Here is a 56,749-nt window from a genome sequence, read left to right on the forward strand (position 1 = left end):
TACACTCATAAATATTTCCTTCTTAGATGATGAGAATAATTCCATGTAACCTTCCTCTCCTACATAAATTCTCACTGTTGCTCCCGAGACACACACACACACACACCGCTAAGAAACACTGTCTTATTCTTGGCCCCGGGTTATGTTGTTAAGGAAGTCGGGGAACGGGCTTAAGATGAGACATGAAATTGTGTTTTAGTAGAAATATTCATCTTATTCCCACCCGAAGACTGTGTAAGGTTTAGTGTGTATATACCAATGTGTGTATGTATGTGTGTGTGTATGTGTTTTAGATATTGTACCCTGTAGTTGGTTGATATTGAGAATGGTATAGAGGAAGAATGGGTTAGGTTAGGTTTGGTTTGGTTTGGTTAGATTTGGTTAGATTATCCTAGGTTAAATAGAGGTAGGTTAGGTTAAGCTGGGTTAAGTTAGGCAGGGTTAGGTCAAGCAGGATTAGGTTAAACAGAGTTAGGTTGGGTTAGGTTAGGTTAATTAAGGTTAGGTTAGATTAAGTAGGGCTATGTTAAGTAGGATTAATTTAGGTTACTTAGCTAATAGCACAGGTTAGGTTTGGTTTGGTCAGGTCAGGTCAATCCGGGCGGCAGTTACTCGGGTCACCTCCCTCCTCCCCCCTCACCTAACCTAACCTTGCTTCACCGACCTATTTTTTCCCCAGGGCGCCACAGTTGTTGACTTAGCGCCTTATTACCAATCACGGGGGCCATATGGACCGCCTTACACCGTCCTGGGATAAAAGTAGATGTAATTTTTTATTTACCTCGGTTCTAAAACTTTAATGACGACTGCGTGATACTGAAATATGAACTTAAGTTTGATTACCACGTATTAGCGAGTCGCACATCCCAAGATTCATATAATCGGGGTTGTGTTGTATTTCAGGATCATATTATCGAGGTTGTGGTGTATTTTATAATAGAAAACTCGATTAAATGAAACAAAACTACACATGATAATATTTATACAATGAATAATACTGTTGAATAATGTCAACAAAATCTCCCTAAAGGTGTTTATATCCACCTGTGTGATTTACCTGTGTCACCTGTCAATTATCAGACCATCTAACTTAACCATCAACACGGACAGACAAACACAACTTATAATGTATAGTGCAGTCGTATCGTCTCGGTACATAATATACTGTGAATAAACCAGTTATCAAGAGTTTAAATTATTATTATTATTTATTTCAAGTCTAATTAGAGTTTCCCATTAGGTAAACTAGTTAATAATATAATTATATGTTTAATGGATCTTTTAGCTAGAGTTAAACTCATGTGTTATGACTACTGCAGTGCCTCTTTACTTTTGAGGTTAGTATACACTCGCTAGGTGGTGCTGGTGGTGGTCACACGTCGCGGGGTAAAGGGAGGAAGTGTCCTGTCTGGCTAAATATTTTCTGCTGCGTCATTGTTTATAAATAAGGAGGTTATTATCAAGGTAGGATAAAAGTTCCTTCCCTCAGCCAGCCACAGTGTGACTGAATCACCTGAGGTTCGAATAACGAAGCAACTGAGGTAAGTGCTGTAATCGGGATTTTTGTCCACCGTAGTACTGTGGGAAGGAGATTGTTTGGTTCACACTCAGGATGGGATGGAGAAAGGAAACTCACAATGTGCTCTCTATATGCATGTTGTATTGGATGTACAATGCAGCTTGGTGCTGGGAAGGCAGCATGGTTACAAGCGTGATGTAGAGAGAGCTGGTTGGTGAGGACGCTCAGAGGACAGCTTGTGGGTCGCCATGCTCGCCAGCGGGAGAGAGGACCGCCAGGCAGGCGGAGGAGCGTGGACCGCCAGGCAGGCGGAGGTGTTGCTGGCTGGTTGGTGTAGGTAGAAAGAGAGACAGATCACCACGAGGTCAGGTCTTAAATAGCGGGGGTAGGCGTGGCTTAGCAGTTGACCCCCGCTCCGTGGTGTATGGCGGCGCTGGTTGACCCAGACCACGAGGCATACACTGGGGAATTGGTGGGGTCGCTGGGACAAACCGTTGTGGGAGAATTACAGTACCACATGGCTGTTAAGCACTTTTTAGTCAGTCTTTGTCGTGTTGTACTGACGAAGGTCGTGGATTGATGTACAGTACTTTCTATGTCTCGGATTGCTATGTTCGGTTATATTGTCCTGCAACTGGAGGAGGAGGTCTTATTACCATTGGTCTGCGGGATACTTTCCTCCTCCCTCCTCCTTTTTCCTCTCTCCTATCACCCTTCCTTCCTTCCTTCCCTTCCTTCATCCTCCCTGCCAACCTTCCCTCTCTGCCTTCCTCCTTTGCTCTCTCCTTGCCTTCTTCCCTTCCTCTATAGGTCACGTCTCACGCCACCAAATTTCCTTAACTTTTCCCTCATATCAGAAACTCGTCACGAAAATATCTCTTGACCCCCCTGCTAGGTGCTCGGGACCTGCTAGGTGCTGGGGCTCTCAGGGGGACTCTGCTGTGCTGGAGGCTCTGTGGTGCTGGAGGCTCTGCTAGGTGCTGGAGGCTCTGCTAGGTGCTGGAGGCCTGCTAGGTGCTCGACCTGCTGGTGCTGGAGGCTCCTGGTGCCGGACTCTGCTAGGGTGCTGGGGCCCTCTGGGTGCTGGAGGCTCTGCGGGTGCTCGGGACCTGCTAGTGCTGGAGGCTCTGCTAGGTGCTGGGGGCTCTGCTAGGTGCTGGGGCTCTGCTAGGTGCTCGACCTGCTAGTGCTGGAGGCTTTGCTAGGTGCTGGGGCTCCGCGGGTGCTCGCCTGCTAGGTGCTGGGGCTCAGGCTGGAGGCTGCTAGGTGCTCGGGACTCTGCTGGGTGCTGGGGGCCTGCTAGGTGCTGGAGGCCTGCCAGGTGCTCGGGACTCTGCTGGTGCTGGAGGCTTTGCAGGTGCTGGAGGCTCCACAGGGTGCTGGAGGCCTGCTGTGCTGGAGGCCCTGCTAGGTGCTGGGGCTCTGCAGGTGCTGGAGGCTCTGCTAGGTGCTGGAGGCTCTGCTAGGTGCTCGACTCTGCTAGGTGCTGAGGCTTTGCTAGGTGCTGGGGGCTCTGCTAGGTGCTGGAGGCTCTGCTGGTGCTCGGGACCTGCTAGGTGCTGGAGGCTTGCTAGGTGCTGGAGGCTCTGCTAGGTGCCGGACTCTGCTAGGTGCTGGAGGCTTGCTAGGTGCTGGAGGCTCTGCTAGGTGCTGGAGGCTCTGCTAGGTGCTCGGGACTCTGCTAGGTGCTGGAGGCTTTGCTAGGGTGCTGGAGGCTCTGCTAGGTGCTCGGGGCTCTGCTAGGTGCTGGGGGCCTGGGTGCTGGAGGCTCTGCTAGGTGCTCGGACCTGCTAGGTGCTGGAGGCTTTGCTAGGTGCTGGAGGCCTTGCTAGGTGCTGGGGCTCTGCTAGGTGCTGGAGGCTCTGCTAGGTGCTGGAGGCTCGGGTGCTGGGGGCTCTGCTAGGTGCCTGGACCTGCTAGGTGCTGAGGCTCTGCTAGGTGCTGGAGGCTCTGCTAGGTGCTGGGGACTCTGCTAGGTGCTGGGGGCTCTGCTAGGTGCTGCTTCTATTAGATGCTTGGTTAACCTGGTTTTAAGTGTTTATATAATGTGCGTGAAAATTTTTATATAGATATAAATTTATATAGAAAAGTAATTAAAGGAACATGAGTGATTTAAGTGGTCCATAAGTTGTTCAAGTGGTCCATGAGTTTTTTAAGTGGTCTATAAGTGGTCCATGAGTGGTTCAAGTAGTCCATGGGTGGTTCAAATGGTCCACAAGTGGTTTAAGTGGTCCATAAGTGTTATGGTCCATAAGTGGTTTAAGTGGTTCATAAGTGGTTTAAGTGGTCCACAAGTGATTTAAGTGATCCATAAGTGGTTTAAGTGGTCCATAAGTGGTTTAAGTGGTTCACAAGTGGTTTAAGTGGTCCATAAGTGGTTTAAGTGATCCATAAGTGGTTTAAGTGGTCCATAAGTGGCTTAGCACAGGATGAGTTGATTCACATATCCATCTTTTTCTCCACCACCTGCCGGAGTCTCCACCTCCACCACCACCACGTCCACCACCTGCCTGAGTCTCCACCTTCACCACCACCACCTGCCGGAGTTCTCACCTTCACCACCACCACCTCCACCACCTGCCGGAGTTCCACCTTCACCACCACCACCTCCACCACCTGCCGGAGTCTTCACCTCACCACCACCTCCCACAACCCTGGTCTCCACCTCACCACCTCCACCACCTGCCGGAGTCTTCACCCTCACCACCACCTGCCTGAGTCTCCACCTACCACCACTACCTCCACCATCTGCCTGAGTCTCCACCTTCACCACCACCACCTGCCGGAGTCTCCACCTTCACCACTACCACCTCCACCACCTGTCTGAGTCTTCACCCTCACCATCTCCCTCATCGACAGCTGGTCTCATACACAACCATCTGTTACCTCCCTTTACCTAGTTCCTTGTCATAAAAAGTAAACATCAAAGCCGGAACATAAGCCGGGTTTTAAAGACTAGTGAAGCTGGAGTCGGAGTATAAGCCGGATTTAAAGCCGGAGGGGATGTCAGACCTGGTGTATGAGCCGGATTTCATTCCAGAGCTGTCAGCGAGCTGAAAGGCTGACTCTTGTCCCTGCAACAGAACCTGAGATTCACTAGAATTTACTTGTGATGTTTTAGTGTTAACTGTTGAGGCCAAGTGAGTGTTGAGGCCAGGTGAGTGTTGAGGCCTGGGATGTTGAGGCCAGGTGAGTGTTGAGGCCAGGTGGTGAGACCAGGTGAATGTTGAGGCCAGGTGAGTGTTGAGGCCAGGTGAGTGTTGGAGACCAGGTGAGTGTTGAGGCCAGGTGAGTGTTGAGGCCAGGTGAGTTTTGAGGCCAGATGAGTGCTGAGGCCAGGTGAGTGTTGAGACCAGGTGAGTGTTGAGGCCAGGTGAGTGTTGAGGCCAGGTGAGTGTTGAGGCCAGGTGAATGTTGGAGGCCAGGTGAGTGTTGAGGCCAGGTGAGTGTTGAGGCCCACGTAACAGATTCTACAATATCAACAATACAGTACAATACAATGCGACGAATATCCTTTAAAGAATTTGAAGACTAAAGCGATTTCATTATATAATTATGTTTTGTTATATACTGTCAGGGGGTCATGGCAGGAGACTACACACACACACACACACACACACACACACACACAACACACACACACACACACACACACAACCTGAAAAACCTAATAACTCCATATTAGACAATTTTCCACCGTATCTTTTACTAGTTATTAAAGAAAAGATTCATGTATTTATAGTTAAGTCTAATTAGGTTGTTGATCTCTCTCTCTCCTGACTCTCCTTCTCTCTCACTGTTACACTCCAACCTCCTCCCGCATTCTCCCTCTCCTCACCTCACCCCTTCCTCACTCTCCTTCCCTTACTCTGACACTACTTCTCTGTCACTTCTCACTCCTATCCTTCACCTCTTTTTCTTCTCACTTCCTTCCCCTTCCCTCACATCTTCACATAAATCCTGGAGAATACTTGATAAAAACACATAGGAGAGAGAGAGAGAGAGAGAGAGAGAGAGAGAGAGAGAGAGAGAGAGAGAGAGAGAGAGTTAGGGAAGGAATGTAGGTGGAAAGATGAGAGGCATGAAGGGAGGGGTTGGAGGAGAGAATGAGGAGGAGGAGGTAAGAGGAAGGAAAGGAATGTAAGGGGAAGGAAGGAAGGAAGGGAGGAAGGACGCGAGGGAAGGAAGGTAGGATGAAAGGAAGGAAGGAAGGAAGTCATCCATACCAGCATTAGTAAGGTCTCCACATTAACGAGCTCAAAAATGATGTGTTTACCTCCACTAGCAACCTGGAACTTGCCGATATTATTTCCGGGTTATGTTATGTTAGGTTAGTTTAGGATGAATTACGTTAGGTTAGATTAGGTTAGGTTCAATTAGAGTAGGTATGATTAGATAAAGTTATATTACCGCTAAGGTGTTTAATTATCAGGTGAAATAAATTGGGACGTCGAATCTTCAGGTGATCTTAGCAGAGCTCTCCCACCATCTTACAAGTAACTGTCCCAATTACCTGCCCCAATTACCTGAGTTTAAGTTCCGTCCAGCAGCTGTGACTGTCACCTGGCTCCATGACACCAGGTGAGAAGTCTTGAGATATCTAGGTGAGGTTAATTGTGAGGTGAGGAAGTTGTGAGGTGAGGGAGTTTTGAGGTGAGGGTGTTGTGGGGGGAGGGTGTTGTGAGGTGAGGGTGTTGTGAGGTGAGGGTGCTGTGAGGGGAGGGTGTTGTGAGGGGAGGGTGTTGGGAGGTGAGGGGAATGGGGAGGTGAGGGTGTGGAGGTGAGGGTGCTGGGGAGGGAGGGTGGTGGGAGGTGAGGGTGCTGTGAGGTGAGGGATGCTGTGAGGTGGAGGGTGTTAGTGGGGAGGGTGGGGAGAGGTGAGGGTGTTGTGAGGGAGAGGGTGTTGGGGAGGGGTGGAGGGTGGGGAGGTGAGGGTGTTGTGGAGGTGAGGGGTTAGGGGAGGGTGAGGGGGTGCTGTGAGGTGGAGGGTGTTGGGAGGTGAGGGGGTGCTGTGAGGGGTGAGGTGTTGTGAGGGGAGGGTGGGGTAGGGGAGGGGTGAGGGTGTTGTGGAGGTGAGGGTGTTGTGAGGGAGGGTGTTGTGGAGGTGTGAGGGTGTGGGGAGGTGAGGGGTGTTGGGGAGGTGGAGAGGGTGTTGTGAGGTGAGGGTGTTGGAGGGGGAGGGTGTTGGTGGGGAGGGGGAGGGTGTTGTGAGGGGAGGGTGTTGGGGAGGTGGAGGGTGTGTGGGGAGGTGAGGGTGTTGTGAGGTGAGGGTGTTGTGGAGGGGTGAGGGTGTTGTGAGGTGAGGGTGTTGTGAGGTGGAGGGTGTTGTGAGGTGAGGGTGTTATGATGGGACGGTGTTGTGAGAGGAAGGAGTCGCTTATATCCCGTGACTTCTGTTAATGTACCTAACACGTCGCTTGTAACCCGTGACATTTGTGTACATTCAGACGGGATAAATAATTCAGTAATGTGTTAGAGTGAACCTCGCCCCGCCTCGTAGACTGACTGCTGTGGAGAGAGAGAGACTGACTGCTGCAAGGTGAAGGAGGTGGTTGGTGATGGGAGGGATGTTGGTGTTGGAGGGGAGGTTGGTGATGGGAGGATGTGTGAGATGGGAGAGGATGTGTTGGTGATGGGAGAGGAGGTGGGTGATGGAGGGATGTGGTGATGGGAGGGATGTGTGGGTGATAGGAGGAGGGATGTGTTGGTGATGGAGGGATGTGTTGGATGGAGGGATGTGTTGGTGATGGGAGGGATGTGTTGGTGATGGGGGATGTGTTGGTGATGGAGGATGTGGGTGATGGAGGATGGGTAGGAGTGGAGGATGTGTTGGTGATGGGAGGGATGTGTTGGTGATGGGAGGGATGTGTTGGTGATGGAGGGATGGGTGATGGGAGGGATGTGTTGGTGATGGAGGGATAAGGTGATGGGAGGATGTGTGGGTGATGGAGGATGTTGGTGATGGAGGAATGTGTGGATGGAGGATGTGTGGGTGATGGGAGGGATGTGGGTGATGGAGGATGTGTAGGTGAGGATGGATGGGAGGGATGTGTGTGGGTGATGGGAGAGGGAGGTGGGCGATGGGAGAGGAGTGGGGTGATGGAGGGATGTGTTGGTGATGGGAAGGATGTGTGGGTGATGGGAGGGATGTTGGGTGATGGGGGGATGTTGGTGATGGGAGGGATGTGGGGTGATGGGAGGAGTGGGGTGATGGGAGAGGAGGTGGGTGATGGGAGAGGAGTGGGTGATGGAGAGGAGGTGTGGGTGATGGGAGGGATGTGGGGAGACTGAAGGGCTGTGAGGATGCAGGAAAGATGTGTGATGGAGGGATGTGTGGGGTGTTGGGAGAGATGTGCTGGACTGTTCTGGAGAGTGAGGAGGAGTGAGTGAGGGCGAGGAATATTATTATACACATGAGGATGAACAACTAGAGCAGGGAGAGGGTTGATGAGTGATGAGGGTGATGAGGGAGGAGGGGTGATGAGTGGTGAGGGTGGTGAGGGGTGAGGGTGATGAGTGGTGAGGGTGATGAGTGGTGAGGGTGATGAGTGGTGAGGGTGATGAGTGGTGAGAGGGGTGATGAGTGGTGAAGGTGATGAGTGGTGAGGTGATGAGTGGTGAGGGTGATGAGTGGTGAGGGTGATGAGTGGTGAGGGTGATGAGTGGTGAAGGTGATGAGTGGTGAGGGTGAGGAGGGTGAGGGTGATGAGTGGAGGTGAAGAGTGGTGTGGGTGATGAGTGGTGAGGGATATGAGGGTGAGGGTAATGAGGGTCAGAGGTGAGGGTAATGACTGGTAAGGGTGATGAGTGGTGAGGGTGATGAGTGGTGAGGATGATGAGTGTGTAGTGGTGAGTAATTAACCTGGATGACCTTTACCTGTACAGGGGACCAACACAGGAAAAATTATCAGGTGGATGTGAGATGATTTGATAATACGAGGAAATATAATTAATCTCTCTCTCTCCCTTGCTTTCTTTGTCTCTTTATCTTTTCTCTCACTTTCTCTCTCTTTCGCTCTCTTTCTCTATCTCTCGCTTTCTGCCTCTCTTTGCTCTCTTTATCTCTTTTCATCTCTTTCTCTGCTCCTTCAGCTTCCTCTCTTTCTCTCTCTCCTATCACTGTCCCACCCTCACTCCTAACCTCTCTTCCTCCCTCTTTCCCTCTCCTTCCCACTCCTCCCTGTTCCTCTCCTTCCCACCCCTCCCTGTTCCCTCTCCTTCCCACTCCCTCCTGTTTCCCTCTCCTTCCCACTCGCTCCCCGTTCCCTCTCCTCCCTCTTCCCGGTGCTTCAGATCAACACATTAACTCATACAAATGTTTCCTTCATAATCCCAAACGACACACACTCTCTCTCTCTCTCGCTTCCTTCCTTCCTTTATTAATTTATTCTTTCTTATCTAAGTCTTTCCTTCCTCCAAAATGATTAAAATCCCTAGTTATTCTTTCATTAATAAATTGTCAGTAAATAGTTCGTATCTAATCGTAAGAATTTTCCCTATCTCTCTATCTATAACAACTATGTCAGGATGTCTATGTTTTATCTCTATATACAGTCTTTTCTATATTTAACTCTATATTTAACTTTAAGTAGTATCTAAGTAAATATTGTCGTCAGATTTTGCAATTTGTATTTTGTAAGTTCCTCTGATACAATTGGTGACATCCTGCTGACTTCTGACATACTGGTGACATTCTGCTGACTTCTGACATACTTGGTGACATTCTGCTGACTTCTGACATACCTGGTGACATCCTGGTGACTTCTGATACACCTGGTGACATCCTGGTGACTTCTGACATACCTGGTGACATCCTGCTGACTTCTGACACACGTGATGTTTCTTTTCTAAGTTCCAGGTCAGGTCATTGTGCCTGGGAGATACAATATACCCGCGTTGGCTGCCTTGTTCATCACCAACACCACAAATAGCGCTATAGAGTAGACGGTGGGGTAATAAAGGCTTTTTTTTCGGGAGGGGAGGGCGACCCTAGGGTTGGTTTAAAGTAATTTGTGAGAGGTAGGGGACGTGAGGGAGAGCTGCCTGTGACACCGAGGGAAGGATGGTGCTAATGATCCCTCTTGTTAGTGACGAGAGAGAGAGAGAGAGAGAGAGAGAGAGAGAGAGACGTATATTTCGCTATCTTTCATATCTAGTCGAGGTATTTCCACAGATAACATTCTTCATAATATACAAATTTAACTTAATTTATTGCCAGAAAAAATAATTAAAATGTCCTTCTCACAATTATCCTTCAATAATGTATTTCTTTTTTCGTGTTATAACTTTAATAGGAGGTTCATATGTCTGTGTTTATCTCTCACTGGTGAAAGACTCATGGCGTGAATGTAAACGTGGAAAAAAAAAAACTTTAATGATCCTTATTATATACCTTTATGAGATCAACTTTCTCCATTTTGTTCAGATAATTATAAAAACAACACAATTCAGTAGCTCTTTTAACTGAGTCGAATTCTTATTGGTATAATTAAACACAGAACTGCACCAACGCTCGCTCCAGGGCCTGTGTTGGTTTGAAAGAGATTATACTCACTACAGGGCCACCGAGCATTTTCAGAAATTATACCTACTTCAGGGCCCCTGTTTAGCGCACTTTGCTAACTTACGATTCATAAAAGTGGTCGTTTCTTGTGATGGCTCTCAGGCGTCGTCTCCGTTCTCTAAAGTTTTGTTTTTTTATGGTTTCAGAGATCGTTGGTTTTCTCCACTACGGATCTGAGTTTAAAATCTGACAGACCAGGTGATGTTGTAGTCTCTCTCTCTCTCTCTCTCTCTCTCTCTCACACACACACACACACACACACACACACGTTATCAGTGTCTTGTCCAGCTGGCGGAAGAATTTATTTCAGGGGAAATGTGGAGCTTTGAGTGACCCAAATTAACACAGGTATCTGATAAACACCTTTACCTGGAGGCAGCGTGACGTGGGTGTGTTTAGGTCCTAGAATGATATTTTTGAGTATTTTAGGTGAATGTTTAGTTCCTAGAATGATAATATTTTTTGAGTATTTTAGGTGAATGTTTACTTCTAATGATAATATTTTTTGAGTATTTTAGGTGAATGTTTAGTTCCTAGAATGATAATATTTTTTGAGTATTTAAGGTGAATGTTTAGTTCCTAGAATGATAATATTTTTGAGTATTTTAGGTGAATGTTTAGTCTTCTGAATGATAATATTTTTTGAGTATTTTAGGTGAATGTTATTTCTAGAATGATAATATTTTTGAGTATTTTAGGTGGATGTTTAGGTCCTAGAATGATAATATTTTTTGAGTATTTAAGGTGAATGTTTAGTTCCTAGAATGATAATATTTTTTGAGTATTTTAGGTGAATGTTTAGTTCCTAGAATGATATTATTTTTTTAGTATTTTAGGTGAATGTTTAGTTCTTAGAATGATAATATTTTCTGAATATTTTTAGTTGTCGTTCCTCCTGTGTGCAGCATCGAGAGCTAGGTTGCGGTGACATTCGGCCATAGGGTCAAGAAATCCTTATGTCAAAAAAGGCTCGATGTCCCCGCTTCCAGAATCCTCGAGCACTGACGTCAACAAGGGCTTCGTTGGATGTGTTTGAAGTCCTATGTTGGAAAATCTCACCGTCCAATGGAAGGAGGGTTCCACCATGACGTCGTGGCAGATTTCCCTCAGTAGATTTGCTGTTAGATCCCTTACTTCGTCATGCCTCATGCATACGCAGCTCCCTTCCTTGCACACCATGACGTGGTCAATGTCATAAGATGAGCCACACACGCATTGGGAGGGCAAACCTTCTACTGGCCTACCCTACCTTAGAGCAATGGCATCAGTAAATTCTTGTTTATTAAGGATGAAGCCTTTTGCTCTTATCGGTAACGTTGTTAACCAGGTTGAGGCGCCCACCTCCTGCGCTATAACTACTTTTATTTTCACGTTCTCTGGCACTTGTTGCAACAGTTGTTACAATTTATCACCTTGGGTGTGCTGCCGCTCTGTCGTAATGGACCGCTATTACTACTACGTCCACCACCATACCACAACCATACCACTACCACCACCACACCTAGCCACTTACCGCCGTCAACCAAACTGCTTCTTTTTCCTCACATAATTTTACCAACATCATATAACTTGTCATAATCATTCTCAAACTTTCATCCAAACTTTCCAAATCATCAATTTTTTACTTGTTACTCTTTAATCTTTAGTTTAATTCCTTTATAGTGTTCCTTCTTCTTTCTTTCTTTCTTCTATCCATCCTTTATCGGTAATTCTTCTCTATTCCTCTTTCCATAATCTGCACACGTTGAACCAATCTTCATTATCACCTTTCTCTTCCTCCTCTCATCATCCATTGTCTATATTCTGCTCTCCATTACGATTATTCTCTTCTCCCTCCTACTTCTCCACCTCTCTCTCTCTCTCTCCTGAACTTTAGTGTTATTGTTGTTATTATTATTTTTGTTTATTGTTGTCATTTTTATTATTATTGCTGTTGTTATTGTTGATGTTTTTATGGTATTGTTGTTATTGTTGTTTTCTTTAAAATAAACAATAGATCAAATTCACCACCATTATTGTTACTGCTACCACTATTACCACTATAACCAGCACTACCACCACCACCACTATAACCACTATAACCAGCACTACCACCACCACCACTATAACCACCACCACCACTATCACTGCACTCAGTCTAAAATAACCCTTCTCTGTTCTCGGGGGGGAATGTTCCAATAATATATATATACTACACCTCTTCGTCCCTAATGAGTACAACATATTTAACCCGAATTTAAATATCAAATGTTTCATGTTTTACTGAGCAATGTTTTTATTATGTAAATTTTATGTTTTTTTTTTTTGATGAGAAGTTTGTTTTTGTTTTTGTGTGTGTGTTATACAGGTTTTGGTAGTTGATGTACTTGTTTATATCACAACAAATAAACGAGTATTGAGAGTTTGTTTGTTGTAGATGTGATAAACAGAGTAAACAAACATATAAATTAGCAAACCAAAAGATAAATTGTTTGTAGTAAAAAAAAAAAAGCTTATCATAGGTGGATCATCTTAAACAAAAGTAAACAAAAAAAAGGCATATTGTTTGACGTAGGTTTGTCTCATGTGTAAACAACTCGATTAACAGACACACAAGGGGCGTAACACACACACACTCTACACCTTCTCTTGTTATCGTCACTACTCTCCTAATGCTGGAAACAGTTTAATTATATGCAGTGAGGAGGGGGAAGGGGGAAGGGGGAGGGGGGACAATGACTCTCTGTTTACAATTTACCACATTAAGTGTTTGCAGGTAGCCGGGAAGGGGTTGCGGTCTTACCTGTGTTAATTACCTGTGTCCTAAGGTGCCATATTACCTGAAGAAGAACGTAAGACTTGTAAGACTTTTACTACACATCAGCTGACCACTGTTTACTATGCGCCAGGTGATCAAGGCCGTGACTTCAGCACCTGGTAGTTACCCGGCCAACGAGTGGCAGTTAGTGGTGGAGCGATAGTTAGCAGAGTAAATGAGGCGATGAGGGGAACCAGCGGAGAGAGAGAGAGAGAGAGAGAGAGAGAGAGAGAGAGAGAGCAAAACGAAGGAGGGAGAAGGAAGGAAGAAAGATGGCAGAAGTGAAGAGACAGTTATAGAAAGAGGGAATTAGCAATAAGAACAAAGGAGGTATGGGAAGGAAGGGTGCAGGAAACATGGGAGGAGGAGGAGGAGGAGGAGGAGGAGGGGAGGCGATAAATGAGAGAGGAAAGAGAATGTAATGAGGGAGAATGAAAGAATGAAGAAACATGATGAACCATAACAACAATAAAGGAGAGGAATAAGTAATAAATGGAAGAGAAAGGAAGGAAGAGTCAGTGCAGATGAAAGTGGAATGGATGACATGAGGAGAGATGGGATGGGGAAGATGAGAGAGATTGAATGAAGGTCAAGGGAGAGTAAAATGGACTTGGTGTGACGTGAGGGAGAGAGAGATGAGGTCGTAGGTGAGAGAGTGGGAGAGGTGTGAGAGTGAGAGGAACATGGTAAGAGGCAGCTGCAGTACGAGAGAGAGAGTGGGAGGGAGTGAGAGTGAGAGGAACATGGTAAGAGGCAGCTGCAGTACGAGAGAGAGTGAGAGGTGTGAGAGGCAGCTGAAGGAAGAGAGAGTGAAAGGCAGGCAGGGAGGGAGAGAAGGAAGGAAAAGGATTAAGTGAGAGAGAAAGAGGGAGAGAGAAACTGTTGTCTCACCTCTCCACCACCACCAACAACATCGTCTGTATAAGAAAAAAAGAAGAATAATTTCGGCTTTTTCTTCAACAACTTTGCTTCTTGGCTGCCGGACCGTGTAATGCTTCACTTCCCTGGCACGACTCACCTCTACCACACAAGTTCTTACCAACACAGGGAAGTAACCACTGTGTTATGGACGTCGATGATTGGCGGAGCGAGTAAACACACCCAAAACTTTCCCCACACTTCTACCACACAAGTTCTTACCAACACGGGGAAATAGCCACTAATGTTATGGACGTCGATGATTGGCGGAGCGAGAAAACACAGACCAATCATGGAGTTCTCACCAGAGGGAAATTTAAGCGAGTGGTGTTTACAAGGGACCAGAGGAACCTAACTCATGTGAATCGCCCTGTGGAGTCTCTTAGCGTAAACACAGGGATTTGATCTCATCTCTTAGAAGAAAGACAAGAACATATTTACGACCCATCATAAAATTCAGTAGTGGATGAGAACGACACACACACACACACACACACACACACACACACACACACACACACACACAAAGGAATGTATTACAGTCATGTGTTGTTAAATTAATGGTGGTTTTATTGTTATTATGAATACATTAACAGAATAATTACTACCAACCAACATTACAGCTCTGGAGGAGGAGGAGGAGGTGAGGTGTGAAGGTTGATAGAGGGGAAGACGGAGAAGAAGTAAAGAAGAGGGAGAGAAGAAGGTGATGAAGAAGAAGTAGTTAGAGAAGAAGGAGGAGGTAAGATATTGAGAATGGTAGCACACCTTGATGAACCCTGTACAGTAGGCGCGGCCTCTGACCTACACTTACTTCCATCACCCAGAAACTAAGTGTCTTTGTGGTGCTTAGAAGAATACAAGGGGCCCTTCCTCACCCCCCCCCCCCCTTGCTGCCTGTAGGTGGAGGTGAGGTAGGTTGGTTGGTAGGTGGAGGTGGAGGTGGTTATGTTTGTGTGGCTATGTGTGTGTGTGTGTGTGTGTGTGTGTGTATGTGTGTGTGTGTGTGAAGGACATTTAAAACGTTAAGTCGCTTGGTATTGTTATTAGAGTCATTATTATCGTCTCTGTTATCACGTCACCTTCATTTCTTATAATAATTCTCATCTGTTGTCATTTGTTTTTCCTACGTTATTCTCATCTGTTGTCAATTGTTTTTCCTACGTTATTCTCATCTGTTGTCATTTGTTTTTCCTACGTTATTCTCATCTGTTGTCAATTGTTTTCCTACGTTATTCTCATCTGTTGTCAATTGTTTTTCTTACGTTATTCTCATCTGTTGTCATTTGTTTTTCCTACGTTATTCTCATCTATTGTCATCTGTTTTTCCTACGTTATTCTCATCTGTTGTCAATTGTTTTTCCTACGTTATTCTCATCTGTTGTCATTTTTTTTCCTATGTTATTCTTATCTGTTGTCATTTGTTTTTCCTACGTTATTCTCATCTGTTGTCAATTGTTTTTCCTACGTTATTCTCATCTGTTGTCATTTGTTTTTCCTACGTTATTCTCATCTGTTGTCAATTGTTTTTCCTACGTTATTCTCATCTGTTGTCATTTGTTTTTCCTACGTTATTCTCATCTGTTGTCAATTGTTTTCCTACGTTATTCTCATCTGTTGTCAATTGTTTTTCTTACGTTATTCTCATCTGTTGTCATTTGTTTTTCCTACGTTATTCTCATCTATTGTCATCTGTTTTTCCTACGTTATTCTCATCTGTTGTCAATTGTTTTTCCTACGTTATTCTCATCTGTTGTCATTTTTTTTCCTATGTTATTCTTATCTGTTGTCATTTGTTTTTCCTACGTTATTCTCATCTGTTGTCAATTGTTTTTCCTACGTTATTCTCATCTGTTGTCATTTGTTTTTCCTACGTTATTCTCATCTGTTGTCAATTGTTTTTCCTACGTTATTCTCATCTGTTGTCATTTTTTTCCTATGTTATTCTCATCTGTTGTCATTTGTTTTTCCTACGTTATTCTCATCTGTTCTCATTTGTTTTTCCTACGTTATTCTCATCTGTTGTCATTTCTTTTTCCTACGTTATTCTCATCTGTTGTCATTTGTTTTTCCTACGTTATTCTCATCTGTTGTCATCTGTTTTTCCTACGTTATTCTCATCTGTTGTCATCTGTTTTTCCTCTTTATTCTCATCTGTTGTCAATTGTTTTCCTACGTTATTCTCATCTGTTGTCAATTGTTTTTCTTACGTTATTCTCATCTGTTGTCATTTGTTTTTCCTACGTTATTCTCATCTATTGTCATCTGTTTTTCCTACGTTATTCTCATCTGTTGTCAATTGTTTTTCCTACGTTATTCTCATCTGTTGTCATTTTTTTTCCTATGTTATTCTTATCTGTTGTCATTTGTTTTTCCTACGTTATTCTCATCTGTTGTCAATTGTTTTTCCTACGTTATTCTCATCTGTTGTCATTTGTTTTTCCTACGTTATTCTCATCTGTTGTCAATTGTTTTTCCTACGTTATTCTCATCTGTTGTCATTTTTTTCCTATGTTATTCTCATCTGTTGTCATTTGTTTTTCCTACGTTATTCTCATCTGTTCTCATTTGTTTTTCCTACGTTATTCTCATCTGTTGTCATTTCTTTTTCCTACGTTATTCTCATCTGTTGTCATTTGTTTTTCCTACGTTATTCTCATCTGTTGTCATCTGTTTTTCCTACGTTATTCTCATCTGTTGTCATCTGTTTTTCCTCTTTATTATTCTTACCCGTTTGTTCAGTTTTCCTTCAGTCACTCCCTCAACCTCTCACCTGTTGTCGTTACTCCAGATTAATGCTTTATTTTTGTATCTATGTCTCCTCTTTATACCTGTAATCAAGCCCTCAGGTAAACTCTAACTCAATAAAAGAAACAACATCATGAAATAATCTTTATATTTAATGCAAATAAACAATATACAAACAATACAATGTTTATAATGTAATATAATCAACACAAAATACAAATCGAACTATAGCCATGGATATAAGAGTTGAGAGTTCTGTTATCTTTTCCACCTTCAGGACACCATGAGGTAAGGCACTGTTTGTTTACATGTATCAGTGACGTCAGGGGCGGAGGGAGGAGCTACATTTGAAAACCTGGAGGAGGGAGGAGCTACATTTGAAAACCTGGAGGGGGGAGGAGCTACATTTGAAAACCTGGAGGAGGGAGGAGCTACATTTGAAAACCTGGAGGAGGGAGGAGCCAGGGTTGAAAACCTGGAGGAGGAGGAGAAGGACTGTTTATTATCCCTCCTCACCACCTACAGTAACCAGGCATTAACCTCTTGATATATACATCGTGTTTATATGATTTTAAATTATTCGTGGTTTATATATACATATAAATTTTTTGGTGGGGGTTAAACAGTGGATGAATGTTATTTTTTTTTCGAAGTGTTTTAAGGTCAATAGTTACTTAGTAATGTTTCTCACAAGATCTTCACTTCCTTACTAATGTTTCTCAGAAGATCTTCACTTCCTTACTAATGTTTCTCATAAGATCTTCACTTCCTTACTAATGTTTCTCACAAGATCTTCACTTCCTTACTAATGTTTCTCAGAAGATCTTCACTTCCTTAGTAATGTTTCTCACAAGATCTTCACTTCCTTACTAATGTTTCTCACAAGATCTTCACTTCCTTACTAATGTTTCTCACAAGATCTTCACTTCCTTACTAATGTTTCTCACATGATCTTCACTTCCTTACTAATGTTTCTCACAAGATCTTCACTTCCTTACTAATGTTTCTCACAAGATCTTCACTTCCTTACTAATGTTTCTCACAAGATCTTCACTTCCTTACTAATGTTTCTAACAAGATCTTCACTTCCTTACTAATGTTTCTCACAAGATCTTCACTTCCTTACTAATGTTTCTCACAAGATCTTCACTTCCTTACTAATGTTTCTCACAAGATCTTCACTTCCTTACTAATGTTTCTCACAAGATCTTCACTTCCTTAGTAATGTTTCTCACAAGATCTTCACTTCCTTTCTAATGTTTCTCACAAGATCTTCACTTCCTTAGTAATGTTTCTCACAAGATCTTCACTTCCTTACTAATGTTTCTCACAAGATCTTCACTTCCTTATTGTTTCTCACAAGATCTTCACTTCCTTAGTAATGTTTCTCACAAGATCTTCACTTACTAATGTTTCTCACAAGATCTTCACCTGTAGTAATGTTTCTCACAAAGATCTCTGACTTCCCAGCAAATGCTTCTCAAGATCTCCCACTCCTCACTAATGCTCTACTAAGCCTTCTTACTCCATTCTAATGTTTCACAAGATCTTCACTCTCTTTAGTATCGTTTCTCACAAGATTCACCCCTTAGTAATGTTTCTCACAAGATCTTCACTTCCTTACCAATGCTTTCACAAGATCTTCACTTCTTATTAATGTTTCTCACATATCTTCACTCTTACCACGTTTCTCACAAGATCTTCACTTCCTTACTAATGTTTCTCACAAGATCTTCACTTCCTTACTAATGTTTCTCACAAGATCTTCACTTCCTTACTAATGTTTCTCACAAGATCTTCACTTCCTTAGTAATGTTTCTCACAAGATCTTCACTTCCTTAGTAATGTTTCTCACAAGATCTTCACTTCCTTAGTAATGTTTCTCACAAGATCTTTTTTCTGGGTGACATTTCCGACTCCAGAATACCATCCAACATCTTCAACAATAATCAGCACCAAATAACACACACACACAATATCTGCAGTTCTAGAATGCTTTCACAGGATTCCGCCTTGAAGAAAAACACCAGACAGAATCTCCCGGTCCAGAAAACAATCACACACAAACACGTCATTTCCAGCGTGACATCACCAACACTATTATTTCCAGACACGTGAATCTCAGTTCCAGAGAGACCTGACTTTCCTCAGTGCTGGAATGACGTCAAAAGTGTCAATATCAGTTCGAGAATAACTCCAAACAGCCTGGCGACGACTGCCTCATAACCTTGTGTCACTCTCTCCAGCTTGGCTCGTCTGTGTGTAAGTCTCCTGCAACACTTCCACAGCTGCTGGAATGTTTCTTTACTTTCTTCATTTTCTCTTGATTCTTCACTTCTATTGTTTCTCATCTTTTCTTCCTTTATTGTTCTTTCCAGTTATTAATATTACTGCTAATAGTAGAAGTAGTATTTCTGTTATTACCTCTACATAATATACTGCTGCGCTTATTACTAAAATTATACAAAAACTACTACTAAAATACTACTGCTAATACTAATACTACCAATACTGTCTACTACTACTACTACTACTACTACTACTACTACTACTACTACACTTACATTACAACTACCACTACTACGCTTCTACTAGTAAATCACCTACAACACCATCATCATCATCTACCTGGATTTCTCTCTTCTGCCTCCAAGAGAAGTGTAGTAGGTGAGGGAGGAGGAGGAGGAAGGAGAGGAGGAGGAGAGCGGAGGGGTACCTAAAGGGGAGGCTACGTCACGTATACCAGCAGGAGCGACGCCCAGCCAGATGGTCGGGGTGTATGTGGTCCTCGTAGGGCGGCGTAGACCTCAGCTCCTCTCTCACCTGTGGGCGAGATGGTGGGCGTGGTCAGTGGTGGTGGGTGTGGTTTGCGGTGATGGGTGTAGTTAGTGGGGATGGGCGTTGTTAGTGACTCAGGGTGGCTTATGGGTGACTCACAATAACTCAGGATGACTCACAGTGACTCAGGGTGACTCACCTCCTCGGCTCGCTGCAGCACCCTCAGGAAGTTGCCGCCGGCGAGCTTGGCGACGTCGTCCTCAGACCAGCGGGGGTCCTTTAGCACCTCAGCCAGGAGTAAAGGATACTTACTGACGTCCTCCAGACCCTGTGGCGTCCTGCGGGGGAGAGGCAGAGTAGTGAGGGCCTGGGAGAGTGGTGAGGGCCTGGGCGAGTGGTGAGGGCCTGGACGAGTGGTGAAGGAGAGTGGTGAGGTGCTGAGAGAGAGAGAGAGAGAGAGAGAGAGGGTAGTGAAGGCAGGAAGGGAAGAAGAGACAAGAGGAAATGCTGGAGGGAAGAGTAGTGAGTGAGGGAGGAGGAAGAGGAAGGGAGGATGAGATACTGTCATAATGAAGTGTTTGCTGTGTGAGGGAGGAAAAGACAGGTAAGATACTGTTAATGAGATGTGAGGAGACTACATACAGGTGAGGGAAAAATAATTCACACTGCCAAAAAAAAAATATACATGAATAAAATATTAATATATATATATTTTTTTTTACAAATACATTTTATTTTTGCTGAACTCTTGTGTAACTTTTTTTTTCAAGATGAAGTGGCATATGAAAGTCTCTCTCTGTCTCTCTCTCTGATCCTTGTGATAATTTCAAACCATTAACTTACAAGCTTCAATTTCTCTATTCTGCATCACCCACAACTCTCCCTCACTCTTTCTCATTCTGTGTCACTGAAGCATATGTCTCTCTCTCTCTCTCACCCATACACTACTTTATCTCTTCTCTCTCACGCACCACTAACTCTCACCTTCCTCCATTCTGAGTTACAAACCATTTCTTGTGACATTTCGCCTCGTCTCAACTCCCACTATTTCTCGTAAACCCGTATTGTCTTGAAAAGCGAATCGTGTAGAGTATATTTTTGCCCCAAGTGTCATGACTGTTTTGTTTTCTTCTCTTCTCTTTCTTCTTCTTTCTTTTACTTTCTCTTCTATCATTATGTATTCTTGTTCTTATTCTTGTACGTTTTCCTATTTATCATTATCTCCTTTCATTCTATTTCTTCGTTTTCCTTCTTATAATTTGTCCCTATTCTCTTATTTTCTTCTCTTCCTCTACTTCTTCTTTCTCATTCTCTTCCTTCTCATTTTCTTCTGCCTCCTTATCTTTCTCTCTCCTGTTCTTCTCCTCCTCTTCCATCCCCTGACCTCCCCCTCATCTTCTTTCTCCTTCTTTTCCTCCTCTTGCCTCCCCTACCCACCCCTCCTCTTCCTCTCCCCCTTCCCTCTATTTCATGTTGTTGTTGTTTTGTGTGTTGTTTGTTTATTGTTGATGTTTTTGTTTGTTGTTATTGATGATGTTCGTTTGTGTTTGTTATGGATGTAGTGTTTGTTTTATTTGTTTGTTATTGTTCATTATTTCTTTGTTTTCTGTCATCTCTCTTTGTTCCCTCCTCCAGGGTGTCGGAGGTAAAGGAGTTTTCTACCTACGAACTTTTTCTTATCATCGTTATCAAAGGTTTAAAAAAGGACGTGTCTCTACCCTCGAGGTCGTCCTTGAAGGTGTGACTCACTTGTTGATGCCGTCAAAGTCGCCTCCAACACCGACGTGGTCCAACCCCGCCACCTCCCTGATGTGGTTAATGTGACCTGCAGGAGGAACCACAAGAGTTAGGTTAAGGTTAGGTGTTAATGTTAGGGGTTAATGCTTGACCTAAAGGAGGAACCACAAGAGTTGTGTTAATGTCAGGGGTTAATGTTAGGGGTTAATGTTAGGGGTTAATACTTGACCTAAAGGAGTAACCACAAGAGTTAGGTTAAGGTTAGGTGTTAATGTTAGGGGTTAATGTTAGGGGTTAATACTTGACCTGCAGGAGGAACCACAAGAGTTATGTTAAGGTTAGGTGTTAATGTTAGGGGTTAATGTTAGGGGTTAATGTTAGGGGTTAATGCTTGACCTAAAGGAGGAACCACAAGAGTTATGTTAAGGTTAGGTGTTAATGTTAGAGGTTAATGTTAGGGGTTAATGTTAGGGGTTAATGCTTGACCTAAAGGAGGAACCACAAGAGTTATGTTAAGGTTAGGTGTTAATGTTAGAGGTTAATGTTAGGGGTTAATGCTTGACCTAAAGGAGGAACCACAAGAGTTAGGTTAAGGTTAGGGGTTAATGTTAGAGGTTAATGTTAGAGGTTAATACTTGACCTAAAGGAGGAACCACAAGAGTTAGGTTAAGGTTAGGGGTTAATGTTAGAGGTTAATGTTAGAGGTTAATACTTGACCTAAAGGAGGAACCACAAGAGTTAGGTTAAGGTTAAGGGTTAAAACATGACCTGGGTATGATAGACTAGTGTAAGGTTAATGTTAGATGCCCATAAGTGACTTAAAAACATGGAAGTACTTACAGACGGCCTCTAGTACTTACAGTGACACTTACCAACAAGGAAGTACTTACAGACGGCCTCTAGTACTTACAGTGACACTTACCAACACAGAAGTACTTACAGACGACCTCTAGTACTTACAGTGACACTTACCAACACAGAAGTACTTACAGACGGCCTCTAGTACTTACAGTGACACTAACCAACATGGGAGTACTTACGGACGACGTCGTGGACACTGGCGGAGTCGTTGCAGGTGAGGAAGTAGTTGTAGAAGCTGACCATCACGATCCCACCATTTAAGTGCTGCAACACAAGACGGCCTCAGTGTTAAGTAACTTACAAGGCTCATGTGGTGTGTCTAGCTGTTAAGTGGCTGTTAAGTGGTTGTTAAGTGGCTGTTAAGTGGCTGTTAAGTGACTGTAAAGTGACTTAAGTACTGAAAAATACCTATATCGTTGTTGAGAAAGTATTAATGACAAGTTTTAATGATTCTGAATTGTTTAACAAATGGTTGTTTACAATTATTTTAAGTATGTTCTAACGCCATTTACCACTTATTAAAGATACTCTAGCGCTACTTACCACTTGTTTAAGGATGTCGTCGGGCACCACTTACCACTTGTTTAAGGATATCGTCGGGCACCACTTACCACTTGTTTAAGGATATCATCGGGCACCACTTACCACTTGTTTAAGGATATCGTCGGGCACCACTTACTACCAGCTAAGGATATCGTCGGGCACCACTTACCACTTGTTTAAGGATATCGTCGGGCACCACTTACCACTTGTTTAAGGATATCGTCGGGCACCACTTACCACTTGTTTAAGGATATCGTCAGGCACGTTGCGGGAGTGGTGACAGAGAGCTTGAGCTGAGGAGTGAGAGAAGATGACAGGGGCGCGACTCACAGCCAGGGCGTCCCTCATGGTCTGCTGTGAGACGTGGGACAGATCTACCAGCATCCCCAGTCGGTTCATCTCCAACACCACTTTCTGTCCCCCACACCAAACACTGTTGTTACTTGTGGTGGAGAGGTGAGGGAGAGTTGTGGGAGGGAGGGAGGGAGGGAAGGGAGAGAGAGTGAGGGAGAATTGGAAAAAAGAGGGAGGCAAGGAAGAATTGAAGAGAACAGGGAGTATAGGGGTGGTCAGGGAATGTGAAAGAGAATAGCAAGGGATGTAAGGGAGGATTAGGGAGAGGGAGAAACGCCAGGGAGAGTATGGAAGACCAGGGAGAATGAGATACGACAGTAAGGTGGTGGGAAAAGATGGTAGCAATTCCCTAAATGTATTGAAAATAAATAAAACAAACTTAATATGACTTCATAAAATTGAAAATGAATCTACAATAATTTTAATAATAACTACAACGGTGATGGCAGACTCTATAATATTTTATTTAATACTAAGGTTTGGTTTTCTCTATCAGATGCCCATCAACCCATCAGGAGACTTCAACTGTCATCAGAAGGCCCCATCTCCAACCAGAAAGCACCATTAAAGAGCCCCATCAGAAGGTCCCATCATCTCCCCATCAGAAGGCCCCATCATCTCCCCATCAGAAGGCCCCATCATCTCCCCATCAGAAGGCCCATCAGAAGAAGCTACTTTACTTACGGAGCCGAAGTCGTTGAGGCCGAAGTTCTCGTCGTCGTTGTTGGGGGAGTCAGCGAGTGAGGAGTCTGCCCTGCCAGCAAGTATGTTGTGTTACTGACCCATGCTGCTAACCCATGTTACTGACCTATGTTACTGATCCATGTTACTGACCCATGTTACCGACCCATGTTACTGACCGATGCTGCTGACCCAAGTCACTGACCCATGCTACTGACCCATGTTACTGACCCATGTTACTGACCCATGCTACTGACCCACGTTACTGACCCATTGTGTGTGCTAACTAGTCTTAACAGGGTGTCAGTAATAATAACAACAGTAGATTAATTCAGATAATTATTACATTTTTAACAATATTTCACAACAACTGGTAAGAGTGGAAGTGTAAAGTGTGAGAGAGTAGGTGTGTGTAGGTGTGGGTGTTGCAGGTGTGGGTGTTGCAGGTGTGGGTGAGAAGAGTGTTTCAGGTGTTGGTAGGGTGAACGTGTGTGTGTGTGTGTGTGTGTAGGTGTGGGGTGTTGCAGGTGTGGGTGAGAAGAGTGTTTCAGGTGTTGGTGGGGTGAACGTGTGTGTGTGTGTGTGTGTGTGTGTAGGTGTGGGTGTTGCAGGTGTGGGTGTTGCAGGTGTGGGTGAGAAGAGTGTTTCAGGTGTTGGTAGGGTGAACGTGTGTGTGTGTGTGTGTGTACGTAAAGGTCAACAAGTGACTAAACGAATGAGAGAACGAGTGTATGAACGTGTGAGTGAACGTGTGAGAAAATTGGATGAGATACATAGTGACAGGTCACGACATGGTTCACAGGGGAAGAATGAACGTCCTCTGCCACACGAAGAAGGATCTTAAACAGGGGTCGAGTATCCTGTAGGAGTCGTGGCAGGTGTGTGTGTGTATGTGTGTGGTTGAATTAGTCGTGGCGGAGATGATGTCGTTCACTCAGGCAGACGACCTGTGGTTCATGGTTCATTAAAGAGGAGCACTCCACACCGCGGTTCGTAATGGACTCTTGAACGACGTGGAATTAAAACACTCACTGCCTCCTTCCCTTAACTATACCTGCGTCCAAACTTATCCTAGCTGAGGCCCTGTAGTGAGCATAGTTATGTGAGGCCCTGTAGTGAGCTTAGTTAAGTGAGGCCCTGTAGTGAGCTTAGTTATGTGAGACCCTGTAGCGAGTTTAGGTATGTGAGGCCCTGCAGTGAGCGTGGTTATGTGAGGCTCTGTAGTGAGCATAGTTATGTGAGGCCCTGTAGTAAGCATAGTTTTGTCAGGCCATATGGTGAGCATAGTTACGTGAGGTCCTGCACTGAGCATAGTTATGTGAGACCCCTGCAATAATTCCATCCCTGGAGCGAGCATAAATTCTCTCCCATCTCATCCCGGGAACAATAATAATGCGAAACACAATCCACGAGAGAAACATAATCCTCTCTACAAAGAAACAGAAACAGGAGTAAGCGTAGTCCGGGAATGCCAACCAAGAATACACATTGTTTTAGACCATCAAGCTTTTAGTGCAGCACATTCTCGTGTAACACAAGTAATATAATGGAGTAAATTAATTATATTTCACGTCACAGTTTTGGAGTAAGAGTTTGAGGGAATAATGGTCGTGTAACAGGGGCTCTCAAATAGACATAATATCTCAGTAGGCGAAGCTTCTCGTAAACAAAAGACTGTACTAAATCAGGCCCTATATCGAGAATAATGTATGTACACAAGGGCCCTATATCGAGAATAATGTATGTACACAAGGGCCCTATATCGAGAATAATGTATGTATACAAGGGCCCTATATCGAGAATAATGTATTTACACAAGGGCCCTGTAGCGAGAATAATCTACTTACACAAAGGCCCTGTACCGAGCATAGTCTCTTATAAACACAGGGAGTGGGTGAGCATCAACAGTGGGAGGAAATTTCTTTGTGTGTTTTATTCTATCCATATGAACTCAACCTACTTGAGGGAAACAGTGAGTTCTTTGTTGCTGTGACGATAATCATAATAAAAAAAGACACAAACGCTGCTCTTGCTACTTTTGTTCCTTACCTCAACTTCACATTAAAACCTGAGTACCTTTATGTTACTTAGACCCAGAATCAAAGGACAATAGAAAATATTTAAAGTACTCTGACACACGAGGAACTTAAGTATGGCTCCCTGTACTTACCCTTAATGGGGAAACAATGATATAGGTTTTTTTATATACAAAGAAAGTTGCACCAGTCGACAAATCTACTACAGCCAGGAACAACTATGAATAAATAAATGATGAACAATATTATTTTAGATGAATAACACCGATATCAATAACATAGCAAGATAAACTAGTCGTGTAAAGTTCATGAAATAAGTTGAGCAAAAATCGTCACTAGGAAATGAACTAAAAATCCTTTTCTAAGTTTCTCATTCACTTTACCGCCAATTGTTGGAATGTGATGATGATGATGATGTGAGTCTTGCTGTAGAGTTTAATGATGGCTTAGTGTAGGTAATGAGGAGAGAGAGAGAGAGCAGTATATTGATGTTATGAGAAATTACGTGAAAAAATATGATAATCTGTTTTGTTCTGTTTATCTATCTGGTTCAGGGTAGAGTGTTACAGGTGTGGGTTATCAAGGGGTGTTGCAGGTGTGGGGTGGAGAGTGTTACAGGTGTGGGTTATCAAGGGGTGTTGCAAGTGTGGGGTGGAGAGTGTTACAGGTGTGGGTTATCAAAGGGTGTTGCAGGTGTGGGGTGGAGAGTGTTACAGGTGTGGGTTATCAAAGGGTGTTGCAGGTGTGGGGTGGAGAGTGTTACAGGTGTGGGTTACCATGGAGTGTTGCAGGTGTTGGTGGAGAGTGTTACAGGTGTGGGTTACCATGGGGTGTTACAGGTGTGGGTTACCATGGTGTGTTACATGTGTGTGGGTGGAGTGTTACAGGTGTGGGTTACCATGGAGTGTTGCAGGTGTTGGTGGAGAGTGTTACAGGTGTGGGTTACCATGGGGTATTGCAGGTGTGGGTGGAGAGTGTTACAGGTGTGGGTTACCATGGGGTATTGCAGGTGTGGGTGGAGAGTGTTACAGGTGTGGGTTACCATGGGGTGTTGCAGGTGTGGGTGAGGGTGAGGTAACGGATGCCCAGGTCGTAGTACATCCTGAGGACAGACAGACTGGCGCCCATCAGGTGGCCACCCTCAACCCCCAGCAGACTGGCGATGCGTCCTGAGTTGTACACCTCCATCAAACCTGCCACACACACACACACATGGCTCACCTACACATATGTACACACATGGTTGACCTACACATATATGTACACACATGGTTGACCTACACATATATATATACACATGGTTGAGGTCCATTTGTGTGAACATATCAATACACATAATATAAAAGTATATATGAGTGTATTCATCAAGGTATATACAGTATATTGACACCTGTTAACTAATACTAATGTCTAAGGTAATTATCGTCACTGTAACACGTCATTGATTACATATTGATGTCTTTATGATGGGGGAACACAGACGTATACCAGACATCAATTGACTACGTTTAATGGACGTATCATAACACAGCCTCAAGGGACATTTATTGAAGGGGGTAAGGTAGAGCCTCACATGACGCCAGCTGAGGCTATTTTAATAATATATCAACACCAGTAGCCTCAGTGACTATATTCAAGGAATAGTCTGATGCAAGTTACTATCATCAGAGGGTTGGGAGGCAATAACTAAGGTGCACCCTGACCACACCACAACACTATACTTACTGGCGTAGGACTGAGCGTATCCCAGGTGTTGTGGGTAACGAGCTATCATGCGCTTGATGACGTCGATCTGTTCTAACGTCACCTGCGCCGCGTTGAGATACTGCGCCTTACACGGGACATACGCCGCCCAGAACTGCGCCAGAGGGAGAGATAAAGAGAATTGTAAATAATGAAACGAAAATGTCACGTTAATTCAGTGTTGTGTTTGAGCATGAAGATATAAGGAGTTAGATGGTGCAGGATGAAACACTGGTATAGAGACATGGTCAGGTGTCGAATCTAATTAACCTGAAAAGCTGTGTAATATGACACAGGTGTGAGAGAGAGCAGGTAAAATGTTACCTACAAGATCAACAACATTTGTGTACATCAAACAACGTCCCTTTAACTCTTAACATACCTGGTAAAGTTCTCTTGACACCTGACACACCTAGCAACGCCTGACACAGCTAGGGAGGCCACCTGACACAGCTGGGGAGGCCACCTGACACAGCTAGGGAGGCCACCTGACACAGCTAGGGAGGCCACCTGACACAACTCACCTGCGCCCCGACTCTGCCTTGCCTCAGTCTGGCCAGGTCGGTGTGGGACCAGGGGGAGCTGCCCCAAGGCTCCACCCTACTCAGGTTCTGGGACATGTCCACCTTCTCCAACTTGTTGTGCACGAAGTTACGGATGTTCCAGGCCAGGTCGTTGTGTCTGAGGGAGACAACACCAGAAATAACCTCCATTTAACGGACACCAATATAACGGCAATAGTCCGTTATAGGGAGGTTTCAATGTATACCTTGATATAACGGACGGTACTCTCCCATACAGTGTGTTAAAAGAGGTCTCTCATCTAATGGACCCCGATATAACAAACTACTCTCTCATATAGTCCGTTAAATAAAGGTCTCACTGTATAACATTTCCCTAAAGATTATAAAATGTTTTTTGTTTGTTGTTGTTTAGAGGGAGGAGGGAAGGGGACCCTAGGGCGGGCTTAAAGTAATTTGTGAGAGGTAGGGGACGTGAGGGAGAGCTGCCTGTGACACGAGGGAAGGATGGTGCTGATGATCCCTCTTGTTAGTGACGAGAGAGAGAGCTGAGCGTCGTGGGGTGTGTAAAAATACTATACCTGTGTTTACTTGAAGTGAAAGTACAGTTATATTTTTGTATTATTTTTGTTTTCATTTTTTGGTTATTTAAAAGTTTGTTTAGTTGTTCCTTTTTTTATAAGTTTAAAATCAAGTTACTTTTTTTTTTTAGATACGAGTTAAAGTTGATGTTATCTTGAACTGTTCGTGAGGTAGAAGTAACGTTAGATATTAGTTTGGTGTTACTTATACAAATTTAGCTTGTTTATTTTGTTTACTTGATGTAGAGGAAAGAGGTTAAGTTAGGTTAGGTTAAGTTAGGTTAGGTTAGGTTAGGTTAGGTTAGGTTAGGTTAGGTTATGTTATGTTATGTTAGGTGACGTAGACAAAAAATAACAATATAATTATCCATTAAAAGGACACAAGAATATGTATATTATTATGTATCCTAAAACACCTGGATATTTTAAGTATGTATGTATCATCCAACACATTAATTTTATAGGTATGTATCCCACGAGGCCACTCAGTAGTACGTTTTGTATTAACATGAAACACAACTGACCTGACCTTTCACCTGACCTTATTTGACCTCCGTGGGACAGAAATAAATGTAATTAATACCCCCTTGACACCTGACCTTTCACCTGATCTTATTTGACATCCGTGGGACAGAAATAAATGTTACTAATACCCCCTTGACCCCTGACCTTTCCTCTGACCTTCATTGACCTCCGTGGTACAGAAATATATAGATAAAACCCCTCGTGACCCGTGACCTTATTTGTTCCCTTTAGTAGAGTAAGAGTGACCCCGTGACCTTCTCTGCTGACCCTCATGGTACAGGAATAGACGAAATTAACCTTCTCATACCACTCTGACGTAACCCCCCCCCCTCCCTTCCCACTCGCTGCCTCGCTCTGATACATAGAGAGAGAGAGAGAGAGAGAGAGAGAGAGAGAGAGAGAGAGAGATTTTTACTGTTTATTCGGAGTCGATAAATCACAGTCACGCCAAATTCTCGAACCCCCGAACTCCTGAAAAAGACAGAGCCAGTCAGCCAGTGAGCAAAAACACACCCAGGATGTAAACAAGAGAATGAGTGTGTAATTATCTCGTATTGGCACAACTACTTCCCTCGTTTTGCTGACCAGAGGGAGGGGGGGGGGGCAGGAAGGGATGTGGAGGAGTGTGGAGGTGTGGAGGAGGCTGAGGGGGATTGTCGGATAGGAGTTTTTGGGTGGAGGAGGAAAAGATAGAGAAAGAAAGGAAGATATCTCTCTCTCTCTCTCTCTCTCTCTCTCTCTCTCTCTCTCTCTCTCCCAAACCACACCACCACACCACACCACGAGGCAGCATCTACACCACCAGCTCCTCGCCACACCATGAGTTACAGTAGTTTAAGTGAATCTTGTCAGCCACCATCAGCCCAGGTCAGGTGTGAACCCCACGAGTCTTCCTCATGTCTCTAGTAACTCTGATTATTTCTATAGTTCTTGATGACTAGTATTGTGTACTAAGCTAAAATCGCATCTACTTACTGTTATATATGTTGTAATCCTCTAGGCTGTAAGCTGTGGTCTGATAAACAATCATTACATAGGGATAGGTGGTTCACTTTGAGAAACAGGTAGGAGAGGTCGTGCACTTGGAGAAACAGGTAGGAGAGGTCGCCCACTTAGAGAAACAGGTAGGAGAGGTCGTCCACTTAGAGAAACAGGTAGGTGAGTCGTCCACTTAGGAGAAACAGGTAGGAGGTCGTCCACTTAGGAGAAACAGGGAGAGGTCGTCCACTTAGAGAAACAGGTAGGAGAGGTCGTCCACTTAGAGAAACAGAGGTAGGTGGAGGTCGTCCACTTCAGGCAGAAACAGGAGAGAGGCCCCTACTTAGAGAAACAGGTAGGTGAGGTCGCACTTCTAGAGAAACAGGAGTCGTCCACTTAGAGAAACAGGTAGGAGAGGTCGTCCACATAGAGAAACAGGTAGGAGAGTACGCACTTAGAGAAACAGGTAGGTGGAGGTCGTCCACTTAGAGGAAACAGGTAGGTGAGGTCGTGCACTTAGGAGAAAACAGGCAGGAGAGGCCGTCCACATAGAGAAACAGGTAGGGAGGTCGCTCACTACAGAGAAACAGGTGAGGCCTGTCCCACCTTGAGAGAAACAGGTAGGTGTGGCTGTCCACTTAGAGAAACAGGTGAGGCCGTGCACTTAGAGAAGCAGGTAGAGAGGTCGTCCACTTAGAGAAACAGGTAGGGAGAGGTCGTCCACGAGAAACAGGAGGGAGAGGCCTGTCCCACACAGAGAAACAGGTAGGAGAGGTCGCACTTAGGAGAAACAGGTAGAGAGGTCGTCCACAGAGAAACAGGTAGGAGAGGTGGTCGTCCACTTAGAGAAAACAGGTAGGAGAGGTTGTCCCACATAGAGAAACAGGTAGGAGGCTGTCCACTTAGGAGAAACAGGTAGGTGTGGGAATGTCCACTTTGAGAACAGGAGAGGTCGCCCACTTAGAGAAACAGGTAGGAGAGGTCGTCCACTTAGAGAAGGAAGGAGGCAGGTAGAGGTGGTCCACTTACCCATCAATGAGAGGGACGGTACTGAGGATGCGGTGGACACGGGCGAGGGCGTTGTGAGGGTGAGGGAGAGAGTCACTCCTGGCAGCGAGGGGGAGAGCCACGGCCAGCACCACCCCCCCACTGAGCAGCAGCAGTGCCGCCAACACACACCAGTGGCGCCACGTGTACCTCTCCCAGCCTGTAAACATAAAGGTAAACTATCTCTCCCAGCCTGTAAACACAAAGGTAAACTATCTCTCCCAGCCTGTAAACACAAAGGTAAACTATCTCTCCCAGCCTGTAAACATAAAGGTAAACTATCTCTCCCAGCCTGTAAACACAAGCAAGAATACTTAAATTATCCGGCCATCAGTCAAATGGAAGCTTAAATTACCCGTCTATCAATAAAGTTATTCGTCTATCAGTCAACTCGAAGCTTAAATTATCTGTCCATCAGTCAGCTTGAAGCTTAAGCTATCCATCTACGAGCCAATTTGAAGCTTAAACTATGCCCAGTCAACCCGAAGCTTAAGATGCCAAGTAATTTACCCAGGAAAGGAATTCTTGAACTTACATTATATTTGTTTATAAACTCTCTAACAGCTGGTAGCCTCGTACTGTCACCTTCAACTCTATCGATTCCATTTCTGAGAATTATTCCTGGCAATGCTTTGATTTATGATCAAAGGTTAACGTTGCAAGGGTCAATAATCAATTTAAGTGTTTAGAGGAGCTGCCTTCAACCCTCCGAACGTTATACATCAAGCCTCGTGGAGTCTGCTGGAGGATTTCGCCAAGTGCCATTCAATAGACGGCTTATGGGTCTTTTTTGTTTATCTCAGTTATGCCCCATCATGGTTTAGCCAGCAAGAAAAAGATAATTTACTAAACTTTATTTGTGCTCCTATTAAGTCATTTACTTCAAAACAAACAATATTATAAAATGAAATAAGTTTCCCTTGACAGATTTAAGCGATTATAATATATAAACAAAGACGGGTTGTTCCCTTACCTCCCTGACCACACACAACACAACACAAGAGGCACAGTATTATAACATCAACACTCACCTTTCTTCTTGTCTTCGTTGTCCTCCTCCCTGACCACAACACAACACAAGAGGCACAGTATTATAACATCAACACTCACCTTTCTTCTTGTCTTCGTTGTCCTCCTCCCTGACCACAACACAACACAACACAACACAAGAGGCACAGTATTATAACATCAACACACACCTTTCTTCTTGTCTTCGTTGTCCTCCTCCCTGACCACAACACAACACAACACAAGAGGCACAGTATTATAACATCAACACACACCTTTCTTCTTGTCTTCGTTGTCCTCCTCCCTGACCACAACACAACACAACACAAGAGGCACAGTATTATAACATCAACACACCTTTCTTCTTGTCTTCGTTGTCCTTCTCGTCAGAAAAGGGTGAGTCAGGTTGTTCTCTCTCGAAGGTGTACTCTGAGATCTGGTAGCGAGGTGGAGGCCCCGTCGTGGTCACTACCGCCGCCGCCCCTCCTCGCCGGTAGCTGGTGGACGTTGTCGTGTCTCTGAAGCTTCCTCGACCTTCTCTACCTCTCCCACTACCTCCTCCTGTTGCGTCCCCTGCGGTACTTTCTTCTTCGCCTCCTTCTTCTACTCCTCCTGCTCTTGACTTTCCCCTAAGGCTACACACTCGCTTGAGACTCCCACCAAGGCTCTTGGCGATGTTGCCTCCGTCAGTAGACACCCGGGAAGCCGTGCCGAATATTCCGCTGTCAGGAGTTCTTTTGTTGACTGGCCCGTTGGGGAGAGGCAGCGTCTGTAACAACAAGAACATACATTGATGAAATGAATTTGATACTTAGAAACCCACCACCCTAACCCACCACCCTAACCAACCACCCTAACCCACCACCCTAACCAACCACCCTAACCAACCACCCTAACCCACCACCCTAACCCACCACCCTAACCCACCACTCTAAAACCCACCACCCCTAACACCACTCTAAGCCCTACCCCTAAAACCCACCACCCTAAACCCACCACCTAACCCTTCACCCTAACCCACCACCTAACCCACCCTAATCCACCTAACCCACCACTCTAACCAGCCACCTAACCCCTACCTAACCCCACCCCTAACCCACCACTAACCCCCTAACCCACCCTCCCTAACCAGCCACCTAACCCACTACCTAACCCCACCGCCCTAACCCCACCACTCCTAACCAGCCACCCCTGCCCCACCACCCCTTACCACCCCCTTCCCACCACCTAACCCCACCCTCTAACCAACCACCCTAACCCTTCACCTAACCCATCCCCAAAACCCACCCTCTAACCCCACCACTCTAACCAACCACTAACCCTTCACCTAACCCCACCCCTTCCCACCCCTAACCCCCTAACCCCACCCTCTAACCAGCCACCTAACCCCACACCTAACCCCTGCCCTAACCCCACCCTCCTAACCCATACCCTAACCAACCACCCTAACCCTTCACCCTAACCCACCACCTTAACCCACCACCCTAACTCACCACCAAGACCCACCATTCAGCCAGTAGGTCGTGCATTCAATACCTGTGTAAAGGTTCTCTATCAGGTCACATCGCCACGGGGAACCTGAAACACTGGCCAGCCAGACCTGTCCCCATCACAGGTCACTATACCATACATCACTATACCTTAAGTCATCACAGGTCACTATACCATACGTCACTATACCTTAAGTCATCACAGGTCACTATACCATACATCACTATACCTTAAGTCATTACAGGTCACTATACCATACCTCACTATACCTTAAGTCATCACAGGTCACTATACCATACATCACTATACCTTAAGTCATCACAGGTCACTAAACTATGCGTCACTTTACCTTAAGTCATCACAGGTCACTATACCATACCTCACTATACCTTAAGTCATCACAGGTCACTAAACTATACGTCACTTTACCTTAAGTCATCACAGGTCACTATACCATACCTCACTATACCTTAAGTCATCACAGGTCACTAAACCATACGTCACTACACCATAAGTCATCACAAGTCATCACAGATCACATTAAAACCCTACATCACTACACCATAAGTCATCACAAGTCATCACAGATGACACTAAAACCCTACGTCACTACACCATAAGTCATCACAAGTCATCACAGATCACACTACACATATACTGTAAATCTTTATCTGAACAAAACTCTACTTAAGCTCAGACATAAGAAAAATTATAATAAAAAAATAAATTAAACAAATCAATTATATATTTATTTAATTTTTTTTTTGTGTAGAAGGAAACGTTTCAGATCTTGTCAAACGTTCTTCACGCGGCGTAATGGGAGGCGGTAACTCACAGTAACTCATCGAGGCTTCCCAACCGTCTACTTAGTATAATGACCGGACAAGATTCAAGCCCATCAAGTTGGTTGGGTGTCGCTTGAGAACTGATCCTCCGCGAACAGTGCCTCGTGTAGGGTTTAGTATAGGTTAAGGGAGAGTGTTTTCGTGTAGCTATTTCTAAAGCCTGACTAATGGAGAGAGAGAGAGAGGGAGGGGGGGAGATACAGTAAGAGAGATAGTGAGAGAGAGGGAGGGAGAGAGACAGTAAGAGAGACACTGAAGCTGGACAGGGATTAAATGGTACTGGTACTTAGGAAAGAGAGAGAGAGAGAGAGAGAAAGAGAGAGAGAGAGAGAGAGAGAGAGAGAGAGAGATTTATCTTCTATTAATGAAAATATTATATTTCATACTTCTATTTTATGAAAGTTTAACTCTAAATTTCTTGTACAGAGAGAAAGTGTTTATTATTATTATTATTCTTGATGTAAGTACTGTACTGATTATGGGAAAAAGGTGTTATATAAAACTGATGAATGAAAATAAAAATAAAAATAAGAAAAATACACAAACAGTTGAAGATAGACACAAAAATGTTGATTGATATAATTAACACAAATACGAATTTTATAACATTCACTTGATCATTATGGCAACAGAAATTTCAAAATATTTTACATGCATATCAATAACATGTTTATGCGTGAATCTGTATTACAAAAAAGTACTGTAATATGATGTAGCAAATATAAAGGCGATTATTTTTCAATTGGAAGGTGCAATAAAATTCCCTTATACATGAGACACAACAAACAAATATTGTAATATATTGTCAAAAGGAGATGCGACCCAAGTGGCATGTTATCGTACACCACCAACCAAATCTCTCCCAGCGGCGGGGAATGTATGGAACTGTTTTACGCCCTGTGTTTACTAAAAGATTGTGTCACTTGTATTAATATGAATTTAAACATTTTAGTGTGCTGGTCTGGCTCCCTACATATGAGTCGTAGGCGGGGTTGGGGGGGTGGGTGGTTCGAGGAAGTACACACAGCTAGTCCGAAATGAGCGATTTAGCGTTTACCCAAATTAGCTATCAACCTCGGTGTAGTGAGAGGTGCACCTGACGGCCAAAACTGAGGACTGGGTGATGGCGCGATAATAAATGCGCCCGGTGGAGTTATGGTCTTCCGTTTGTGTAGTGTGCAATAAATAACACCTACCAAGAAACCCACCAAAAGGCACATTATACAGAAGAAGGTGCTTAAAAGATAGGCACAAAAAGTGGAATAATTGTTCCCATATGGAGTGTCTGTCCAGGGGGTTAGGAGGTTAGGTCAGGTCCTTCTGGTTTCTCTGGTTAGAAGGAATCGTGTGGTCAGTTTTTTGCATTTTTTTTGCCCCCCACAATTTCCCTCTACTTCAAAGCCTTGCCCACTTTGTGCAACTAATATTGTTGGTAATGGGGGGGGGGGTCATATCTCCATAACTCCCTCATTTACGACGGAAATGAAGGTCAGGCTCACTTGAAACACAACAAAATACACTAGAAAAACCTATTTTTGCTAGAAGTTTCCGCGGTCGACCTTTTCGGAATCTTTATAATTTCTTGTAAATGTGAAATTGAAGCGTTTATGTGAATTTTCTTTACCCTTTCATACAAATTGCCCAGTTCGTAGACAAGGTAATATTTCACAAATTTGTAGGTAATTATTGACGACTGACCCGCCGGCGATTTAGCATAGTAAACGATTTTGAAATGTTGCAATTTCACTGTGTACTATAGGGGACACTGTTGTAGTTTGTGCAAATGTTTTCTTTAACCCAACCCAACCTAACCCAACCTGTCGTAGTTTGTGCAATTTGTTTTTAATAACCCAACCCAACCATAAAACCGCCGCATTACCACCGAGAAGACGAAGTAGTGAGCACATATTTGCACATATTTCCACAAACTACAGCATTGTCTACTATAATATAAGAGTGAAAATCCGGCGTTTTTATAATTGTTTTTAATCAATTTCGCTCACGGGTTAGTCCTGTATAATTACCGAAAAGCATCTTAAAAGTGTCTAAACTATCGGAAAAACACATTGCTCAACTCAAGTGCCGTGGTTGGTCAAAACTACAAATTTACCGTGACCTGTTTCAAACGGCAATAGATGATGGTGTCCTATAACGGCATTAGTATAGATGATGTGCCCTATTATTTTATAAGGTAATAAGTATCCTTGAGTGTGACCTATTATATATGGTAATAGTATAGATGAGGGGGACCTATTATATATGGTAATAGTATAGATGAGGGTGGCCTGCGTGGCTATTAGGATCCTCAACTCGGCGGACGTCCTACAAGTGAGACCTCCCACCAACTTTAGTAGACTGTAAGTTATCCTGTAAACTCTTGGGTGTTAAGTTGGGGGTTTCCTCAGAGAAGCTGTGTTGTCCTTGTGATGTTATAAGGAATTACTAAGCTTCAAGTCAAGGCTATTATATATGTACACTAAATTTCTGACTTTATTAGATGTCAATCCTTAAGTAATTATAAATAACACTGAATTTATTACAGATCTGCGTAGAAAGGAAAGGTTTTGGGGAAAAACTTCAACTCAGCTAAAGCAAGAGCCTGGCTCCTTTAAGTACTCCCTAGTTGACCGTGCAATCCGCCTGAGTGAGGGACCTGACTGCCTCTTGCGGTCTGTAGAGTAAACCAGAACTACCCTGAAGAGCCCTAACACACCCTCAGTACAGGAGACTATATTTTGCTAAGGTCAGTGGATATATTATATTGATTTTATATTAGATTAAATTTGGTCTAGTGTAGAGAGAGAGAGAAGGGGAGGTGGCCGATGTGTTTTTCGACCCACGGTATGTGAGGGTGACGTGAGGGGGTGACGTGGGTAGGGATACTGAGGTAGGAGAGAGACGAAGAACAATAGAGAGAAAATTATAGGGAGAATGGAGGGAGAATTTAACAGTAGGAGAATAGATAAAGGCGATGGAAAGGAAATGAGACGAGAGGAGAAGGCGTCGTTGGAGGAAACTAGAGTAAGGGAGAGATAACAAGAGAGAGAGAACGGAGAGAATAAACACGGGGTAGGAATCACGAAACGTTGAATAAAGTGAGAGACTAAAATGATGAAAGAGGAAGTACTGTAAAGTGAAGAAGGAAAGAGATAAGGAGAATGAAAAGGAAGGAGAACGAAGACTGACAATGAATGAGGGACATGGGAGATAGTCAAGACGCGGGGCAGAGGCTGATGGACCACTTTATTATGTAGATTACCACAAACAGTAAAGCAGCTGAGATGAAAACTCCTAAACTCATCAGACAATACAATAGGACTCGTCAAGTGAAGAGATGTGAGGTGATTAGGATCCTTAAAGTAGGTGGTGTACCATTTCAGTATCATGGGTAAGTGAATTTACTATCCTAGGCATCATAGGGAGGTGTACGGACTTTCCTAGGCACCACGGACAGGGAATGTTATTATCCCATGCAGTGAACTTGCCAGCCCAGATACCAGTGTTCCCACATCTGGGGAATTTGTCCCCAGATTGGGAAATCTGGACACATCTGGGGACAAATCTAGGGAAATGGGCTTTTTGGGGAATTTCCGGGGAATTTTGAATATTTTGGGGAAAAATTAGGGAATTTGAGTGTGGTTTATATAATACCAATACCAGGTCTCTGAGTCAACATTTTCCTGAAAACTTGAAGAGCGAAAGTATTGTGGGGCTACTACATGGAAAGGAAGGATTGGCATCACTTGGGATACCTGCTGATCAACTGAATTTGTACAATCATCCAAAACTGCTGAAGTTTGTGCGAAATGTCAAGAGCAATGCTTCCGATTCAGAAGCTCATCAAATCATTGTTGATATACTCCAGTCATATCTCATAAAATATCATAAACTCTAAACAAAGTGTTGGAATCAAAATCACTTTTTTTTAATTAAGTAATTAATTTGGTAAACATTTATGTCTTGATGGATTCTATACCTTAGATTAAGTACCGGTAAATACTCGAAATGTTAGTGGAGTGTTTACTCTTGTCAGAAAAACCAAAACAATAATTTTATTTTGTTTCTGCCACAAATATATTAACCAAATATTAAATAATAATGATAAAACAATAAAACCACAAAAATATTAAAAACCACAATAAAACTTAAATTTTAAGTATATGTATATATATATTTGTGTGTGTGTGTGGAAAATGTATTTTGGGAATTTTGATCCAATCTAGGGAATTTTCAGCCTTAATCTAGGGAATTCTTCATCTGAACTTGTGGGAACAGCATGTTTATTGTTCCTCGTCTCAGCAAGAGGAAGGCAACACAACATCAGTCCTCCATTACTACCTCTTGTCTTGTTACTGACTCTAACAACACAACAACCAGGCCTGTGACTTAAACATTTTGTGTAAGGTAAGCGTCAAACTTCCCCACAACCTCGTCCACACAACAAAATGTCCAGAGAAATATTATATAACTCATAATTATTATACAAAACCTTACCATAACAAGTTTTAGTATTTGTATAGGAGAAATGTTGAAGAAGATTCAATGTTATGTAATTGACTCAGGAAGCTACAAGAATTTCACATAACACTACAAGATGATTGTTGGTTCACAGACACCAACACCATCACAATCACAAATAACCGCAACCACACGTAACCACAACCACACATAACCACAATCACGGACAACCACAACCACACATAACCACAATCACGGACAACCACAACCACACATAACCACAATCACGGACAACCACAACCACACATAACCACAATCACGGACAACCACAACCACACATAACCACAATCACGGACAACCACAACCACACAGTTACCAATAAACCAAGAGCCAACATCAACACATAATATCCACTCTACCAGACAAACAAACTCCCGTAAAATAAATGACATTCGCTGGTATTGTCAACACGACTCGGCGATAATGTTATGTTGTTCAGTCCAGCTCATGGACCTGTGGAACCATCTATTGTGTTTATTATCAAGAGGAAAAAGTCACCTAGAATACATTATATACTGTAGTGGTAATTACTCGTACTGTGATTAAGTCAATAGGATCTTTTTTTTTTATTGGTGTGTTTCAGCTGTTCACCACCACCGTCTGACTACATTGGTTATCTGATATTTTGTATGATATTGTTTGTTTATCTATATTATTTATTATCATTTAAATATTCAGTGCTTTATAAATCTCATAAGACAATACAACAATCATCTGAGAGACAAAGATAATTAATATTTATATAAAGAAGAGAAAGAAAAAGGAAGATTTTTTTTTATCACGAGTCTTCAGACAGAGCGCCAGTTGGGTCCTTTATTTCCACATTATGTAAAATCTTCGTCAAATGAACCATTAATGTTACTGAAGTTTTTAAAATTGGTAATTCAGCTTTTTTAACTTAAGTATTAGTTGAGTGAAGACAGAATAATGAACAGAGCATTAGAGTGACGCTGGGTTTTTTTATTGGTATACATTGTCAGTCATAATGGTAATTTTCACTTAATTTCATCAGAGTTTGTGAAATGCAAATGAAAAGAGATAGAATTTTTGCTCTATATGCACTTAAAATATATTCCTGCCACAAAGGAAGAGAATTAGCGAACGTTCGTCTGGCGTACTGTCCAAAATCATATTACTGAGGGTTGAGAAAAACGCCAGGCTCTGTTCGTAGAGGCTTCACTGATTGCCATTACCCCCAGTGAATGACGCATATCTTGACACTCACTCATATTACTCACGGCTGCGGTTTACTATTCTGCTCGAGGTATTAACCATTTATACCTGGGTCATGTTACTATATATACCACTCTGCCGAGAACCCAATTGGAGACCTTGAACTTTATACGTCGACTACAATAACAGCTCAGCCAATAGGTAGTGTAAAATTGAAAGATTCGGAGTGAATACAAAGGTACTGGGTTACTGAACGTATAATGACACAGTAAAAAATTAAGGTAGCTTCGTACACAAAACATAGAAACTAAACAATCTAAAAAAATACAAAGATACGATGATCACACACACACACACACACACACACACACACATACACACACATAATTTGTATAGCACAGGACAGGTCGGAATATAGCAGTGGTATAGCAAGGCCCTGACCGCCACACTAACCGAACACTCGTACACATAACCCAGTAGTTATTGTGTTAGTAGGAAGGTACAGTTGCCTGGCTGGGATAATGTACGGTGCTGGCTGGCATTTTCCTCGATATCAATAATTCCCATTGGACTCTGTAAACCTCCTCTTCAGCGTCCCTACCCACCACCATAACTAACCATTACATCCGGTGTGTGTGTGTGTGTGTGTGTGTGTGTGTGTGTGTGTGTGTGTGTGTGTGTGTGTGTGTGTACGCGTCTCTTCCCGCTCTTCTCCCCGCTCTCCTTCCTCCTGCTTCATTCATTTCAATTTTCTCCTTCTCGTGTTCTTTATCCAGTGATTTCTCTCCCAGTCTTTCCTCTCCACTTCCTTTCCGTGATTTTTCGAAGGTAATTTGACTTCTACTTTGGTTGAGTAGTTCCAGTGTTCGACTTTATTTTCTCAGGGTCTTGGGTTCGAATCTCATGAGAACGGTGCCAGTGAGAGTTAGGGGAATATAATACATATAACTTAAGTATGTGTGTGTTTATGTATGTCTGTGTACTGTATGTGTATGTATGATAGCCATGCGTTTGTGTGAGTATATGTGTGTATATGTGTGATTGTATGTGTGTACGTGTACTTGTATATGTTTATGTGGATACGTACTCAAGGTAAGACTTAGAACCTCGAGTCATATTATCTGTGAATTACTTGGCCATGGACTGATACACCCGGCACATACAGAGGTGAATCATAATGCAGTGTTCTCCTGATCTTCTCCCGTTCTAAAAGCAATTCTTGATATCTGCAAATTCGTGTCTCAGCTACCGGTATTGGGGGATGCTGCTGCCGACTTTGTGGTTACTAAGATTCTCCTTTATGCTAATTTATTTGGTAAGTCTTAGTGCATTCCCAGATAACCTGATAGAGAGCGTGAGTGATTTTGTGAATTAGTTTTAGGACTGTAGTGCTTGGCTTAGTAACGTGTAGAAACAATGTTGGTATACGGCAGTTATTTTTTGAGGGGGATATTTAAATTATATTCATAATCAAAATCAACTATAAGGTTTTAAATGATGATATCCTAAATTACATGATGATGATAATAATAAATAGGCCTTTAGTGTTTTATATCCCATGTGTTGTAGATCACAGCTTCTATGTCTCGCTTTGTTTACTAACTGGCAACTCAATAGCTGCCTCTCTCTGATCAATGACGTCACTCACTAGACCAGGGTTATATATTCACTTTTTTTTTATGACTGATTCCCCACATAAATATTCTGTTTTAATTATTGTTTGATAGTTGATGCTAGAATTCTGTCCTGAACTGAATATTGTTACAAAATAATATTTAGGAATAATTATTCTAGTACAATTTCTTTATGGATGAACTCTGTAACCCGAGTTGGATTTAAGTTAAGTCTCTCTCTCTCTCTCTCTCTCTCTCTTCTCTCTCTCTCTCTCTCTCTCTCTCTCTCTTTGGGCAACTTTCCCTTACTCATTTTCGGCCACACTCTCTCGCTCACTCTCAGCCGCACAATCCCACAGTCCAACACTAAATGGAGTTTCTCATGCCATTCCTTACCCCCCCTCCTCTCCTCCCCTCCTTATTCCATGCTCCCATATCTCTTCCTTCTCTTCTTCTTCCTTCCTCCCTCCCCTCCTCTTCTCCCCTTCTTCCTCCTCTCCCCCCTCTTCCACCCTCTTCCCCCCTTCCATCCTCCTCTTCATCCTTTCCATCTCCCTCTTCCTTCTCTTCTACCCTCCCCCTCTTCCATAAACCCTTCCTCTTCTTCCATCCTCCCCTTCTTTTTCTCCCCCTCCTTCCTTTTCCCCCCCTCCTTCCTTCTTCCCCCTCTCCTTCCTTCTTCCCCATCCTTCCTTCTCCCCTCCTTCCTTCCTTCTCCCCCCTTCCTTCCTTCTCCCCCTCCTTCCTTCCTCCCCTCCCTCATTCTCCCCTCCTTCCTTCTCCCCCCTCCTTCCTTCTCCCCTCCTTCTTCCCCTCCTCCTTCCCTTCTCTATCTGTCTATTCTGGTCATTGTCTTGTAGTATTGTTCAGTGGTTTATGTTGTATGACAGCCGGCAGTATAATGTCATCGTGTTGTGTGTGTGTGTGTGTGTGTGTGTGTGTGTGTGTTGTGTGTGTGTGTGTGTGTGTGTGTGTGTGTGTGTGTGTGTGTGTGTGTGTGTGTGTGTGTTGTGTGTGTGTGTGTGTGTGTGTGTGTGTGTGTGTGTGTGTGGTTGTGTGTGTTGTGTGTGTGTGTGTGTGTGTGTGTGCGTGTGTGTGTGTGTGTGTGTGTGTGTGTGTGTGTGTGTGTGTGTGTGTGCGTGTGTGTGTGTGTGCGTGTGTGCGTGCGTGCGTGCGTGCGTGTGCGTGCGTGCGTGCGTGCGTGCGTGCGTGCGTGCGTGTTCATTAACATATATATATATATATATATATATATATATATATATATATATATATATATATATATATATATATATATATATATATATATATATATATATATATACATGACTATAAGCTTCCAGGTGACATTCTCTTTGCACCTGTCTTTCACCTTCACCTACTCTCTCTCTCTCTCTCTCTCTCTCTCTCTCTCTCTCTCTCTCTCTCTCTCTTTTTTTTATCCTTTATTTCTCTCTCCTCTTTCTCTCTTCCCTCTCTCTTCCTCTTTCTCTCTTTCTCTAACCTCTATCTCTCACCTTCCCCTTCCCCCTCTCTGTTTCCCTCCCTTCTCCTTCGTTGTTCCTCACACACACACACACACACACACACACACACACACACACACACACACACACACACACACACACACACACACAGAAACAATTTCCAAGAGTAAGAAAAAATAAACAAAAATAAACAAAACAAAGGACGAATAACAAAAACCCAGGCATAAACAAAAGAAATAAAAACAGTCCATTGAGCCCAACTAAAAGTCTCGGTGGTGTCAGTGGTGTCAGTGGTGTCAGGGTGTTAGTGGTGTCAGGGTGTTAGTGGTGTCAGGGTGTTAGTGGTGTCAGTGGTGTTAGTGGTGTCAGGGTGTTAGTGGTGTCAGTGAGGTGTAGTGGTGTCAGGGTGTCAGTGGTGTCAGGGTGTTAGTGGTGTGTCAGGAGTGTTAGTGGTGTCAGGGTGTCAGTGGTGTCAAAGTGCTGGTGGTGTGTCAGGGTGTTGAAGTGGTGTCAGGGTGTTAGTGGTGTCAGAGGGTGTTGTTGAGTGAATTGTCAGGGTGTCAGTGGTGTCCAGGGTGTCAGTGGTGTCAGGGGGTGCTAGTGGTGTGTCAGGGTGTTGAGTGGTGTCAGGGTGTTGAGTGGTGTCAGGGTGTTGAGTAATTGTCAGGGTGCTAGTGGTGTCAGGGTGTTAGTGGTGTCAGTGTGGTGTTAGTGGTGTCAGGGTGTTGAAGGTATTGTCAGGGGTTAGTGGTGTCAGGGGTTAATTGGTGTGTCAGGGTGCTAGTGGTGTCAGGGTGTTAGTGAATTGTCAGTGGTGTTAGTGGTGTCAGGGTGCTAGTGGTGTCAGGGGGTTGAAGTGGTGTCAGGGTGTTAGTGGTGTCAGGGAATTACTTCAAACGGTTGTCAGGGTGCTAGTGGTGTCAGAAGTGTTAGTGGTGTGGGGTGTTAGTGGTGTCAGGGTGTTCTGTGAGTAATTGTCAGAATTGTCGAATGGTGTCAGGGTGTCAGTGGTGTCAGGGTGTTAGTGGTGTCAGGGTGTTAGTGGTGTCAGTGGTGTCCGGTGCTAGTGGTGTCAGTGGTGTCAGGTGTTAGTGGTGTCAGGGTGTTAGTGGTGTCAGTGGTGTCAGGGTGTCAGTGGTGTCAAGTGTCAGTGAGTGTCAGGGTGTTGAGTGGTGTCAGGGTGTTAGTGGTGTCAGGGTGTTAGTGGTGTCAGAGTGTTAGTGGTGTCAGTGGTGTTAGTGGTGTCAGGATGCCAGTGATGCCAGGGTTTCAGTAGTGTCAGAGTGTTAGTGATGTCAGTAATGCCAGAGTGTTAGTGGTGTCAGTGGTGTTAGTGGTGTCAGGGTGTTAGTGGTGTCAGGGTATTAGTGGTGTCAGGATGCCAGTGATGCCAGGGTTTCAGTAGTGTCAGAGTGTTAGTGATGTCAGTAATGCCAGAGTGTTAGTGGTGTCAAGGTGTCAGAATCCCAGTGGTGTCAGGGTTTCAATGGTGTCAATGGTGCCAGGATCTCATTGGTGTCAGTAGTGTCAGGGAACAGTGGTGCCTGGGGAAAGTGTGTCAGGGAACAGTGGTGTCTGAGAAAAGTGGTGTCAGGGAACAGTGGTGTCAGGGAACAGTTATACAGTATATATATATTGAGGAAAGATTTGATTTCGTAGACGCAAAAAAGAATTCGTTCAATGGTGTCATGTGTCAGTGATGGGCGTTCTGTTGAGGCTGTGTGTGTATAAGATGGATAGATAGATAGATAGATAGATAGATAGATGGATAGATACATAGATCGATAGATAGATAGATTGATAAAACACAAATCAACCCATGAGAATTTAGTCCTTACACACACTCACAGACTCACTCTACCTCACAATGAACAGGAGTGTGAGGGGCCAGTGACATACTTCAAGGATGTTTACTCACACTTAATCTCATTTTCCTAAACATAAGACAGTGTGATAAATCTCTTGAGGTGTTGTCATACTATTAATACGAATAACAATGAGTATGTGTGTGTACCACCGGGAGAGAGATAGGGGGGGGGGAGGGTAGGGGAGGGTGGATGAAGCTATATTAACGATGGTAAACTTGTATTAAAGGTGATTAGTTTGGAGGAGGACCTTGAGTGAGGGTTTTCCTTGTGTTGAGGGTAACGTGAGTGACTATGAGTGTGGGAGGTTTAGGTAATAAGGGACAGACAGAGACAGAGACAGACAGACAGACAGACAGACAGAGACAGACAGACAGACAGACAGACAGAGACAGACAGACAGAGACAGACAAACAGAAAACTAGTTGGAGTGGAGTTCTTGCTTGAGGGTTAATTATCCTCGCACCAACACGCACTTCAACCTCACCACCAACACACTCTTCTCCCCACCTCAACACACTCTTCTCCCCACCTCACTACACTCTTCTCCCCACCTCACTACACTCTTCTCCCCACTTCAACACACTCTTCTCCCCACCACCAACACACTCTTCTCCCCCACCTCCAACACACTCTTCTCCCCACCACCAACACTCTTCTCCCCACCTCACTACACTCTTCTCCCCACCACCAACACACTCTTCTCCCCACCACCAACACACTCTTCTCCCCACCTCAACTCACTCTTCTCCCCACCACCAACACACTCTTCTCCCCCACCTCACTACACTCTTCTCACCGCCAACACACTCTTTCTCCCCACCACCAACACACTCTTCTCCCCACCGCCAACACACTCTTCTCTCTCACCGCCAACACACTCTTCTCCCCACCACCAACACACTCTTCTCCCCACCTCACTACACTCTTCTCCTCACCACCAACACACTCTTCTCCCCACCACCAACACACTCTTCTCCCCACCACCAACACACTCTTCTCCCCACCTCCAACACACTCTTCTCCCCACCTCAATACATTCTTGTGTAAATTTTATACATTTTACTCATCTTGCATAATATATTCAACAGGACAACACTTAATATAAGGAAGAGTGTTATGGTGAGTGAGAGAGTGAGTGAGAGTGAGTGAGTGAGTGAGAGAGAGTGAGTGAGGATCTTGGCTACAGCTGTGTAAGTGTATGAGTGAGTGACTAATTTATCCCGTCCGCAGTAAACACACCTTATCATTTATGTAATTACTATAAAAAAAAAAACTTTAATAGAAACCTGTGAAGTTTGCATCATCAAAGACGCTTCTCAAAACAAGTTATCATTGGTTAAACCTTAAGTCCCCCCCCAAGACAAACCTTCCATATTTTTCCCTTCTTCCTTCCTTTATCAGACAAATAAATCCATTCTCTTATTATAGATTATCTTTTTCATCTTTCTCTATGTTCGTTCTTTACTTTCATCTGCGTTAGTGGATCGGTTTTTCATTTGTTTTCTTTTGTTTACATTTTCTATCTGGTGTTTGTTTACATCTCGGTTCCTTGTGTCTAAGGGATCGTAAATATAAAACTCTTTAGCTTTGATGTTATTTTGTTTTTACGATAAACACTCTTCTCTTTCTCATGCTTTTGTTTTATTTTATCTTCTTCCCCTTTCTCTTCTTATCTCCCTTATTCTTTCTTTTTTCTCTGTTGCCTCCTTATATCCTCTGTTCTCTCTTCATCTCCTCCATTCTCTTCTCACCTCTATCTCACGAAAATCTCTCCATTTCTTGGTTATCACACAAGAGTTTGTTTTTATATCATTCCTGGGTTATGAATCAGCTTCAGTTTCTTACCCAAATGTCTCGAAATACTGGTGAACGAAACATGGTGGTTCAAATAGCCTCTCGAGTACCATAAAACCGGGGTTCATATCTCACCCCCTCTCACCACCCCCTCTTCCCCTTGGTGAGTCTTATATCAAGTCAGCTTCAAAGGTTCGTGGACGACAGTTTCGAAACATTAAAGGAAATTGCTTGTAAGGTTCATAAAAACAGTTTGAGTGAGGCCGTACTGAAGTTTCGTATGTGAGGAAGTTGTACACTTTGAAGCTGTGATGAGACCGAGGTTTGGTCACTACAGGTTATGGGTTCGAAGCCATTGATGTTAATTATGATAAAATTAGAACAATAACAATATTACTACAACAACAACAAAACAACAACAGCTACTACTACTATCACTACTACTATCACTACTACTATCACTACTACACACAAACACAGATAGGAGTGTGTGTGTGTGTGTGTGTGTGTGTGTGTGTGGCAGGTAGAAAATCCCGCGAGTTTGTTTTGAGGAACACATTACATCCGGGTTACTGGTTGACAGGCAATAGCCACTGGTAAATTAACCTCAGAGTTTTACACGCCGTCTGTCCCTTTGAGGACTTTAATTTTAACCCTTTGATGATGTTTTAACCCTTTGATAAGGTTTTAACCATTTGCTAAGGTTTTAACCTTTTGAAGACAGTGGTTTAACCCTTTGATGATGTTTTAACCTCTTGATGATGCTTTAACCCTTTGAAGACTATGGTTTAACCCTTTGATGATGTTTTAACCATTTGATAAGGTTTTAACCATTTGATAACGTTTTAACCATTTGCTAAGGTTTTAACCCTTTGAAGACTATGGTTTAACCCTTTGATGATGCTTTAACCCTTTGATGACAATGGTTAACCCTTTAAGGACTATGGTTTTAACCCTTTGAAAACTATGGTTTAATCCTTTGATGATGTTTGAACCCTTTGTGATGTTTAGCCCTTTAAGGAAAATAGTTTTAACCCTTTAGGACGATGGATTTATCCCTTTAAGGACGATGGGCTTAACCCTTTTATGTTGTTTTAACCTATCGATGGTGTTTTAACCTTTCTTGGGACGATGGTTATAACTATTTGAGGAGAATGGGTTTAACTCTTTAATGACGAGGTTTTAACTCTCTGAACAAGATAATTTAAACCACAACACCTTTGAGAAGAATGTTTTAACCCCTCGCAGATTAAAGCTTAAGTTACAACCCTTTGAGAACGATATGTCAGACCAGGTGAATGTAATTAGAGGTGAGGCAATTACAAATGGCAGGTAAGGGTATATAAGACGTTGAGTCAGACCAGGTAAACTGTGCAACAGGTAAGTCATTAAGCTCAGACAGACTAGGATATATGTTCGTCCACACCTTGTTGCTCTCTCTCTCTCTCTCTCTCTCTCAGCCTTCACCTCAATTCATCTCTCACTATCTCTCTTTAATCTGATTCTCTCTCTCTCTTAGCCTCCACCCCAATTTGTGGTTCTCTATCTCTCTTTAATATCTCTCTCTCTCTGTCTTCCTGTCTGTGCTCTCTCTCTCTCTCGGCATTCACCCCAACTCCTCTCTCTCTCTCTCTCTCTCTCTCTCTCTCTCACCAAACTATCTGCCTGTCAGTCTCTCTATCTTTATTTCCTACTGGAGGTCCACGCTCTGTCTATCTGTCTGTCTGTTTTGCCCGTCTTTCTGTCTGTCTGTTTCTGTTTAGTCGGTGTTTTTAGTCTGTCTGTCTGACTCTGTTTTGATAGTTTGTCTGTTTATATATTCTGTCTATCTTTCGGTCTGTTTCTCTGCTTACCTGTTTTTCGGTATAACTGTCAGTCTGTCTGTCAGTCTGTCTCTCGGAATATCTGTCGGTCTGCCTGTCTGTCTGTCTGTCTCTCGGAATATCTGTCGGTCTGCCTGTCTGTCTGTCTGTCTTCCCACTCAAGGTAATTAAATGGGTCTTCCTTTAAGTAGTTTACTAACGTGTGAGTAGGTGGTCCTCGAGGGATAAGCTGGAGAGGCACCCCCCCTACCTTAGAGAGAGAGAGAGAGAGAGAGAGAGAGAGAGAGAGAGAGAGAGAGAGCCTCGCTCACTGTTTGTTTATTTATATTTCCGGCGACCTGACCTGACCTGTTCTGACCTGACCTGACCTGAAGTTACTGATGCACTAGAATTTCCGCCAGTCCCTTTCAGCCACCCCTCTCAACCAGCGCACTCAACCAGCCCACTCAACCAACCAACCTTCTTGAACAACTCTCTCAATCACCCCTCTGAACCGCCACTCAACCAGCCCTCTCAACCAGCCCTCTCAACCAACCACTGAACCAACCTCCTTACCCATTCCCCTCAACTAGCCCTCTTGGCCAACCCTCTTTACTCAGCCCCCTCATCTATCTAGTCCTTTCAACCAGTCCTCTCACCCAGCTCTCTCACCCAGCCCCTCATTCAGCCCTCTCATCCAGCCCTCATCCAACTGGCTCAGAACAGTCTTCCTCCACCAGTGTTCTCCGTTCATCGAGTCAAGCGTCATCCTCCGCCATTACAGAGTTCCTTTACAACCAACTCAGATCGAATCTTACATATACTCTATTTTTATCCTCTAGTAAATACATTTTAACCTATTTTTAACCTCTAGAAATACACTCTGGTCTTATAAAACATTAATAAATATTTAATAGTTCATAAAAAAAACGAAATTTGAGGTAATATGTCAATAAAGAAATCTATTATATCTAGGTTTTGTTTGTTTCTTCGTTCCTATCGCGCAAAAATTCTTGTCGTTTATATTGTGTTATTTATTCATTGTGTTGTCAGCTACCAGACCTAAATTATCATCCCACAGTTGTAATTATGTATTTTTCTCTTTTTATTAACTCAAGGATAAACTATAAGGCAAGTTTATAAATGAAATTGGATTATATTTCGTAATCCAGGGGACTTAGGGGTTCAGCTGGATGGTCGTTCACATCCAATAGGAGAGAAAATCAAGGGTTATGGTAGAGTGATATATTTTTAATGTAGTGTAATCTCTCTCTCTCTCTCTCTCTCTCTCTCTTTAATAGTAATGTGGTAATACTTAGGAATATAGCAATTACAGGTATGCAAATGAGTACAAGTGAAAAGGTTGATAAATAATGATTTGACAAGAGTTATTTTAAATGCGAGATATAGTAGGGACAGGTGAGAGATAGTAGAGGGCAGGTGAGACAGGTGAGAGATAGAAGAGGGCAGGTGAGACAGGTGAGAGATAGTAGGGGCAGGTGAGATACAGGTGTGAGATATTAAGGACAGGTGAGAGGTATAAAAATTAGTAGAAAAAAAAAGTTTGGTTAATGAGTTTTTCGTGTGTGTGTGTGACCTTTGACCTGTGTTATAAGAGGTCAATCGGGGTCGGTGTGTGTGACTCTCTCTCTCTCTCTCTCTCTCTCTCTCTCTCTCTCTCTCATTTAACTGATCCACGTCTCCCATTTCCATAATTATTTCCCTTTAAACATTATTTCCATTTTCTCTTTATTTTCTTTCATTTCTTCTCGTTTCTCCTCCAATTCCTTATTTACCTGTCAATTCTGATGTCATTATTTCCCTAAAACATTATTTTCCCCCGCCTTGACACACATATCCTACCTGGAATTTCCCCGCCACAGACCCTAAGACGCTAAGTATTTCTCTAAACTCAATCTCTTTTCTTCCCTTAAACTTTGACGTAATAATTCATAAGTCTTGTCAGTTTTCTCTGTTAATTCTCCTACTTTCTCCCTCCTAAACTTTCATCTCTAGTTATACTTTCTTTCCTCTTTCATCCACTTTTTTCCTCTCTTCAACTTTCTCCCCGCCAAGACTCGGGAATTTTCATGTCTTATAACAGATTAACGGAGGACTAGGGGAAAACAGGTTATGGATGGCGGGGAATTTTTACACGATATATCTTTGTGTTATTGTTGTTGTTGTTGTTGTAATTGTTGTTGTTGTTTTATTGTTGTTGTTTGTGTTTTTGTTTGTTATTATAGTTGTTTTTGTTTTTATTGTTGTTAATATAATGAATATTGTCTTAGTTAAACGTACATATATACATACGTGCATACATACATACATACATACATACATACATACATACATACATACATAAATATTAAAAACAGACATGTGTATATTTGTAGGTATGTAAAGTGTATGTGTCAGCCCTTAACAACACGGTGTCAGGAGGGCTGATATTTACCCTCCATTGTCAGCTCGTCAGCACACTATTTTCTGTGACCCAAAACATCACATCCAGTCAAATTTGATGGTGAGGTTAATTTTATATACCACAGTCAACTCATGTGCACACCATATCCACATTCTTGATTCATACTACATCTACACCACACCACATCACACCATACCCTCACCAGTCACCACACCACACCCTCACCAGTCACCACACCACACCATGCCCTCTCCAGTCACCACACCATACCCTCACCAGTCACCACACCACACCATACCCTCACCAGTCACCACACCACACCATCACCAGTCACCACACCACACCATCACCAGTCACCACACCACCCTCACCATACCACTACCATCACCAGTCACCCAAACCACACCCTCACCAGTCACCACACCACACCATCACCAGTCACCACCACACCACACCCTCACCATACCACACCACCATCACCAGTCACCACACCATCACCAGTCACCACACCACACCCTCACCATACCACACCCTCACCATACCACACCACCATCACCACGTTAATAGAGTAAATGTCAATAAACATCAAACAACTTGATTACCAAACACTGTTAAATGATTAGTTCAATTAATACTGTAGATCAATATTACCTTTATTAAACCCGGCCAACACGGTGTTACACCAGGCGGCCACGGTGTTACACCAGGCGGCCACGGTGCTACACCAGGTGGGGCCACGGTGCTACACCAGGCGGCCACGGTGCTACACCAGGTGGGCCACGGTGTTACACCAGGCGGCCACGGTGCTACACCAGGCGGCCACGGTGCTACACCAGGCGGCTTGTGCTACACCAGGCGGCTACGGTGCTGAAGCACCAGGCGGCCACGGTGCTACAATCAGGTGGCCACGGTGCTACACCAGGTGGCCACGGTGTTGCTACACCAGGCGGCCACGGTGCTACACCAGGCGGCCACGGAAAAGGCTAACACCAGGCGGCTACGGTGCTACACCAGGCGGCCACGGTGCTACACCTCAGGCGGCCACGGTGCACACCAGGCGGCCACGGTGCTACACCAGGTGGCTACGCAGCACCAGGCGGCCACGGTGTTACAGCACCAGGTGGCCACGGTGCTACACCAGGCGGCCACGGTGCTGCTACACCAGGCGGCCACGGTGCTACACCAGGCGGCCACGGTGTTACACCAGGCGCAACATGGTGCTACACCAGGTGGCCACGGTGTTACACCAGGCGGGCCACGGTGCTACACCAGGTGGGCCACGAAGCACCAGGCGGGCTACGGTGCTACACCAGGCGGCCATTGACCAGGCAAGGCCACGGTGTTGCCACCAGGCGGCTACGGTGCTACACCAGGCGGCCGGTGTTACACCAGGCGGCCACGGTGCTACACCAGGCGGCCACGTAAGTACACCAGGCGGCAATACGGTTAAGCACCAGGCGGCCACGGTGTTACACCAGCGGCCACGGTGCTGGCACCACAGGCGGCCACGGTGCTACACCAGGCGCGTCACGGTGCTACACCAGGCGGCCACGGTGCTGGCACCAGGCGGCCACGGTGCTACACCAGGCGGCTACGGTGTTACACCAGGCGGCCACGGTGCTACACCAGGTGGCTACGGTGCTACACCAGGCGGTCACGGTGCTACACCAGGCGGCCACGGTGCTACAATTGTGGCGCTTTGCGCCGCGGGCGGCGGCTACGGTGTTACACCAGCGGCTACGGGTGCGTAATTTAGTGTCATTGGTGCTATTAATTAGGCGGGCCACGGTGTTACACCAAAAATACAGCACCAGGCGGCCACGGTGCTGGGCATAATTGGCGGCCACGGTGCTACACCAGGCGGCTACGGTGCTACACCAGGCGGCCACGGTGCTACACCAGGCGGCCACGGTGCGCACCAGGTGGCTACGGTGCTACACCAGGCGGCTACGGTGTTACACCAGGTGGCCACGGAAGCACCAGGCGGCCACGGTGCGCGTGCGCCATGGTGTTAAGCACCCAGGCGGCCACGGTGCTGCGGCCTACAGGCGGCTACGGTGCTACACTGTGGCGTCACGGTGCGTACACCAGGCGGCCACGGTGTTAGCGCAACAGGCGGCCACGGTGCGGCACGCCCAGTGGCCGCCGGTGCTACACCAGGCGGCCACGGTGCTACACCACCAGGCGGCTACGGTGTTACACCAGGGCGGCCAGGTGCTACACCAGGTGGCCACGGTGCCACCAGGCGGTGCCGCTGGTGCCGACACCAGGCCACGGTGCTACACACCAGGCGGCCACGAAAGCACCAGGCGGCTACGAAGGCACCACCAGGCGGCCACGGTGCTACACCAGGCGGCCACGGTGCTACACCAGGCGGCTGGTAAGCATAACGTGGCTACGGTGTTACACCAGGCGGCCACGGTGCGGCACCAAAGTACATGTTACACCAGGCGGCCACGGTGTTACACCAGGCGGCCACGGTGCCACCAGGCGGCTACGGTGCTACACTTTCAGGTGGGCATGGTAGCGGCCACCAGGCGGTGGCCACGGTGCTGGGCACCAGGCGGCTACGGTGCTACACCAGGCGGGCTTACGGTGTTACACCAGGCGGCCACGGTAAAAGCACCACAGGCGGTTGCCGTGTTACACCAGGCGGCCACGGTGCTACACCAGGCGGCCACGGCGCTGGCACCGTGCGGCCACGGTGCTGGCACCAGGCGGCCACGGTGTTACATAATTCGTGGCCACGGTGCTGGCACCAGGCGGCCACGTTACACCAGGTGGCCACGGTGCTACACCAGGCGTGCCGCTGGTGGTTAACACCAGGCGGCTACGGTGCTACACCAGGCGGCCACGGTGTTACAGCTAACCAGGCGACGGTGCTACCAGGTGGCCACGGTGCTGCACCGGCGGCCCGGTGGCACCAGGCGGCCGGTGCCAGCCACGGTGCTCCAGGCCACGGTGCTACACCAGGCGGCCACGGTGCTGCACCAGGCGGCACGGTGCTACACCAGGCGGCCACGGTGCTACCAGGCCGTTGCTCACCAGGCGGCCACGGTGCTACCGGGTGTACGGTGCTACCAGGCGGCCACGGTGCTACACCAGGCGGCCACGGTGCCACCAGGCGGCCACGGTGCTACACAGGCGGCCACGGTGCTACAGCGGCCACGGTGCTGCCAGGCGGCCACGGTGCTACCCAGGTGGCCACGGTGCACACCAGGCGGCCGGTGCTACACCAGGCGGCCACGGTGCCACCAGGCGGCCACGGTGCTACCAGGCGGCCACGGTGCTACCAGGTGGCCACGGTGCAGGCGGCCGGTGCTACACCAGGCGGCCACGGTGCTACACAGGCGGCCACGGTGCTACACCAGGCGGCCACGGTGCTACCAGGCGGCACGGTGCTACACCAGGCGGCCACGGTGCTGCCAGGTGGCACGTGCGGGCAGCGGTGCTACCAGGCGTACGGTGCTACCAGGCGGCCACGGTGCTACACCAGGCGGCCACGGTGCTACCAGGCGGCCACGGGTCGCCAGGTAGCCACGGTGCGGCCACGGTGCTACACCAGGCGGCCACGGTGCTACCAGGCGGCCACGGTGCCACCAGGCGGCACGGTGCTGCAGGCGGCCACGGGTTACACCAGGCGGCCACGGTACACAGGCGGCCACGGTGCTACACCAGGCGGCCACGGTGCTACCAGGCGGCCACGGTGCTACACCAGGTGGCCACGGTGCTACAGGCGGCCACGGTGCTACCAGGCGGCCACGGTGCTACACCAGGCGGCCGGTGCTAAGGCGGCCGGTGCTACCAGGCGGCCACGGTGCTTCCACCAGGTGGCCACGGTGCTACACCAGGCGGCCACGGTGCTACCAGGTGGACGGTGCTACACCAGGTGACGGTGCTACCAGGCGGCCACTGCTCACAGGGCCACGGTGCCAGGCGGCCACGGTGCTACCAGGCGGCACGGTGCTGCCAGGTGGCCACGGTGCTACACCAGGCGGCCACGGTTACACCAGGCGGCCACGGTGCTACACCAGGTGGCCACGGTGCTCACCAGGTGGCCACGGTGCTACCAGGCGCAGGCGGCCAGTGCCACCAGGCGGCCACGGTGTTACACCAGGTGGCCACGGTGCTACCAGGCGGCCACGGTGCTACGCAGGCGCTTACCAGGCGGCCACGGTGCTACACCAGGCGGCACGGTGCTACCAGGCGGCCGGTGCTACACCAGGTGGCCACGGTGCTACACCAGGTCACCAGGCGGCCGGTGCTACACCAGGCGGCCACGGTGCTGCACGACCACGGTGCTACCAGGCGGCACGGTGCTACACCAGGCGGCCACGGTGCTACCGACGGCCACGGTGCTACACCAGGCGGCACGGTGCTACACCAGGCGGCCACGGTGCTACACCAGGCGGCCACGGTGCTCACCAGGCGGCCACGGTTACACCAGGCGGCCACGGTGCTACACCAGGCGGCCACGGTGCTACACCAGGCGGCCACGGTGCTACCGGCGGCCACGGTGCTACACCAGGTGGCACGGTGCTACCAGGCGGTACGGTGCTACACCAGGCGGCCGTTCACCAGGCGGCCACGGCTCGCGGTGCTACCAGGACGGTGCTACACCAGGCGGCCACGGTGCTACACCAGGCCACGGTGTACCAGGCGGCCACGGTGCTGCGCAGGCGGCCACGGTGCACGACCAGGCGGCCACGTGCTGCGGCGTGCACACCAGGCGGCCACGGTGCTACACAGGCGGCCACGATTGCTGCCGGGCAGCCACGGTGCTGCACCAGGCGGCCACGGTGCTGCACCGGTACGGTGCTCACCAGGCGGCCACGGTGCTACACCAGGCGGCCACGGTGGGCCGACCAGGCGGCCACGGTGCTACACCAGGCGGCCACGGTGCTGCCAGGTGGCCACGGTGCTACACCAGGCGGCCACGGTGCTGCACACCAGGTGGCCACGGTGCTACACCAGGCGGCCACGGTGCTACACCAGGCGGCCACGGTGCCACCAGGTGTACGGTGCTGCACTACACCAGGCGGCCACGGTAAGCACCAGGCGGCCACGGTACTACACCAGGCGGCCACGGTAATACACCAGGGCGGCTTACGGTGCTAGCACCAGGCGGCCGCCGGTGCTACACCAGGTGCCACGGTGCGCACCAGGCGGCCACGGTAAAGCTACACCAGGCGGGCCACGGCGTTACACCAGGCGGCCACGGTGTTACACCAGGCGGCCACGGTGCTACACCAGGCGGCCACGGTGCTACACGAGGCGGCCACGGTGCTACACCAGGCCACGGTGTTACACCAGGCGGCCACGGTGCTACACCAGGCCACGGTGCCACACGAGGCGGGCCACGGTGCTACACCAGGCGGCCACGGTGCCACCAGGCGGCCACGGTGCTACACGGAAGTATTACGGTGCTACACCAGGTGGCCACGGTGCTACACCAGGCGGCTACGGTGCTACACCAGGTGGCCACGGCAGGCACACGAGGCGGCCACGGTGCTACACCAGGCGGCCACGGTGCTACACCAGGCGGGCCACGGTGCTACACCAGGCGCCACGGTGCTACACCAGGCGCCACGGTGTTACACCAGGCGGCCACGGTGCTACACCAGGTGGCTACGGTGCTACACCAGGTGGCCACGGTGCTACACCAGGTGGCCACGGTGCTACACCAGGCGGCTACGGTGTTACACCAGGCGGCTACGGTGTTACACCAGGTATTACGGTAAGCACACCAGGTGGCCACGGTGCTACACCAGGTGCCACGCAGGCACCAGGCGGCC

At 45.8% G+C, this 56,749-nt stretch overlaps 1 protein-coding gene across 1 annotated transcript; it reads right to left on the reverse strand.

Moving 5' to 3' along the window:
* Positions 1-19,078: 19,078 nt before the first annotated feature.
* LOC121863688 (dipeptidase 1-like) lies at positions 19,079-35,990 on the reverse strand. Its single transcript, XM_042362463.1, has 12 exons — positions 35,973-35,990; positions 32,296-32,707; positions 30,913-31,090; positions 27,803-27,959; positions 27,261-27,393; positions 26,578-26,728; positions 23,503-23,572; positions 22,702-22,878; positions 22,101-22,185; positions 21,073-21,148; positions 19,523-19,661; positions 19,079-19,368 (listed from the first exon to the last, which is right to left on the reverse strand). Exons 1-12 carry the CDS (start codon positions 35,988-35,990, stop codon positions 19,279-19,281), a joined length of 1,686 nt encoding a protein of 561 aa, XP_042218397.1. The 3' UTR covers positions 19,079-19,278.
* Between the last annotated feature and the right edge of the window lie 20,759 nt (positions 35,991-56,749).

Source organism: Homarus americanus, unplaced genomic scaffold (assembly GCF_018991925.1).
Source record: "Homarus americanus isolate GMGI-L3 unplaced genomic scaffold, GMGI_Hamer_2.0 scaffold51859, whole genome shotgun sequence".
NCBI lineage: Eukaryota > Metazoa > Arthropoda > Malacostraca > Decapoda > Nephropidae > Homarus > Homarus americanus.

What these genes read in the sequence shown, in the direction of transcription:
- LOC121863688 (XM_042362463.1), bottom strand. An exon ending in GCCTCAACGACTTCGGCTCC is followed by an intron (nt 22,879 to 23,502) that starts GTAAGTAAAGTA and finishes TGTGGGGGACAG; the next exon opens with AAAGTGGTGTTGGAGATGAA. An exon ending in TGCTGCAGCGAGCCGAGGAG is followed by an intron (nt 19,369 to 19,522) that starts GTGAGTCACCCT and finishes TCTCGCCCACAG; the next exon opens with GTGAGAGAGGAGCTGAGGTC.